This window comes from Diceros bicornis, chromosome 39 (genome assembly GCF_020826845.1).
Source record: "Diceros bicornis minor isolate mBicDic1 chromosome 39, mDicBic1.mat.cur, whole genome shotgun sequence".
NCBI lineage: Eukaryota > Metazoa > Chordata > Mammalia > Perissodactyla > Rhinocerotidae > Diceros > Diceros bicornis.
In genome coordinates, this window is record NC_080778.1 from 78,228 (window position 1) to 150,316 (window position 72,089).

Sequence of the window (72,089 nt, forward strand, 5' to 3'; positions counted from 1 at the left end):
TGAAATACCTATACAAACTTGTTCCTACCTAGTAACTTGCAACTTTGAATGAGAATGTGCTTGCTTACAGCAACGTGCTATATGTTCTGAATGCCCGAATTGGGAATCTGTGTCAAAACTTTGTTAGGAATTATGTGATCCTTACTAGCTGGAAGTAAGGGAGATGGGGCATGAAGTTATTTCTAGGAGTTGGACACATACCAAGTTTAGCTCAGTTCTGGGCATCTTTGAAATACCTATACAAACTTGTTTCTACATAGTAACTTGCAACTTTGAATGAGAATGTGCTTGCTTACAGCAACGTGCTATATGTTCTGAATGCCCGAATTGGGAATCTGTGTCAAAACTTTGTTAGGAATTATGTGATCCTTACTAGCTGGAAGTAAGGGAGATGGGGCATGAAGTTATTTCTAGGAGTTGGACACATACCAAGTTTAGCTCAGTTCTGGGCATCTTTGAAATACCTATACAAACTTGTTCCTACATAGTAACTTGCAACTTTGAATGAGAATGTGCTTGCTTGCAGCAACGTGCTATATGTTCTGAATGCCCGATTTGGGAATCTGTGTCAAAATTTTGTTAGGAATTATGTGATCCTTACTAGCTGGAAGTAAGGGAGATGGGGCATGAAGTTATTTCTAGGAGTTGGACACATACCAAGTTTAGCTCAGTTCTGGGCATCTTTGAAATACCTATACAAACTTGTTCCTACCTAGTAACTTGCATCTTTGAATGAGAATGTGCTTGCTTACAGCAACGTGCTATATGTTCTGAATGCCCGAATAGGGAATCTGTGTCAAAACTTTGTTAGGAATTATGTGATCCTTACTAGCTGGAAATAAGGGAGATGGGGCATGAAGTTATTTCTAGGAGTTGGACACATACCAAGTTTAGCTCAGTTCTGGGCATCTTTGAAATACCTATACAAACTTGTTCCTACCTAGTAACTTGCATCTTTGAATGAGAATCTGCTTGCTTACAGCAATGTGCTATATGTTCTGAATGCCCGAATTGGGAATCTGTGTCAAAACTTTGTTAGGAATTATGTGATCCTTACTAGCTGGAAGTAAGGGAGATGGGGCATGAAGTTATTTCTAGGAGTTGGACACATACCAAGTTTAGCTCAGTTCTGGGCATCTTTGAAATACCTATACAAACTTGTTCCTACATAGTAACTTGCATCTTTGAATGAAAATGTGCTTGCTTACAGCAACGTGCTATATGTTCTGAATGCCCGAATTGGGAATCTGTGTCAAAACTTTGTTAGGAATTATGTGATCCTTACTAGCTGGAAGTAAGGGAGATGGGGCATGAAGTTATTTCTAGGAGTTGGACACATACCAAGTTTAGCTCAGTTCTGGGCATCTTTGAAATACCTATACAAACTTGTTCCTACCTAGTAACTTGCAACTTTGAATGAAAATGTGCTTGCTTACAGCAACGTGCTATATGTTCTGAATGCCCGAATTGGGAATCTGTGTCAAAACTTTGTTAGGAATTATGTGATCCTTACTAGCTGGAAGTAAGGGAGATGGGGCATGAAGTTATTTCTAGGAGTTGGACACATACCAAGTTTAGCTCAGTTCTGGGCATCTTTGAAATACCTATACAAACTTGTTCCTACATAGTAACTTGCAACTTTGAATGAGAATGTGCTTGCTTGCAGCAACGTGCTATATGTTCTGAATGCCCGAATTGGGAATCTGTGTCAAAACTTTGTTAGGAATTATGTGATCCTTACTAGCTGGAAGTAAGGGAGATGGGGCATGAAGTTATTTCTAGGAGTTGGACACATACCAAGTTTAGCTCAGTTCTGGGCATCTTTGAAATACCTATACAAACTTGTTCCTACATAGTAACTTGCAACTTTGAATGAGAATGTGCTTGCTTGCAGCAACGTGCTATATGTTCTGAATGCCCGATTTGGGAATCTGTGTCAAAATTTTGTTAGGAATTATGTGATCCTTACTAGCTGGAAGTAAGGGAGATGGGGCATGAAGTTATTTCTAGGAGTTGGACACATACCAAGTTTAGCTCAGTTCTGGGCATCTTTGAAATACCTATACAAACTTGTTCCTACCTAGTAACTTGCATTTTTGAATGAGAATGTGCTTTCTTACAGCAACGTGCTATATGTTCTGAATGCCCGAATAGGGAATCTGTGTCAAAACTTCGTTAGGAATTATGTGATCCTTACTAGCTGGAAGTAAGGGAGATGGGGCATGAAGTTATTTCTAGGAGTTGGACACATACCAAGTTTAGCTCAGTTCTGGGCATCTTTGAAATACCTATACAAACTTGTTCCTACCTAGTAACTTGCAACTTTGAATGAAAATGTGCTTGCTTACAGCAACGTGCTATATGTTCTGAATGCCCGAATTGGGAATCTGTGTCAAAACTTTGTTAGGAATTATGTGATCCTTACTAGCTGGAAGTACGGGAGATGGGGCATGAAGTTATTTCTAGGAGTTGGACACATACCAAGTTTAGCTCAGTTCTGGGCATCTTTGAAATACCTATACAAACTTGTTCCTACATAGTAACTTGCAACTTTGAATGAAAATGTGCTTGCTTACAGCAACGTGCTATATGTTCTGAATGCCCGAATTGGCAATCTGTGTCAAAACTTTGTTAGGAATTATGTGATCCTTACTAGCTGGAAGTAAGGGAGATGGGGCATGAAGTTATTTCTAGGAGTTGGACACATACCAAGTTTAGCTCAGTTCTGGGCATCTTTGAAATACCTATACAAACTTGTTCCTACATAGTAACTTGCAACTTTGAATGAGAATGTGCTTGCTTGCAGCAACATGCTATATGTTCTGAATGCCCGATTTGGGAATCTGTGTCAAATCTTTGTTAGGAATTATGTGATCCTTACTAGCTGGAAGTAAGGGACATGAAGCATGAAGTTATTTCTAGGAGTTGGACACATACCAAGTTTAGCTCAGTTCTGGGCATCTTTGAAATACCTATACAAACTTGTTCCTACATAGTAACTTGCATCTTTGAATGAGAATGTGCTTGCTTACAGCAACGTGCTATATGTTCTGAATGCCCGAATTGGCAATCTGTGTCAAAACTTTGTTAGGAATTATGTGATCCTTACTAGCTGGAAGTAAGGGAGATGGGGCATGAAGTTATTTCTAGGAGTTGGACACATACCAAGTTTAGCTCAGTTCTGGGCATCTTTGAAATACCTATACAAACTTGTTCCTACCTAGTAACTTGCATCTTTGAATGAGAATCTGCTTGCTTACAGCAACGTGCTATATGTTCTGAATGCCCGAATTGGGAATCTGTGTCAACACTTTGTTAGGAATTATGTGATCCTTACTAGCTGGAAGTAAGGGAGATGGGGCATGAAGTTATTTCTAGGAGTTGGACACATACCAAGTTTAGCTCAGTTCTGGGCATCTTTGAAATACCTTTACAAACTTGTTCCTACATAGTAACTTGCAACTTTGAATGAGAATGTGCTTGCTTACAGCAACGTGCTATATGTTCTGAATGCCCGAATTGGGAATCTGTGTCAAAACTTTGTTAGGAATTATGTGATCCTTACTAGCTGGAAGTAAGGGAGATGGGGCATGAAGTTATTTCTAGGAGTTGGACACATACCAAGTTTAGCTCAGTTCTGGGCATCTTTGAAATACCTATACAAACTTGTTCCTACATAGTAACTTGCAACTTTGAATGAAAATGTGCTTGCTTACAGCAACGTGCTATATGTTCTGAATGCCCGAATTGGGAATCTGTGTCAAAACTTTGTTAGGAATTATGTGATCCTTACTAGCTGGAAGTAAGGGAGATGGGGCATGAAGTTATTTCTAGGAGTTGGACACATACCAATTTTAGCTCAGTTCTGGGCATCTTTGAAATACCTATACAAACTTGTTCCTACATAGTAACTTGCATCTTTGAATGAGAATCTGCTTGCTTACAGCAACGTGCTATATGTTCTGAATGCCCGAATTGGGAATCTGTGTCAAAACTTTGTTAGGAATTATGTGATCCTTACTAGCTGGAAGTAAGGGAGATGGGGCATGAAGTTATTTCTAGGAGTTGGACACATACCAATTTTAGCTCAGTTCTGGGCATCTTTGAAATACCTATACAAACTTGTTCCTACATAGTAACTTGCAACTTTGAATGAAACTGTGCTTGCTTACATCAACGTGCTATATGTTCTGAATGCCCGAATTGGGAATCTGTGTCAAAACTTTGTTAGGAATTATGTGATCCTTACTAGCTGGAAGTAAGGGAGATGGGGCATGAAGTTATTTCTAGGAGTTGGACACATACCAAGTTTAGCTCAGTTCTGGGCATCTTTGAAATACCTATACAAACTTGTTCCTACATAGTAACTTGCATCTTTGAATGAGAATCTGCTTGCTTACAGCAACGTGCTATATGTTCTGAATGCCCGAATTGAGAATCTGTGTCAAAACTTTGTTAGGAATTATGTGATCCTTACTAGCTGGAAGTAAGGGAGATGGGGCATGAAGTTATTTCTAGGAGTTGGACACATACCAAGTTTAGCTCAGTTCTGGGCATCTTTGAAATACCTATACAAACTTGTCCCTACATAGTAACTTGCAACTTTGAATGAAAATGTGCTTGCTTACAGCAACGTGCTATATGTTCTGAATGCCCGAATTGGGAATCTGTGTCAAAACTTTGTTAGGAATTATGTGATCCTTACTAGCTGGAAGTAAGGGAGATGGGGCATGAAGTTATTTCTAGGAGTTGGACACATACCAAGTTTAGCTCAGTTCTGGGCATCTTTGAAATTCCTATACAAACTTGTTCCTACATAGTAACTTGCAACTTTGAATGAGAATGTGCTTGCTTACAGCAACGTGCTATATGTTCTAAATGTCCGAATTGGGAATCTGTGTCAAAACTTTGTTAGGAATTTTGTGATCCTTACTAGCTGGAAGTATGGGAGATGGAGCATGAAGTTATTTCTGGGAGTTGGACACATACCAAGTTTAGCTCAGTTCTGGGCATCTTTGAAATACCTATACAAACTTGTTCCTACATAGTAACTTGCAACTTTGAATGAGAATGTGCTTGCTTGCAGCAACGTGCTATATGTTCTGAATGCCCGAATAGGGAATCTGTGTCAAAACTTTGTTAGGAATTATGTGATCCTTACTAGCTGGAAGTAAGGGAGATGGGGCATGAAGTTATTTCTAGGAGTTGGACACATACCAAGTTTAGCTCAGTTCTGGGCATCTTTGAAATACCTATACAAACTTGTTCCTACATAGTAACTTGCATCTTTGAATGAGAATGTGCTTGCTTACAGCAACGTACTATATGTTCTGAATGCCCGAATTGGGAATCTGTGTCAAAACTTTGTTAGGAATTATGTGATCCTTACTAGCTGGAAGTAAGGGAGATGGGGCATGAAGTTATTTCTAGGAGTTGGACACATACCAAGTTTAGCTCAGTTCTGGGCATCTTTGAAATACCTATACAAACTTGTTCCTACATAGTAACTTGCATCTTTGAATGAGAATGTGCTTGCTTACAGCAAGGTGCTATATGTTCTGAATGCCCGAATTGGGAATCTGTGTCAAAACTTTGTTAGGAAATATGTGATCCTTACTAGCTGGAAGTAAGGGAGATGGGGCATGAAGTTATTTCTAGGAGTTGAACACATACCAAGTTTAGCTCAGTTCTGGGCATCTTTGAAATACCTATACAAACTTGTTCCTACATAGTAACTTGCATCTTTGAATAAGAATGTGCTTGCTTACAGCAACGTGCTATATGTTCCGAATGCCCGAATTGGGAATCTGTGTCAAAACTTTGTTAGGAATTATGTGATCCTTACGAGCTGGAAGTAAGGGAGATGGGGCATGAAGTTATTTCTAGGAGTTGGACACATACCAAGTTTAGCTCAGTTCTGGGCATCTTTGAAATACCTATACAAACTTGTTCCTACATAGTAACTTGCAACTTTGAATGAGAATGTGCTTGCTTGCAGCAACGTGCTATATGTTCTGAATGCCCGAATTGGGAATCTGTGTCAAAACTTTGTTAGGAATTATGTGATCCTTACTAGCTGGAAGTAAGGGAGATGGGGCAAGAAGATATTTCTTGGAGTTGGAGACATACCAAGTTTAGCCCAGTTCTGGGCATCTTTGAAATACCTATACAAACTAGTTCCTACATAGTAACTTGCAACTTTGAATGAGAATGTGCTTGCTTGCAGCAACGTGCCATATGTTCTGAATGCCCGATTTGGGAATCTGTGTCAAAACTTTGTTAGGAATTATGTGATCCTTACTAGCTGGAAGTAAGGGAGATGGGGCATGAAGTTATTTCTAGGAGTTGGACACATACCAAGTTTAGCTCAGTTCTGGGCATCTTTGAAATACCTATACAAACTTGTTCCTACCTAGTAACTTGCAACTTTGAATGAAAATGTGCTTGCTTACAGCAACGTGCTATATGTTCTGAATGCCCGAAGTGGGAATCTGTGTCAAAACTTTGTTAGGAATTATGTGATCCTTACTAGCTGGAAGTAAGGGAGATGGGGCATGAAGTTATTTCTAGGAGTTGGACACATACCAAGTTTAGCTCAGTTCTGGGCATCTTTGAAATACCTATACAAACTTGTTCCTACCTAGTAACTTGCAACTTTGAATGAGAATGTGCTTGCTTGCAACAACGTGCTATATGTTCTGAATGCCCGATTTGGGAATCTGTGTCAAAACTTTGTTAGGAATTATGTGATCCTTACTAGCTGGAAGTAAGGGAGATGAAGCATGAAGTAATTTCTAGGAGTTGGACACATACCAAGTTTAGCTAAGTTCTGGGCATCTTTGAAATACCTATAGAAACTTGTTCCTACATAGTAACTTGCATCTTTGAATGAGAATGTGCTTGCTTACAGCAACGTGCTATATGTTCTGAATGCCCGAATTGGCAATCTGTGTCAAAACTTTGTTAGGAATTATGTGATCCTTACTAGCTGGAAGTAAGGGAGATGGGGCATGAAGTTATTTCTAGGAGTTGGACACATACCAAGTTTAGCTCAGTTCTGGGCATCTTTGAAATACCTATACAAACTTGTTCCTACATAGTAACTTGCATCTTTGAATGAGAATCTGCTTGCTTACAGCAACGTGCTATATGTTCTGAATGCCCGAATTGGGAATCTGTGTCAAAACTTTGTTAGGAATTATGTGATCCTTACTAGCTGGAAGTAAGGGAGATGGGGCATGAAGTTATTTCTAGGAGTTGGACACATACCAAGTTTAGCTCAGTTCTGGGCATCTTTGAAATACCTATACAAACTTGTTCCTACATAGTAACTTGCATCTTTGAATAAGAATGTGCTTGCTTACAGAAACGTGCTATATGTTCTGAATGCCCGAATTGGGAATCTGTGTCAAAACTTTGTTAGGAATTATGTGATCCTTACGAGCTGGAAGTAAGGGAGATGGGGCATGAAGTTATTTTTAGGAGTTGGACACATACCAAGTTTAGCTCAGTTCTGGGCATCTTTGAAATACCTATACAAACTTGTTCCTACATAGTAACTTGCAACTTTGAATGAGAATGTGCTTGCTTACAGCAACGTGCTATATGTTCTGAATGCCCGAATTGGGAATCTGTGTCAAAACTTTGTTAGGAATTATGTGATCCTTACTAGCTGGAAGTAAGGGAGATGGGGCAAGAAGATATTTCTTGGAGTTGGAGACATACCAAGTTTAGCTCAGTTCTGGGCATCTTTGAAATACCTATACAAACTTGTTCCTACATAGTAACTTGCAACTTTGAATGAGAATGTGCTTGCTTGCAGCAACGTGCCATATGTTCTGAATGCCCGATTTGGGAATCTGTGTCAAAACTTTGTTAAGAATTATGTGATCCTTACTAGCTGGAAGTAAGGGAGATGGGGCATGAAGTTATTTCTAGGAGTTGGACACATACCAAGTTTAGCTCAGTTCTGGGCATCTTTGAAATACCTATACAAACTTGTTCCTACATAGTAACTTGCAACTTTGAATGAAAATGTGCTTGCTTACAGCAACGTGCCATATGTTCTGAATGCCCGAAATGGGAATCTGTGTCAAAACTTTGTTAGGAATTATGTGATCCTTACTAGCTGGAAGTAAGGGAGATGGGGCATGAAGTTATTTCTAGGAGTTGGACACATACCAAGTTTAGCTCAGTTCTGGGCATCTTTGAAATACCTATACAAACTTGTTCCTACCTAGTAACTTGCATCTTTGAATGAGAATGTGCTTGCTTACAGCAACGTGCTATATGTTCTGAATGCCCGAATAGGGAATCTGTGTCAAAACTTTGTTAGGAATTATGTGATCCTTACTAGCTGGAAGTAAGGGAGATGGGGCATGAAGTTATTTCTAGGAGTTGGACACATACCAAGTTTAGCTCAGTTCTGGGCATCTTTGAAATACCTATACAAACTTGTTCCTACCTAGTAACTTGCATCTTTGAATGAGAATCTGCTTGCTTACAGCAACGTGCTATATGTTCTGAATGCCCGAATTGGGAATCTGTGTCAAAACTTTGTTAGGAATTATGTGATCCTTACTAGCTGGAAGTAAGGGAGATGGGGCATGAAGTTATTTCTAGGAGTTGGACACATACCAAGTTTAGCTCAGTTCTGGGCATCTTTGAAATACCTATACAAACTTGTTCCTACCTAGTAACTTGCAACTTTGAATGAAAATGTGCTTGCTTACAGCAACGTGCTATATGTTCTGAATGCCCGAATTGGGAATCTGTGTCAAAACTTTGTTAGGAATTATGTGATCCTTACTAGCTGGAAGTAAGGGAGATGGGGCATGAAGTTATTTCTAGGAGTTGGACACATACCAAGTTTAGCTCAGTTCTGGGCATCTTTGAAATACCTATACAAACTTGTTCCTACATAGTAACTTGCAACTTTGAATGAAAATGTGCTTGCTTACAGCAACGTGCTATATGTTCTGAATGCCCGAATTGGGAATCTGTGTCAAAACTTTGTTAGGAATTATGTGATCCATACTAGCTGGAAGCAAGGGAGATGGGGCATGAAGTTATTTCTAGGAGTTGGACACATACCAAGTTTAGCTCAGTTCTGGGCATCTTTGAAATACCTTTACAAACTTCTTCCTACATAGTAACTTGCAACTTTGAATGAGAATGTGCTTGCTTACAGCAACGTGCTATATGTTCTGAAAGCCCGAATTGGGAATCTGTGTCAAAACTTTGTTAGGAATTATGTGATCCTTACTAGCTGGAAGTAAGGGAGATGGGGCATGAAGTTATTTCTAGGAGTTGGACACATACCAAGTTTAGCTCATTTCTGGGCATCTTTGAAATACCTATATAAACTTGTTCCTACATAGTAACTTGCAACTTTGAATGAAAATGTGCTTGCTTACAGCAACGTGCTATATGTTCTGAATGCCCGAATTGGGAATCTGTGTCAAAACTTTGTTAGGAATTATGTGATCCTTACTAGCTGGAAGTAAGGGAGATGGGGCATGAAGTTATTTCTAGGAGTTGGACACATACCAAGTTTAGCTCAGTTCTGGGCATCTTTGAAATACCTATACAAACTTGTTCCTACATAGTAACTTGCATCTTTGAATGAGAATCTGCTTGCTTACAGCAACGTGCTATATGTTCTGAATGCCCGAATTGGGAATCTGTGTCAAAACTTTGTTAGGAATTATGTGATCCTTACTAGCTGGAAGTAAGGGAGATGGGGCATGAAGTTATTTCTAGGAGTTGGACACATACCAAGTTTAGCTCAGTTCTGGGCATCTTTGAAATACCTATACAAACTTGTTCCTACATCGTAACTTGCAACTTTGAATGAAAATGTGCTTGCTTACATCAACGTGCTATATGTTCTGAATGCCCGAATTGGGAATCTGTGTCAAAACTTTGTTAGGAATTATGTGATCCTTACTAGCTGGAAGTAAGGGAGATTGGGCATGAAGTTATTTCTAGGAGTTGGACACATACCAAGTTTAGCTCAGTTCTGGGCATCTTTGAAATACCTATACAAACTTGTTCCTACATAGTAACTTGCATCTTTGAATGAGAATCTGCTTGCTTACAGCAACGTGCTATATGTTCTGAATGCCCGAATTGAGAATCTGTGTCAAAACTTTGTTAGGAATTATGTGATCCTTACTAGCTGGAAGAAAGGGAGATGGGGCATGAAGTTATTTCTAGGAGTTGGACACATACCAAGTTTAGCTCAGTTCTGGGCATCTTTGAAATACCTATACAAACTTGTTCCTACATAGTAACTTGCAACTTTGAATGAAAATGTGCTTGCTTACAGCAACGTGCTATATGTTCTGAATGCCCGAATTGGGAATCTGTGTCAAAACTTTGTTAGGAATTATGTGATCCTTACTAGCTGGAAGTAAGGGAGATGGGGCATGAAGTTATTTCTAGGAGTTGGACACATACCAAGTTTAGCTCAGTTCTGGGCATCTTTGAAATTCCTATACAAACTTGTTCCTACATAGTAACTTGCAACTTTGAATGAAAATGTGCTTGCTTACAGCAACGTGCTATATGTTCTGAATGCCCGAATTGGGAATCTGTGTCAAAACTTTGTTAGGAATTATGTGATCCTTACTAGCTGGAAGTAAGGGAGATGGGGCATGAAGTTATTTCTAGGAGTTGGACACATACCAAGTTTAGCTCAGTTCTGGGCATCTTTGAAATACCTATACAAACTTGTTCCTACATAGTAACTTGCATCTTTGAATGAGAATGTGCTTGCTTACAGCAACGTGCTATATGTTCTGAATGCCCGAATTGGGAATCTGTGTCAAAACTTTGTTAGGAATTATGTGATCCTTACGAGCTGGAAGTAAGGGAGATGGGGCATGAAGTTATTTCTAGGAGTTGGACACATACCAAGTTTAGCTCAGTTCTGGGCATCTTTGAAATACCTATACAAACTTGTTCCTACATAGTAACTTGCAACTTTGAATGAAAATGTGCTTGCTTACAGCAACGTGCTATATGTTCTGAATGCCCGAATTGGGAATCTGTGTCAAAACTTTGTTAGGAATTATGTGATCCTTACGAGCTGGAAGTAAGGGAGATGGGGCATGAAGTTATTTCTAGGAGTTGGACACATACCAAGTTTAGCTCAGTTCTAGGCATCTTTGAAATACCTATACAAACTTGTTCCTACCTAGTAACTTGCAACTTTGAATGAGAATGTGCTTGCTTGCAGCAACGTGCTATATGTTCTGAATGCCCGAATTGGGAATCTGTGTCATAACTTTGTTAGGAATTATGTGATCCTTACTAGCTGGAAGTAAGGGAGATGAATCATGAAGTTATTTCTAGGAGTTGGACACATACCAAGTTTAGCTCAGTTCTGGGCATCTTTGAAATACCTATACAAACTTGTTCCTACATAGTAACTTGCATCTTTGAATGAGAATCTGCTTGCTTACAGCAACGTGCTATATGTTCTGAATGCCCGAATTGGGAATCTGTGTCAAAACTTTGTTAGGAATTATGTGATCCTTACTAGCTGTAAGTAAGGGAGATGGGGCATGAAGTTATTTCTAGGAGTTGGACACATACCAAGTTTAGCTCAGTTCTGGGCATCTTTGACATACCTTTACAAACTTGTTCCTACATAGTAACTTGCAACTTTGAATGAGAATGTGCTTGCTTACAGCAACGTGCTATATGTTCTGAATGCCCGAATTGGGAATCTGTGTCAAAACTTTGTTAGGAATTATGTGATCCTTACTAGCTGGAAGTAAGGGAGATGGGGCATGAAGTTATTTCTAGGAGTTGGACACATACCAAGTTTAGCTCAGTTCTGGGCATCTTTGAAATACCTATACAAACTTGTTCCTACATAGTAACTTGCAACTTTGAATGAAAATGTGCTTGCTTACAGCAACGTGCTATATGTTCTGAATGCCCGAATTGGGAATCTGTGTCAAAACTTTGTTAGGAATTATGTGATCCTTACTAGCTGGAAGTAAGGGAGATGGGGCATGAAGTTATTTCTAGGAGTTGGACACATACCAATTTTAGCTCAATTCTGGGCATCTTTGAAATACCTATACAAACTTGTTCCTACATAGTAACTTGCATCTTTGAATGAGAATCTGCTTGCTTTCAGCAACGTGCTATATGTTCTGAATGCCCGAATTGGGAATCTGTGTCAAAACTTTGTTAGGAATTATGTGATCCTTACTAGCTGGAAGTAAGGGAGATGGGGCATGAAGTTATTTCTAGGAGTTGGACACATACCAAGTTTAGCTCAGTTCTGGGCATCTTTGAAATACCTATACAAACTTGTTCCTACATAGTAACTTGCAACTTTGAATGAAAATGTGCTTGCTTACATCAACGTGCTATATGTTCTGAATGCCCGAATTGGGAATCTGTGTCAAAACTTTGTTAGGAATTATGTGATCCTTACTAGCTGGAAGTAAGGGAGATGGGGCATGAAGTTATTTCTAGGAGTTGGACACATACCAAGTTTAGCTCAGTTCTGGGCATCTTTGAAATACCTATACAAACTTGTTCCTACATAGTAACTTGCATCTTTGAATGAGAATCTGCTTGCTTACAGCAACGTGCTATATGTTCTGAATGCCCGAATTGAGAATCTGTGTCAAAACTTTGTTAGGAATTATGTGATCCTTACTAGCTGGATGTAAGGGAGATGGGGCATGAAGTTATTTCTAGGAGTTGGACACATACCAAGTTTAGCTCAGTTCTGGGCATCTTTGAAATACCTATACAAACTTGTTCCTACATAGTAACTTGCAACTTTGAATGAAAATGTGCTTGCTTACAGCAACGTGCTATATGTTCTGAATGCCCGAATTGGGAATCTGTGTCAAAACTTTGTTAGGAATTATGTGATCCTTACTAGCTGGAAGTAAGGGAGATGGGGCATGAAGTTATTTCTAGGAGTTGGACACATACCAAGTTTAGCTCAGTTCTGGGCATCTTTGAAATTCCTATACAAATTTGTTCCTACATAGTAACTTGCAACTTTGAATGAGAATGTGCTTGCTTACAGCAACGTGCTATATGTTCTAAATGTCCGAATTGGGAATCTGTGTCAAAACTTTGTTAGGAATTATGTGATCCTTACTAGCTGGAAGTAAGGGAGATGGGGCATGAAGTTATTTCTAGGAGTTGGACACATACCAAGTTTAGCTCAGTTCTGGGCATCATTGAAATACCTATACAAACTTGTTCCTACATAGTAACTTGCATCTTTGAATGAGAATCTGCTTGCTTGCAGCAACGTGCTATATGTTCTGAATGCCCGAATTGGGAATCTGTGTCAAAACTTTGTTAGGAATTATGTGATCCTTACTAGCTGGAAGTAAGGGAGATGGGGCATGAAGTTATTTCTAGGAGTTGGACACATACCAAGTTTAGCTCAGTTCTGGGCATCTTTGAAATACCTATACAAACTTGTTCCTACATAGTAACTTGCATCTTTGAATGAGAATGTGCTTGCTTACAGCAACGTGCTATATGTTCTGAATGCCCGAATTGGCAATCTGTGTCAAAACTTTGTTAGGAATTATGTGATTCTTACTAGCTGGAAGTAAGGGAGATGGGGCATGAAGTTATTTCTAGGAGTTGGACACATACCAAGTTTAGCTCAGTTCTGGGCATCTTTGAAATACCTATACAAACTTGTTCCTACATAGTAACTTGCATCTTTGAATGAGAATCTGCTTGCTTACAGCAACGTGGTATATGTTCTGAATGCCCGAATTGGGAATCTGTGTGAAAACTTTGTTAGGAATTATGTGATCCTTACTAGCTGGAAGTAAGGGAGATGGGGCATGAAGTTATTTCTAGGAGTTGGACACATACCAAGTTTAGCTCAGTTCTGGGCATCTTTGAAATACCTATACAAACTTGTTCCTACATAGTAACTTGCAACTTTGAATGAAAATGTGCTTGCTTACAGCAACGTGCTATATGTTCTGAATGCCCGAATTGGGAATCTGTGTCAAAACTTTGTTAGGAATTATGTGATCCTTACTAGCTGGAAGTAAGGGAGATGGGGCATGAAGTTATTTCTAGGAGTTGGACACATACCAAGTTTAGCTCAGTTCTGGGCATCTTTGAAATACCTATACAAACTTGTTCCTACATAGTAACTTGAATCTTTGAATGAGAATCTGCTTGCTTACAGCAACGTGCTATATGTTCTGAATGCCCGAATTGGGAATCTGTGTCAAAACTTTGTTAGGAATTATGTGATCCTTACTAGCTGGAAGTAAGTGAGATGGGGCATGAAGATATTTCTAGGAGTTGGACACATACCAAGTTTAGCTCAGTTCTGGGCATCTTTGAAATACCTATACAAACTTGTTCCTACATAGTAACTTGCATCTTTGAATAAGAATGTGCTTGCTTACAGCAACGTGCTATATGTTCTGAATGCCCGAATTGGGAATCTGTGTCAAAACTTTGTTAGGAATTATGTGATCCTTACGAGCTGGAAGTAAGGGAGATGGGGCATGAAGTTATTTCTAAGAGTTGGACACATACCAAGTTTAGCTCAGTTCTGGGCATCTTTGAAATACCTATACAAACTTGTTCCTACATAGTAACTTGCAACTTTGAATGAGAATGTGCTTGCTTACAGCAACGTGCTATATGTTCTGAATGCCTGAATTGGGAATCTGTGTCAAAACTTTGTTAGGAATTATGTGATCCTTACTAGCTGGAAGTAAGGGTGATGGGGCATGAAGTTATTTCTAGGAGTTGGACACATACCAAGTTTAGCTCAGTTCTGGGCATCTTTGAAATACCTATACAAACTTGTTCCTACATAGTAACTTGCAACTTTGAATGAGAATGTGCTTGCTTACAGCAACGTGCTATATGTTCTGAATGCCCGAATTGGGAATCTGTGTCAAAACTTTGTTAGGAATTATGTGATCCTTACTAGCTGGAAGTAAGGGAGATGGAGCATGAAGTTATTTCTAGGAGTTGGACACATACCAAGTTTAGCTCAGTTCTGGGCATCTTTGAAATACCTGTACAAACTTGTTCCTACATAGTAACTTGCATCTTTGAATGAGAATGTGCTTGCTTACAGCAACGTGCTATATGTTCTGAATGCCCGAATTGGGAATCTGTGTCAAAACTTTGTTAGGAATTATGTGATCCTTACTAGCTGGAAGTAAGGGCGATGGGGCATGAAGTTATTTCTAGGAGTTGGACACATACCAAGTTTAGCTCAGTTCTGGGCATCTTTGAAATACCTATACAAACTTGTTCCTACATAGTAACTTGCATCTTTGAATGAGAATGTGCTTGCTTACAGCAACGTGCTATATGTTCTGAATGCCCGAATTGGCAATCTGTGTCAAAACTTTGTTAGGAATTATGTGATCCCTACTAGCTGGAAGTAAGGGAGATGGGGCATGAAGTTATTTCTAGGAGTTGGACACATACCAAGTTTAGCTCAGTTCTGGGCATCTTTGAAATACCTATACAAACTTGTTCCTACATAGTAACTTGCATCTTTGAATGAGAATCTGCTTGCTTACAGCAACGTGCTATATGTTCTTAATGCCCGAATTGGGAATCTGTGTCAAAACTTTGTTAGGAATTATGTGATCCTTACTAGCTGGAAGTAAGGGAGATGGGGCATGAAGTTATTTCTAGGAGTTGGACACATACCAAGTTTAGCTCAGTTCTGGGCATCTTTGAAATACCTATACAAACTTGTTCCTACATAGTAATTGCAACTTTGAATGAAAATGTGCTTGCTTACAGCAACGTGCTATATGTTCTGAATGCCCGAATTGGGAATCTGTGTCAAAACTTTGTTAGGAATTATGTGATCCTTACTAGCTGGAAGTAAGGGAGATGGGGCATGAAGTTATTTCTAGGAGTTGGACACATACCAAGTTTAGCTCAGTTCTGGGCATCTTTGAAATACCTATACAAACTTGTTCCTACATAGTAACTTGCAACTTTGAATGAAAATGTGCTTGCTTACAGCAACGTGCTATATGTTCTGAATGCCCGAATTGGGAATCTGTGTCAAAACTTTGTTAGGAATTATGTGATCCTTACTAGCTGGAAGTAAAGGAGATGGGGCATGAAGTTATTTCTAGGAGTTGGACACATACCAAGTTTAGCTCAGTTCTGAGCATCTTTGAAATACCTATACAAACTTGTTCCTACCTAGTAACTTGCAACTTTGAATGAAAATGTGCTTGCTTACAGCAACGTGCTATATGTTCTGAATGCCCGAATTGGGAATCTGTGTCAAAACTTTGTTAGGAATTATGTGATCCTTACTAGCTGGAAGTAAGGGAGATGGGGCATGAAGTTATTTCTAGGAGTTGGACACATACCAAGTTTAGCTCAGTTCTGGGCATCTTTGAAATACCTATACAAACTTGTTCGTACCTAGTAACTTGCAACTTTGAATGAGAATGTGCTTGCTTACAGCAACGTGCTATATGTTCTGAATGCCCGATTTGGGAATCTGTGTCAAAACTTTGTTAGGAATTATGTGATCCTTACTAGCTGGAAGTAAGGGAGATGGGGCATGAAGTTATTTCTAGGAGTTTGACACATACCAAGTTTAGCTCAGTTCTGGGCATCTTTGAAATACCTATACAAACTTGTTCCTACATAGTAACTTGCAACTTTGAATGAAAATATGCTTGCTTACAGCAACGTGCTATATGTTCTGAATGCCCGAATTGGGAATCTGTGTCAAAACTTTGTTAGGAATTATGTGATCCTTACTAGCTGGAAGTAAGGGAGATGGGGCATGAAGTTATTTCTAGGAGTTGGACACATACCAAGTTTAGCTCAGTTCTGGGCATCTTTGAAATACCTATAGAAACTTGTTCCTACCTAGTAACTTGCAACTTTGAATGAGAATGTGCTTGCTTGCAGCAACGTGCTATATGTTCTGAATGCCCGATTTGGGAATCTGTGTCAAAACTTTGTTAGGAATTATGTGATCCTTACTAGCTGGAAGTAAGGGAGATGAAGCATGAAGTTATTTCTAGGAGTTGGACACATACCAAGTTTAGCTCAGTTCTGGGCATCTTTGAAATACCTATACAAACTTGTTCCTACATAGTAACTTGCATCTTTGAATGAGAATCTGCTTGCTTACAGCAACGTGCTATATGTTCTGAATGCCCGAATTGGCAATCTGTGTCAAAACTTTGTTAGGAATTATGTGATCCTTACTAGCTGGAAGTAAGGGAGATGGGGCATGAAGTTATTTCTAGGAGTTGGACACATACCAAGTTTAGCTCAGTTCTGGGCATCTTTGAAATACCTATACAAACTTGTTCCTACATAGTAACTTGCATCTTTGAATGAGAATCTGCTTGCTTACAGCAACGTGCTATATGTTCTGAATGCCCGAATTGGGAATCTGTGTCAAAACTTTGTTAGGAATTATGTGATCCTTACTAGCTGGAAGTAAGGGAGATGGGGCATGAAGTTATTTCTAGGAGTTGGACACATACCAAGTTTAGCTCAGTTCTGGGCATCTTTGAAATACCTATACAAACTTGTTCCTACATAGTAACTTGCAACTTTGAATGAGAATGTGCTTGCTTACAGCAACGTGCTATATGTTCTGAATGCCTGAATTGGGAATCTGTGTCAAAACTTTGTTAGGAATTATGTGATCCTTACTAGCTGGAAGTAAGGGTGATGGGGCATGAAGTTATTTCTAGGAGTTGGACACATACCAAGTTTAGCTCAGTTCTGGGCATCTTTGAAATACCTATACAAACTTGTTCCTACATAGTAACTTGCAACTTTGAATGAGAATGTGCTTGCTTACAGCAACGTGCTATATGTTCTGAATGCCCGAATTGGGAATCTGTGTCAAAACTTTGTTAGGAATTATGTGATCCTTACTAGCTGGAAGTAAGGGAGATGGAGCATGAAGTTATTTCTAGGAGTTGGACACATACCAAGTTTAGCTCAGTTCTGGGCATCTTTGAAATACCTGTACAAACTTGTTCCTACATAGTAACTTGCATCTTTGAATGAGAATGTGCTTGCTTACAGCAACGTGCTATATGTTCTGAATGCCCGAATTGGGAATCTGTGTCAAAACTTTGTTAGGAATTATGTGATCCTTACTAGCTGGAAGTAAGGGCGATGGGGCATGAAGTTATTTCTAGGAGTTGGACACATACCAAGTTTAGCTCAGTTCTGGGCATCTTTGAAATACCTATACAAACTTGTTCCTACATAGTAACTTGCATCTTTGAATGAGAATGTGCTTGCTTACAGCAACGTGCTATATGTTCTGAATGCCCGAATTGGCAATCTGTGTCAAAACTTTGTTAGGAATTATGTGATCCCTACTAGCTGGAAGTAAGGGAGATGGGGCATGAAGTTATTTCTAGGAGTTGGACACATACCAAGTTTAGCTCAGTTCTGGGCATCTTTGAAATACCTATACAAACTTGTTCCTACATAGTAACTTGCATCTTTGAATGAGAATCTGCTTGCTTACAGCAACGTGCTATATGTTCTTAATGCCCGAATTGGGAATCTGTGTCAAAACTTTGTTAGGAATTATGTGATCCTTACTAGCTGGAAGTAAGGGAGATGGGGCATGAAGTTATTTCTAGGAGTTGGACACATACCAAGTTTAGCTCAGTTCTGGGCATCTTTGAAATACCTATACAAACTTGTTCCTACATAGTAATTGCAACTTTGAATGAAAATGTGCTTGCTTACAGCAACGTGCTATATGTTCTGAATGCCCGAATTGGGAATCTGTGTCAAAACTTTGTTAGGAATTATGTGATCCTTACTAGCTGGAAGTAAGGGAGATGGGGCATGAAGTTATTTCTAGGAGTTGGACACATACCAAGTTTAGCTCAGTTCTGGGCATCTTTGAAATACCTATACAAACTTGTTCCTACATAGTAACTTGCAACTTTGAATGAAAATGTGCTTGCTTACAGCAACGTGCTATATGTTCTGAATGCCCGAATTGGGAATCTGTGTCAAAACTTTGTTAGGAATTATGTGATCCTTACTAGCTGGAAGTAAAGGAGATGGGGCATGAAGTTATTTCTAGGAGTTGGACACATACCAAGTTTAGCTCAGTTCTGAGCATCTTTGAAATACCTATACAAACTTGTTCCTACCTAGTAACTTGCAACTTTGAATGAAAATGTGCTTGCTTACAGCAACGTGCTATATGTTCTGAATGCCCGAATTGGGAATCTGTGTCAAAACTTTGTTAGGAATTATGTGATCCTTACTAGCTGGAAGTAAGGGAGATGGGGCATGAAGTTATTTCTAGGAGTTGGACACATACCAAGTTTAGCTCAGTTCTGGGCATCTTTGAAATACCTATACAAACTTGTTCGTACCTAGTAACTTGCAACTTTGAATGAGAATGTGCTTGCTTACAGCAACGTGCTATATGTTCTGAATGCCCGATTTGGGAATCTGTGTCAAAACTTTGTTAGGAATTATGTGATCCTTACTAGCTGGAAGTAAGGGAGATGGGGCATGAAGTTATTTCTAGGAGTTTGACACATACCAAGTTTAGCTCAGTTCTGGGCATCTTTGAAATACCTATACAAACTTGTTCCTACATAGTAACTTGCAACTTTGAATGAAAATATGCTTGCTTACAGCAACGTGCTATATGTTCTGAATGCCCGAATTGGGAATCTGTGTCAAAACTTTGTTAGGAATTATGTGATCCTTACTAGCTGGAAGTAAGGGAGATGGGGCATGAAGTTATTTCTAGGAGTTGGACACATACCAAGTTTAGCTCAGTTCTGGGCATCTTTGAAATACCTATAGAAACTTGTTCCTACCTAGTAACTTGCAACTTTGAATGAGAATGTGCTTGCTTGCAGCAACGTGCTATATGTTCTGAATGCCCGATTTGGGAATCTGTGTCAAAACTTTGTTAGGAATTATGTGATCCTTACTAGCTGGAAGTAAGGGAGATGAAGCATGAAGTTATTTCTAGGAGTTGGACACATACCAAGTTTAGCTCAGTTCTGGGCATCTTTGAAATACCTATACAAACTTGTTCCTACATAGTAACTTGCATCTTTGAATGAGAATCTGCTTGCTTACAGCAACGTGCTATATGTTCTGAATGCCCGAATTGGCAATCTGTGTCAAAACTTTGTTAGGAATTATGTGATCCTTACTAGCTGGAAGTAAGGGAGATGGGGCATGAAGTTATTTCTAGGAGTTGGACACATACCAAGTTTAGCTCAGTTCTGGGCATCTTTGAAATACCTATACAAACTTGTTCCTACATAGTAACTTGCATCTTTGAATGAGAATCTGCTTGCTTACAGCAACGTGCTATATGTTCTGAATGCCCGAATTGGGAATCTGTGTCAAAACTTTGTTAGGAATTATGTGATCCTTACTAGCTGGAAGTAAGGGAGATGGGGCATGAAGTTATTTCTAGGAGTTGGACACATACCAAGTTTAGCTCAGTTCTGGGCATCTTTGAAATACCTATACAAACTTGTTCCTACATAGTAACTTGCAACTTTGAATGAGAATGTGCTTGCTTACAGCAACGTGCTATATGTTCTGAATGCCCGAATTTGGAATCTGTGTCAAAACTTTGTTAGGAATTATGTGATCCTTACTAGCTGGAAGTAAGAGAGATGGGGCATGAAGTTATTTCTAGGAGTTGTACACATACCAATTTTAGCTCAGTTCTGGGCATCTTTGAAATACCTATACAAACTTGTTCCTACATAGTAACTTGCATCTTTGAATGAGAATCTGCTTGCTTACAGCAACGTGCTATATTTTCTGAATGCCCGAATTGGGAATCTGTGTCAAAACTTTGTTAGGAATTATGTGATCCTTACTAGCTGGAAGTAAGGGAGATGGGGCATGAAGTTATTTCTAGGAGTTGGACACATACCAAGTTTAGCTCAGTTCTGGGCATCTTTGAAATACCTATACAAACTTGTTCCTACATAGTAACTTGCAACTTTGAATGAAAATGTGCTTGCTTACATCAACGTGCTATATGTTCTGAATGCCCGAATTGGGAATCTGTGTCAAAACTTTGTTAGGAATTATGTGATCCTTACTAGCTGGAAGTAAGGTAGATGGGGCATGAAGTTATTTCTAGGAGTTGGACACATACCAAGTTTAGCTCAGTTCTGGGCATCTTTGAAATACCTATACAAACTTGTTCCTACATAGTAACTTGCATCTTTGAATGAGAATCTGCTTGCTTACAGCAACGTGCTATATGTTCTGAATGCCCGAATTGGGAATCTGTGTGAAAACTTTGTTAGGAATTATGTGATACTTACTAGCTGGAAGTAAGGGAGATGGGGCATGAAGTTATTTCTAGGAGTTGGACACATACCAAGTTTAGCTCAGTTCTGGGCATCTTTGAAATACCTATACAAACTTGTTCCTACATAGTAACTTGCACCTTTGAATGAAAATGTGCTTGCTTACAGCAACGTGCTATATGTTCTGAATGCCCGAATTGGGAATCTGTGTCAAAACTTTGTTAGGAATTATGTGATCCTTACTAGCAGGAAGTAAGGGAGATGGGGCATGAAGTTATTTCTAGGAGTTGGACACATACCAAGTTTAGCTCAGTTCTGGGCATCTTTGAAATACCTATACAAACGTGTTCCTACATAGTAACTTGCATCTTTGAATGAGAATCTGCTTGCTTACAGCAACGTGCTATATGTTCTGAATACCCGAATTGGGAATCTGTGTCAAAACTTTGTTAGGAATTATGTGATCCTTACTAGCTGGAAGTAAGGGAGATGGGGCATGAAGTTATTTCTAGGAGTTGGACACATACCAAGTTTAGCTCAGTTCTGGGCATCTTTGAAATACCTATACAAACTTGTTCCTACATAGTAACTTGCAACTTTGAATAAAAATGTGCTTGCTTACATCAACGTGCTATATGTTCTGAATGCCCGAATTGGGAATCTGTGTCAAAACTTTGTTAGGAATTATGTGATCCTTACTAGCTGGAAGTAAGGGAGATGGGGCATGAAGTTATTTCTAGGAGTTGGACACATACCAAGTTTAGCTCAGTTCTGGGCATCTTTGAAATACCTATACAAACTTGTTCCTACATAGTAACTTGCATCTTTGAATGAGAATCTGCTTGCTTACAGCAACGTGCTATATGTTCTGAATGCCCGAATTGGGAATCTGTGTGAAAACTTTGTTAGGAATTATGTGATCCTTACTAGCTGGAAGTAAGGGTGATGGGGCATGAAGTTATTTCTAGGAATTGGACACATACCAAGTTTAGCTCAGTTCTGGGCATCTTTGAAATACCTATACAAACTTGTTCCTACATAGTAACTTGCAACTTTGAATGAAAATGTGCTTGCTTACAGCAACGTGCTATATGTTCTGAATGCCCGAATTGGGAATCTGTGTCAAAACTTTGTTAGGAATTATGTGATCCTTACTAGCTGGAAGTAAGGGAGATGGGGCATGAAGTTATTTCTAGGAGTTGGACACATACCAAGTTTAGCTCAGTTCTGGGCATCTTTGAAATACCTATACAAACTTGTTCCTACATAGTACCTTGCAACTTTGAATGAGAATGTGCTTGCTTACAGCAACGTGCTATATGTTCTGAATGCCCGAATTGGGAATCTGTGTCAAAACTTTGTTAGGAATTATGTGATCCTTACTAGCTGGAAGTAAGGGAGATGGGGCAAGAAGATATTTCTTGGAGTTGGAGACATACCAAGTTTAGCTCAGTTCTGGGCATCTTTGAAATACCTATACAAACTTGTTCCTACATAGTAACTTGCAACTTTGAATGAGAATGTGCTTGCTTGCAGCAACGTGCCATATGTTCTGAATGCCCGATTTGGGAATCTGTGTCAAAACTTTGTTAGGAATTATGTGATCCTTACTAGCTGGATGTAAGGGAGATGGAGCATGAAGTTATTTCTAGGAGTTGGACACATACCAAGTTTAGCTCAGTTCTGGGCATCTTTGAAATACCTATACAAACTTGTTCCTACATAGTAACTTGCATCTTTGAATGAGAATGTGCTTGCTTACAGCAACGTGCTATATGTTCTGAATGCCCGAATTGGGAATCTGTGTGAAAACTTTGTTAGGAATTATGTGATCCTTACTAGCTGGAAGTAAGGGAGATGGGGCATGAAGTTATTTCTAGGAGTTGGACACATACCAAGTTTAGCTCAGTTCTGGGCATCTTTGAAATACCTATACAAACTTGTTCCTACATAGTAACTTGCATCTTTGAATGAGAATGTGCTTGCTTACAGCAACGTGCTATATGTTCTGAATGCCCGAATTGGCAATCTGTGTCAAAACTTTGTTAGGAATTATGTGATCCTTACTAGCTGGAAGTAAGGGAGATGGGGCATGAAGTTATTTCTAGGAGTTGGACACATACCAAGTTTAGCTCAATTCTGGGCATCTTTGAAATACCTATACAAACTTGTTCCTACATAGTAACTTGCATCTTTGAATGAGAATCTGCTTGCTTACAGCAACGTGCTATATGTTCTGAATGCCCGAATTGGGAATCTGTGTCAAAACTTTGTTAGGAATTATGTGATCCTTACTAGCTGGAAGTAAGGGAGATGGGGCATGAAGTTATTTCTAGGAGTTGGACACATACCAAGTTTAGCTCAGTTCTGGGCATCTTTGAAATACCTATACAAACTTGTTCCTACATAGTAACTTGCATCTTTGAATGAGAAGGTGCTTGCTTGCAGCAACGTGCTATATGTTCTGAATGTCCGAATTTGGAATCTGTGTGAAAACTTTGTTAGGAATTATGTGATCCTTACTAGCTGGAAGTAAGGGAGATGGGGCATGAAGTTATTTCTAGGAGTTGGACACATACCAAGTTTAGCTCAGTTCTGGGCATCTTTGAAATACCTATACAAACTTGTTCCTACATAGTAACTTGCAACTTTGAATGAGAATGTGCTTGCTTACAGCAACGTGCTATATGTTCTGAATGGCCGAATTGGGAATCTGTGTCAAAACTTTGTTAGGAATTATGTGATCCTTACTAGCTGGAAGTAAGGGAGATGGGGCATGAAGTTATTTCTAGGAGTTGGACACATACCAAGTTTAGCTCAGTTCTGGGCATCTTTGAAATACCTATACAAACGTGTTCCTACCTAGTAACTTGCATCTTTGAATGAGAATCTGCTTGCTTACAGCAACGTGCTATATGTTCTGAATGCCCGAATTGGGAATCTGTGTCAAAACTTTGTTAGGAATTATGTGATCCTTACTAGCTGGAAGTAAGGGAGATGGGGCATGAAGTTATTTCTAGGAGTTGGACACATACCAAGTTTAGCTCAGTTCTGGGCATCTTTGAAATACCTATACAAACTTGTTCCTACATAGTAACTTGCATCTTTGAATGAGAATCTGCTTGCTTACAGCAACGTGCTATATGTTCTGAATGCCCGAATTGGGAATCTGTGTCAAAACTTTGTTAGGAATTATGTGATCCTTACTAGCTGGAAGTAAGGGTGATGGGGCATGAAGTTATTTCTAGGAGTTGGACACATACCAAGTTTAGCTCAGTTCTGGGCATCTTTGAAATACCTATACAAACTTGTTCCTACATAGTAACTTGCAACTTTGAATGAAAATGTGCTTGCTTACAGCAACGTGCTATATGTTCTGAATGCCCGAATTGGGAATCTGTGTCAAAACTTTGTTAGGAATTATGTGATCCTTACTAGCTGGAAGTAAGGGAGATGGGGCATGAAGTTATTTCTAGGAGTTGGACACATACCAAGTTTAGCTCAGTTCTGGGCATCTTTGAAATACCTATACAAACTTGTTCCTACATAGTAACTTGCATCTTTGAATGAGAATCTGCTTGCTTACAGCAACGTGCTATATGTTCTGAATGCCCGAATTGGGAATCTGTGTCAAAACTTTGTTAGGAATTATGTGATCCTTACTAGCTGGAAGTAAGGGAGATGGGGCATGAAGTTATTTCTAGGAGTTGGACACATACCAAGTTTAGCTCAGTTCTGGGCATCTTTGAAATACCTATACAAACTTGTTCCTACATAGTAACTTGCAACTTTGAATGAGAATGTGCTTGCTTACAGCAACGTGCTATATGTTCTGAATGCCCGAATTGGGAATCTGTGTCAAAACTTTGTTAGGAATTATGTGATCCTTACTAGCTGGAAGTAAGGGAGATGGGGCAAGAAGATATTTCTTGGAGTTGGAGACATACCAAGTTTAGCTCAGTTCTGGGCATCTTTGAAATACCTATACAAACTTGTTCCTACATAGTAACTTGCAACTTTGAATGAGAATGTGCTTGCTTGCAGCAACGTGCCATATGTTCTGAATGCCCGATTTGGGAATCTGTGTCAAAACTTTGTTAGGAATTATGTGATCCTTACTAGCTGGAAGTAAGGGAGATGGAGCATGAAGTTATTTCTAGGAGTTGGACACATACCAAGTTTAGCTCAGTTCTGGGCATCTTTGAAATACCTATACAAACTTGTTCCTACATAGTAACTTGCATCTTTGAATGAGAATGTGCTTGCTTACAGCAACGTGCTATATGTTCTGAATGCCCGAATTGGGAATCTGTGTCAAAACTTTGTTAGGAATTATGTGATCCTTACTAGCTGGAAGTAAGGGAGATGGGGCATGAAGTTATTTCTAGGAGTTGGACACATACCAAGTTTAGCTCAGTTCTGGGCATCTTTGAAATACCTATACAAACTTGTTCCTACATAGTAACTTGCATCTTTGAATGAGAATGTGCTTGCTTACAGCAACGTGCTATATGTTCTGAATGCCCGAATTGGCAATCTGTGTCAAAACTTTGTTAGGAATTATGTGATCCTTACTAGCTGGAAGTAAGGGAGATGGGGCATGAAGTTATTTCTAGGAGTTGGACACATACCAAGTTTAGCTCAATTCTGGGCATCTTTGAAATACCTATACAAACTTGTTCCTACATAGTAACTTGCATCTTTGAATGAGAATCTGCTTGCTTACAGCAACGTGCTATATGTTCTGAATGCCCGAATAGGGAATCTGTGTCAAAACTTTGTTAGGAATTATGTGATCCTTACTAGCTGGAAGTAAGGGAGATGGGGCATGAAGTTATTTCTAGGAGTTGGACACATACCAAGTTTAGCTCAGTTCTGGGCATCTTTGAATTACCTATACAAACTTGTTCCTACATAGTAACTTGCATCTTTGAATAAGAATGTGCTTGCTTACAGCAACGTGCTATATGTTCTGAATGCCCGAATTGGGAATTTGTGTCAAAACTTTGTTAGGAATTATGTGATCCTTACGAGCTGGAAGTAAGGGAGATGGGGCATGAAGTTATTTCTAGGAGTTGGACACAAACCAAGTTTAGCTCAGTTCTGGGCATCTTTGAAATACCTATACAAACTTGTTCCTACATAGTAACTTGCAACTTTGAATGAGAATGTGCTAGCTTACAGCAACGTGCTATATGTTCTGAATGCCCGAATTGGGAATCTGTGTCAAAACTTTGTTAGGAATTATGTGATCCTTACTAGCTGGAAGTAAGGGAGATGGGGCATGAAGTTATTTCTAGGAGTTGGACACATACCAAGTTTAGCTCAGTTCTGGGCATCTTTGAAATACCTATACAAACTTGTTCCTACATGGTAACTTGCATCTTTGAATGAGAATCTGCTTGCTTACAGCAAGGTGCTATGTGTTCTGAAAGCCCGAATTGGGAATCTGTGTTAAAACTTTGTTAGGAATTATGTGATCCTTACTAGCTGGAAGTAAGGGAGATGGGGCATGAAGTTATTTCTAGGAGTTGGAGACATACCAAGTTTAGCTCAGTTCTGGGCATCTTTGAAATACCTATACAAACTTGTTCCTACATAGTAACTTGCAACTTTGAATGAAAATGTGCTTGCTTACAGCAACGTGCTATATGTTCTGAATGCCCGAATTGGGAATCTGTGTCAAAACTTTGTTAGGAATTATGTGATCCTTACTAGCTGGAAGTAAGGGAGATGGGGCATGATGTTATTTCTAGGAGTTGGACACATACCAAGTTTAGCTCAGTTCTGGGCATCTTTGAAATACCTATACAAACTTGTTCCTACATAGTAACTTGCATCTTTGAATGAGAATCTGCTTGCTTACAGCAACGTGCTATATGTTCTGAATGCCCGAATAGGGAATCTGTGTCAAAACTTTGTTAGGAATTATGTGATCCTTACTAGCTGGAAGTAAGGGAGATGGGGCATGAAGTTATTTCTAGGAGTTGGACACATACCAAGTTTAGCTCAGTTCTGGGCATCTTTGAATTACCTATACAAACTTGTTCCTACATAGTAACTTGCATCTTTGAATAAGAATGTGCTTGCTTACAGCAACGTGCTATATGTTCTGAATGCCCGAATTGGGAATTTGTGTCAAAACTTTGTTAGGAATTATGTGATCCTTACGAGCTGGAAGTAAGGGAGATGGGGCATGAAGTTATTTCTAGGAGTTGGACACAAACCAAGTTTAGCTCAGTTCTGGGCATCTTTGAAATACCTATACAAACTTGTTCCTACATAGTAACTTGCAACTTTGAATGAGAATGTGCTAGCTTACAGCAACGTGCTATATGTTCTGAATGCCCGAATTGGGAATCTGTGTCAAAACTTTGTTAGGAATTATGTGATCCTTACTAGCTGGAAGTAAGGGAGATGGGGCATGAAGTTATTTCTAGGAGTTGGACACATACCAAGTTTAGCTCAGTTCTGGGCATCTTTGAAATACCTATACAAACTTGTTCCTACATGGTAACTTGCATCTTTGAATGAGAATCTGCTTGCTTACAGCAAGGTGCTATGTGTTCTGAAAGCCCGAATTGGGAATCTGTGTTAAAACTTTGTTAGGAATTATGTGATCCTTACTAGCTGGAAGTAAGGGAGATGGGGCATGAAGTTATTTCTAGGAGTTGGAGACATACCAAGTTTAGCTCAGTTCTGGGCATCTTTGAAATACCTATACAAACTTGTTCCTACATAGTAACTTGCAACTTTGAATGAAAATGTGCTTGCTTACAGCAACGTGCTATATGTTCTGAATGCCCGAATTGGGAATCTGTGTCAAAACTTTGTTAGGAATTATGTGATCCTTACTAGCTGGAAGTAAGGGAGATGGGGCATGATGTTATTTCTAGGAGTTGGACACATACCAAGTTTAGCTCAGTTCTGGGCATCTTTGAAATACCTATACAAACTTGTTCCTACATAGTAACTTGCATCTTTGAATGAGAATGTGCTTGCTTACAGCAACGTGCTATATGTTCTGAATGCCCGAATTGGGAATCTGTGTCAAAACTTTGTTAGGAATTATGTGATCCTTACTAGCTGGAAGTAAGGTAGATGGGGCATGAAGTTATTTCTAGGAGTTGGACACATACCAAGTTTAGCTCAGTTCTGGGCATCTTTGAAATACCTATACAAACTTGTTCCTACATAGTAACTTGCATCTTTGAATGAGAATGTGCTTGCTTGCAGCAACGTGCTATATGTTCTGAATGCCCGAATTGGCAATCTGTGTCAAAACTTTGTTAGGAATTATGTGATCCTTACTAGCTGGAAGTAAGGGAGATGGGGCATGAAGTTATTTCTAGGAGTTGGACACATACCAAGTTTAGCTCAGTTCTGGGCATCTTTGAAATACCTATACAAACTTGTTCCTACATAGTAACTTGCAACTTTGAATGAGAATGTGCTTGCTTACAGCAACGTGCTATATGTTCTGAATGCCCGAATTGGGAATCTGTGTCAAAACTTTGTTAGGAATTATGTGATCCTTACGAGCTGGAAGTAAGGGAGATGGGGCATGAAGTTATTTCTAGGAGTTGGACACATACCAAGTTTAGCTCAGTTCTGGGCATCTTTGAAATACCTATACATACTTGTTCCTACATAGTAACTTGCATCTTTGAATGAGAATGTGCTTGCTTACAGCAACGTGCTATATGTTCTGAATGGCCGAATTGGGAATCTGTGTCAAAACTTTGTTAGGAATTATGTGATCCTTACTAGCTGGAAGTAAGGGAGATGGGGCATGAAGTTATTTCTAGGAGTTGGACACATACCAAGTTTAGCTCAGTTCTGGGCATCTTTGAAATACCTATACAAACTTGTTCCTACATAGTAACTTGCAACTTTGAATGAGAATGTGCTTGCTTACAGCAACGTGCTATATGTTCTGAATGCCCGAATTGGCAATCTGTGTCAAAACTTTGTTAGGAATTATGTGATCCTTACTAGCTGGAAGTAAGGGAGATGGGGCATGAAGTTATTTCTAGGAGTTGGACACATACCAAGTTTAGCTCAGTTCTGGGCATCTTTGAAATACCTATACAAACTTGTTCCTACATAGTAACTTGCAACTTTGAATGAGAATGTGCTTGCTTACAGCAACGTGCTATATGTTCTGAATGCCCGAATTGGGAATCTGTGTCAAAACTTTGTTAGGAATTATGTGATCCATACTAGCTGGAAGTAAGGGAGATGGGGCATGAAGTTATTTCTTGGAGTTGGAGACATACCAAGTTTAGCTCAGTTCTGGGCATCTTTGAAATACCTATACAAACTTGTTCCTACATAGTAACTTGCAACTTTGAATGAGAATGTGCTTGCTTGCAGCAACGTGCTATATGTTCTGAATGCCCGATTTGGGAATCTGTGTCAAAATTTTGTTAGGAATTATGTGATCCTTACTAGCTGGAAGTAAGGGAGATGGAGCATGAAGTTATTTCTAGGAGTTGGACACATACCAAGTTTAGCTCAGTTCTGGGCATCTTTGAAATACCTATAAAAACTTGTTCCTACATAGTAACTTGCATCTTTGAATGAGAATGTGCTTGCTTACAGCAACGTGCTATATGTTCTGAATGCCCGAATTGGGAATCTGTGTCAAAACTTTGTTAGGAATTATGTGATCCTTACTAGCTGGAAGTAAGGGAGATGGGGCATGAAGTTATTTCTAGGAGTTGGACACATACCAAGTTTAGCTCAGTTCTGGGCATCTTTGAAATACCTATACAAACTTGTTCCTACATAGTAACTTGCAACTTTGAATGAGAATGTGCTTGCTTACAGCAACGTGCTATATGTTCTGAATGCCCGAATTGGGAATCTGTGTCAAAACTTTGTTAGGAATTATGTGATCCATACTAGCTGGAAGTAAGGGAGATGGGGCATGAAGTTATTTCTTGGAGTTGGAGACATACCAAGTTTAGCTCAGTTCTGGGCATCTTTGAAATACCTATACAAACTTGTTCCTACATAGTAACTTGCAACTTTGAATGAGAATGTGCTTGCTTGCAGCAACGTGCTATATGTTCTGAATGCCCGATTTGGGAATCTGTGTCAAAATTTTGTTAGGAATTATGTGATCCTTACTAGCTGGAAGTAAGGGAGATGGGGCATGAAGTTATTTCTAGGAGTTGGACACATACCAAGTTTAGCTCAGTTCTGGGCATCTTTGAAATAGCTATACAAACTTGTTCCTACATAGTAACTTGCATCTTTGAATGAGAATGTGCTTGCTTACAGCAACGTGCTATATGTTCTGAATGCCCGAATTGGGAATCTGTGTCAAAACCTTGTTAGGAATTATGTGATCCTTACTAGCTGGAAGTAAGGGAGATGGGGCATGAAGTTATTTCTAGGAGTTGGACACATACCAAGATTAGCTCAGTTCTGGATATCTTTGAAATACCTATACAAACTTGTTCCTACATAGTAACTTGCAACTTTAATTGAGAATGTGCTTGCTTGCAGCCACGTGCTATATGTTCCGAATGCCCGAATTGGGAATCTGTGTCAAAACTTTGTTAGGAATTATGTGATCCTTACTAGCCGGAAGTAAGGGAGATGGGGCATGAAGTTATTTCTTGGAGTTGGAGACATACCAAGTTTAGCTCAGTTCTGGGCATCTTTGAAATACCTATACAAACTTGTTCCTACATAGTAACTTGCAACTTTCAATGAGAATGTGCTTGCTTGCAGCAACGTGCTATATGTTCTGAATGCCCGATTTGGGAATCTGTGTCAAAACTTTGTTAGGAATTATGTGATCCTTACTAGCTGGAAGTAAGGGAGATGGAGCATGAAGTTATTTCTAGGAGTTGGACACATACCAAGTTTAGCTCAGTTCTGGGCATCTTTGAAATACCTATACAAACTTGTTCCTACATAGTAACTTGCATCTTTGAATGAGAATGTGCTTGCTTGCAGCAACGTGCTATATGTTCTGAATGCCCGAATTGGCAATCTGTGTCAAAACTTTGTTAGGAATTATGTGATCCCTACTAGCTGGAAGTAAGGGAGATGGGGCATGAAGTTATTTCTTGGAGTTGGAGACATACCAAGTTTAGCTCAGTTCTGGGCATCTTTGAAATACCTATACAAACTTGTTCCTACATAGTAACTTGCATCTTTGAATGAGAATCTGCTTGCTTACAGCAACGTGCTATATGTTCTGAATGCCCGAATTGGGAATCTGTGTCAAAACTTTGTTAGGAATTATGTGATCCTTACTAGCTGGAAGTAAGGGAGATGGGGCATGAAGTTATTTCTAGGAGTTGGACACATACCAAGTTTAGCTCAGTTCTGGGCATCTTTGAAATACCTATACAAACTTGTTCCTACATAGTAACTTGCATCTTTGAATGAGAATCTGCTTGCTTACAGCAACGTGCTATATGTTCTGAATGCCCGAATTGGGAATCTGTGTCAAAACTTTGTTAGGAATTATGTGATCCTTACTAGCTGGAAGTAAGGGTTATGGGGCATTAAGTTATTTCTAGGAGTTGGACACATACCAAGTTTAGCTCAGTTCTGGGCATCTTTGAAATACCTATACAAACTTGTTCCTACATAGTAACTTGCATCTTTGAATGAGAATCTGCTTGCTTACAGCAACGTGCTATATGTTCTGAATGCCCGAATTGGGAATCTGTGTCAAAACTTTGTTAGGAAGTATGTGATCCTTACTAGCTGGAAGTAAGGGAGATGGGGCATGAAGTTATTTCTAGGAGTTGGACACATACCAAGTTTAGCTCAGTTCTGGGCATCTTTGAAATACCTATACAAACTTGTTCCTACATAGTAACTTGCATCTTTGAATGAGAATCTGCTTGCTTACAGCAACGTGCTATATGTTCTGAATGCCCGAATTGGGAATCTGTGTCAAAACTTTGTTAGGAATTATGTGATCCTTACTAGCTGGAAGTAAGGGAGATGGGGCATGAAGTTATTTCTAGGAGTTGGACACATACCAAGTTTAGCTCAGTTCTGGGCATCTTTGAAATACCTATACAAACTTGTTCCTACATAGTAACTTGCAACTTTGAATGAGAATGTGCTTGCTTGCAGCAACTTGCTATATGTTCTGAATGCCCGATTTGGGAATCTGTGTCAAAATTTTGTTAGGAATTATGTGATCCTTACTAGCTGGAAGTAAGGGAGATGGAGCATGAAGATATTTCTAGGAGTTGGACACATACCAAGTTTAGCTCAGTTTTGGGCATCTTTGAAATACCTATACAAACTTGTTCCTACATAGTAACTTGCATCTTTGAATGAGAATGTGCTTGCTTGCAGCAACGTGCTATATGTTCTGAATGAACGAGTGGGCAATCTGTGTCAAAACTTTGTTAGGAATTATGTGATCCTTACTAGCTGGAAGTAAGGGAGATGGGGCATGAAGTTATTTCTAGGAGTTGGACACATACCAAGTTTAGCTCAGTTCTGGGCATCTTTGAAATACCTATACAAACTTGTTCCTACATAGTAACTTGCATCTTTGAATGAGAATGTGCTTGCTTACAGCAACGTGCTATATGTTCTGAATGCCCGATTTGGGAATCTGTGTCAAAACTTTGTTAGGAATTATGTGATCCTTACTAGCTGGAAGTAAGGGAGATGGAGCATGAAGTTATTTCTAGGAGTTGGACACATACCAAGTTTAGCTCAGTTCTGGGCATCTTTGAAATACCTATACAAACTTGTTCCTACATAGTAACTTGCATCTTTGAATGAGAATGTGCTTGCTTACAGCAACGTGCTATATGTTCTGAATGCCCGAATTGGGAATCTGTGTCAAAACTTTGTTAGGAATTATGTGATCCTTACTAGCTGGAAGTAAGGGAGATAGGGCATGAAGATATTTCTAGGAGTTGGACACATACCAAGTTTAGCTCATTTCTGGGCATCTTTGAAATACCTATACAAACTTGTTCCTACATAGTAACTTGCATCTTTGAATGAGAATGTGCTTGCTTACAGCAACGTGCTATATGTTCTGAATGCCCGAATTGGGAATCTGTGTCAAAACTTTGTTAGGAATTATGTGATCCTTACTAGCTGGAAGTAAGGGAGATGGGGCATGAAGTTATTTCTAGGAGTTGGACACATACCAAGTTTAGCTCAGTTCTGGGCATCTTTGAAATACCTATACAAACTTGTTCCTACATAGTAACTTGCAACTTTGAATGAGAATGTGCTTGCTTACAGCAACGTGCTATATGTTCTGAATGCCCGAATTGGGAATCTGTGTCAAAACTTTGTTAGGAATTATGTGATCCTTACTAGCTGGAAGTAAGGGAGATGGGGCATGAAGTTATTTCTTGGAGTTGGAGACATACCAAGTTTAGCTCAGTTCTGGGCATCTTTGAAATACCTATACAAACTTGTTCCTACATAGTAACTTGCATCTTTGAATGAGAATGTGCTTGCTTACAGCAACGTGCTATATGTTCTGAATGCCCGAATTGGCAATCTGTGTCAAAACTTTGTTAGGAATGATGTGATCCTTACTAGCTGGAAGTAAGGGAGATGGGGCATGAAGTTATTTCTAGGAGTTGGACACATACCAAGTTTAGCTCAGTTCTGGGCATCTTTGAAATACCTATACAAACTTGTTCCTACATAGTAACATGCAACTTTGAATGAGAATGTGCTTGCTTACAGCAACGTGCTATATGTTCTGAATGCCCGAATTGGGAATCTGTGTCAAAACTTTGTTAGGAATTATGTGATCCTTACTAGCTGGAAGTAAGGGAGATGGGGCATGAAGTTATTTCTAGGAGTTGGACACATACCAAGTTTAGCTCAGTTCTGGGCATCTTTGAAATACCTATACAAACTTGTTCCTACATGGTAACTTGCATCTTTGAATGAGAATCTGCTTGCTTACAGCAAGGTGCTATGTGTTCTGAAAGCCCGAATTGGGAATCAGTGTTAAAACTTTGTTAGGAATTATGTGATCCTTACTAGCTGGAAGTAAGGGAGATGGGGCATGAAGGTATTTCTAGGAGTTGGAGACATACCAAGTTTAGCTCAGTTCTGGGCATCTTTGAAATACCTATACAAACTTGTTCCTACATAGTAACTTGCAACTTTGAATGAAAATGTGCTTGCTTACAGCAACGTGCTATATGTTCTGAATGCCCGAATTGGGAATCTGTGTCAAAACTTTGTTAGGAATTATGTGATCCTTACTAGCTGGAAGTAAGGGAGATGGGGCATGAAGTTATTTCTAGGAGTTGGACACATACCAAGTTTAGCTCAGTTCTGGGCATCTTTGAAATACCTATACAAACTTGTTCCTACATAGTAACTTGCATCTTTGAATGAGAATGTGCTTGCTTACAGCAACGTGCTATATGTTCTGAATGCCCGAATTGGGAATCTGTGTCAAAACTTTGTTAGGAATTATGTGATCCTTACTAGCTGGAAGTAAGGTAGATGGGGCATGAAGTTATTTCTAGGAGTTGGACACATACCAAGTTTAGCTCAGTTCTGGGCATCTTTGAAATACCTATACAAACTTGTTCCTACATAGTAACTTGCATCTTTGAATGAGAAAGTGCTTGCTTACAGCAACGTGCTATATGTTCTGAATGCCCGAATTGGGAATCTGTGTCAAAACTTTGTTAGAAATTATGTGATCCTTACTAGCTGGAAGTAAGGGAGATGGAGCATGAAGTTATTTCTAGGAGTTGGACACATACCAAGTTTAGCTCAGTTCTGGGCATCTTTGAAATACCTATACAAACTTGTTCCTACATAGTAACTTGCATCTTTGAATGAGAATGTGCTTGCTTGCAGCAACGTGCTGTATGTTCTGAATGCCCGAATTGGCAATCTGTGTCAAAACTTTGTTAGGAATTATGTGATCCTTACTAGCTGGAAGTAAGGGAGATGGGGCATGAAGTTATTTCTAGGAGTTGGACACATACCAAGTTTAGCTCAGTTCTGGGCATCTTTGAAATACCTATACAAACTTGTTCCTACATAGTAACTTGCAACTTTGAATGAGAATGTGCTTGCTTACAGCAACGTGCTATATGTTCTGAATGCCCGAATTGGGAATCTGTGTCAAAACTTTGTTAGGAATTATGTGATCCTTACGAGCTGGAAGTAAGGGAGATGGGGCATGAAGTTATTTCTAGGAGTTGGACACATACCAAGTTTAGCTCAGTTCTGGGCATCTTTGAAATACCTATACATACTTGTTCCTACATAGTAACTTGCATCTTTGAATGAGAATGTGCTTGCTTACAGCAACGTGCTATATGTTCTGAATGGCCGAATTGGGAATCTGTGTCAAAACTTTGTTAGGAATTATGTGATCCTTACTAGCTGGAAGTAAGGGAGATGGGGCATGAAGTTATTTCTAGGAGTTGGACACATACCAAGTTTAGCTCAGTTCTGGGCATCTTTGAAATACCTATACAAACTTGTTCCTACATAGTAACTTGCAACTTTGAATGAGAATGTGCTTGCTTACAGCAACGTGCTATATGTTCTGAATGCCCGAATTGGGAATCTGTGTCAAAACTTTGTTAGGAATTATGTGATCCTTACTAGCTGGAAGTAAGGGAGATGGGGCATGAAGTTATTTTCTAGGAGTTGGACACATACCAAGTTTAGCTCAGTTCTGGGCATCTTTGAAATACCTATACAAACTTGTTCCTACATAGTAACTTGCAACTTTGAATGAGAATGTGCTTGCTTACAACAACGTGCTATATGTTCTGAATGCCCGAATTGGGAATCTGTGTCAAAACTTTGTTAGGAATTATGTGATCCATACTAGCTGGAAGTAAGGGAGATGGGGCATGAAGTTATTTCTTGGAGTTGGAGACATACCAAGTTTAGCTCAGTTCTGGGCATCTTTGAAATACCTATACAAACTTGTTCCTACATAGTAACTTGCAACTTTGAATGAGAATGTGCTTGCTTGCAGCAACGTGCTATATGTTCTGAATGCCCGATTTGGGAATCTGTGTCAAAATTTTGTTAGGAATTATGTGATCCTTACTAGCTGGAAGTAAGGGAGATGGAGCATGAAGTTATTTCTAGGAGTTGGACACATACCAAGTTTAGCTCAGTTCTGGGCATCTTTGAAATACCTATAAAAACTTGTTCCTACATAGTAACTTGCATCTTTGAATGAGAATGTGCTTGCTTACAGCAACGTGCTATATGTTCTGAATGCCCGAATTGGGAATCTGTGTCAAAACTTTGTTAGAAATTATGTGATCCTTACTAGCTGGAAGTAAGGGAGATGGGGCATGAAGTTATTTCTTGGAGTTGGAGACATACCAAGTTTAGCTCAGTTCTGGGCATCTTTGAAATACCTATACAAACTTGTTCCTACATAGTAACTTGCATCTTTGAATGAGAATCTGCTTGCTTACAGCAACGTGCTATATGTTCTGAATGCCCGAATTGGGAATCTGTGTCAAAACTTTGTTAGGAATTATGTGATCCTTACTAGCTGGAATTAAGGGAGATGGGGCATGAAGTTATTTCTAGGAGTTGGACACATACCAAGTTTAGCTCAGTTCTGGGCATCTTTGAAATACCTATACAAACTTGTTCCTACATAGTAACTTGCATCTTTGAATGAGAATGTGCTTGCTTACAGCAACGTGCTATATGTTCTGAATGCCCGAATTGGGAATCTGTGTCAAAACTTTGTTAGGAATTATGTGATCCTTACTAGCTGGAAGTAAGGGAGATGGGGCATGAAGTTATTTCTAGGAGTTGGACACATACCAAGTTTAGCTCAGTTCTGGGCATCTTTGAAATAGCTATACAAACTTGTTCCTACATAGTAACTTGCATCTTTGAATGAGAATCTGCTTGCTTACAGCAACGTGCTATATGTTCTGAATGCCCGAATTGGGAATCTGTGTCAAAACCTTGTTAGGAATTATGTGATCCTTACTAGCTGGAAGTAAGGGAGATGGGGCATGAAGTTATTTCTAGGAGTTGGACACATACCAAGATTAGCTCAGTTCTGGATATCTTTGAAATACCTATACAAACTTGTTCCTACATAGTAACTTGCAACTTTAATTGAGAATGTGCTTGCTTGCAGCCACGTGCTATATGTTCCGAATGCCCGAATTGGGAATCTGTGTCAAAACTTTGTTAGGAATTATGTGATCCTTACTAGCCGGAAGTAAGGGAGATGGGGCATGAAGTTATTTCTTGGAGTTGGAGACATACCAAGTTTAGCTCAGTTCTGGGCATCTTTGAAATACCTATACAAACTTGTTCCTACATAGTAACTTGCAACTTTGAATGAGAATGTGCTTGCTTGCAGCAACGTGCTATATGTTCTGAATGCCCGATTTGGGAATCTGTGTCAAAACATTGTTAGGAATTATGTGATCCTTACTAGCTGGAAGTAAGGGAGATGGAGCATGAAGTTATTTCTAGGAGTTGGACACATACCAAGTTTAGCTCAGTTCTGGGCATCTTTGAAATACCTATACAAACTTGTTCCTACATAGTAACTTGCATCTTTGAATGAGAATGTGCTTGCTTGCAGCAACGTGCTATATGTTCTGAATGCCCGAATTGGCAATCTGTGTCAAAACTTTGTTAGGAATTATGTGATCCCTACTAGCTGGAAGTAAGGGAGATGGGGCATGAAGTTATTTCTTGGAGTTGGAGACATACCAAGTTTAGCTCAGTTCTGGGCATCTTTGAAATACCTATACAAACTTGTTCCTACATAGTAACTTGCATCTTTGAATGAGAATCTGCTTGCTTACAGCAACGTGCTATATGTTCTGAATGCCCGAATTGGGAATCTGTGTCAAAACTTTGTTAGGAATTATGTGATCCTTACTAGCTGGAAGTAAGGGAGATGGGGCATGAAGTTATTTCTAGGAGTTGGACACATACCAAGTTTAGCTCAGTTCTGGGCATCTTTGAAATACCTATACAAACTTGTTCCTACATAGTAACTTGCATCTTTGAATGAGAATCTGCTTGCTTACAGCAACGTGCTATATGTTCTGAATGCCCGAATTGGGAATCTGTGTCAAAACTTTGTTAGGAATTATGTGATCCTTACTAGCTGGAAGTAAGGGAGATGGGGCATTAAGTTATTTCTAGGAGTTGGACACATACCAAGTTTAGCTCAGTTCTGGGCATCTTTGAAATACCTATACAAACTTGTTCCTACATAGTAACTTGCATCTTTGAATGAGAATCTGCTTGCTTACAGCAACGTGCTATATGTTCTGAATGCCCGAATTGGGAATCTGTGTCAAAACTTTGTTAGGAAGTATGTGATCCTTACTAGCTGGAAGTAAGGGAGATGGGGCATGAAGTTATTTCTAGGAGTTGGACACATACCAAGTTTAGCTCAGTTCTGGGCATCTTTGAAATACCTATACAAACTTGTTCCTACATAGTAACTTGCATCTTTGAATGAGAATCTGCTTGCTTACAGCAACGTGCTATATGTTGTGAATGCCCGAATTGGGAATCTGTGTCAAAACTTTGTTAGGAATTATGTGATCCTTACTAGCTGGAAGTAAGGGAGATGGGGCATGAAGTTATTTCTAGGAGTTGGACACATACCAAGTTTAGCTCAGTTCTGGGCATCTTTGAAATACCTATACAAACTTGTTCCTACATAGTAACTTGCATCTTTGAATGAGAATCTGCTTGCTTGCAGCAACGTGCTATATGTTCTGAATGCCCGAATTGGGAATCTGTGTCAAAACTTTGTTAGGAATTATGTGATCCTTACTAGCTGGAAGTAAGGGAGATGGGGCATGAAGTTATTTCTAGGAGTTGGACACATACCAAGTTTAGCTCAGTTCTGGGCATCTTTGAAATACCTATACAAACTTGTTCCTACATAGTAACTTGCATCTTTGAATGAGAATCTGCTTGCTTACAGCAACGTGCTATATGTTCTGAATGCCCGAATTGGGAATCTGTGTGAAAACTTTGTTAGGAATGATGTGATCCTTACTAGCTGGAAGTAAGGGAGATGGGGCATGAAGTTATTTCTAGGAGTTGGACACATACCAAGTTTAGCTCAGTTCTGGGCATCTTTGAAATACCTATACATACTTGATCCTACATAGTAACTTGCAACTTTGAATGAGAATCTGCTTGCCTGCAGCCACGTGCTATATGTTCCGAATGCCCGAATTGGGAATCTGTGTCAAAACTTTGTTAGGAATTATGTGATCCTTACTAGCTGGAAGTAAGTGAGATGGAGCATGAAGATATTTCTAGGAGTTGGACACATACCAAGTTTAGCTCAGTTTTGGGCATCTTTGAAATACCTATACAAACTTGTTCCTACATAGTAACTTGCATCTTTGAATGAGAATGTGCTTGCTTGCAGCAACGTGCTATATGTTCTGAATGAACGAGTTGGCAATCTGTGTCAAAACTTTGTTAGGAATTATGTGATCCTTACTGGCTGGAAGTAAGGGAGATGGGGCATGAAGTTATTTCTAGGAGTTGGACACATACCAAGTTTAGCTCAGTTCTGGGCATCTTTGAAATACCTATACAAACTTGTTCCTACATAGTAACTTGCATCTTTGAATGAGAATGTGCTTGCTTACAGCAACGTGCTATATGTTCTGAATGCCCGATTTGGGAATCTGTGTCAAAACTTTGTTAGGAATTATGTGATCCTTACTAGCTGGAAGTAAGGGAGATGGGGCATGAAGTTATTTCTAGGAGTTGGACACATACCAAGTTTAGCTCAGTTCTGGGCATCTTTGAAATACCTATACAAACTTGTTCCTACATAGTAACTTGCATCTTTGAATGAGAATGTGCTTGCTTACAGCAACGTGCTATATGTTCTGAATGCCCGAATTGGGAATCTGTGTCAAAACTTTGTTAGGAATTATGTGATCCTTACTAGCTGGAAGTAAGGGAGATAGGGCATGAAGATATTTCTAGGAGTTGGACACATACCAAGTTTAGCTCATTTCTGGGCATCTTTGAAATACCTATACAAACTTGTTCCTACATAGTAACTTGCATCTTTGAATGAGAATGTGCTTGCTTACAGCAACGTGCTATATGTTCTGAATGCCCGAATTGGGAATCTGTGTCAAAACTTTGTTAGGAATTATGTGATCCTTACTAGCTGGAAGTAAGGGAGATGGGGCATGAAGTTATTTCTAGGAGTTGGACACATACCAAGTTTAGCTCAGTTCTGGGCATCTTTGAAATACCTATACAAACTTGTTCCTACATAGTAACTTGCAACTTTGAATGAGAATGTGCTTGCTTACAGCAACGTGCTATATGTTCTGAATGCCCGAATTGGGAATCTGTGTCAAAACTTTGTTAGGAATTATGTGATCCTTACTAGCTGGAAGTAAGGGAGATGGGGCATGAAGTTATTTCTTGGAGTTGGAGACATACCAAGTTTAGCTCAGTTCTGGGCATCTTTGAAATACCTATACAAACTTGTTCCTACATAGTAACTTGCATCTTTGAATGAGAATGTGCTTGCTTACAGCAACGTGCTATATGTTCTGAATGCCCGAATTGGCAATCTGTGTCAAAACTTTGTTAGGAATGATGTGATCCTTACTAGCTGGAAGTAAGGGAGATGGGGCATGAAGTTATTTCTAGGAGTTGGACACATACCAAGTTTAGCTCAGTTCTGGGCATCTTTGAAATACCTATACAAACTTGTTCCTACATAGTAACTTGCAACTTTGAATGAGAATCTGCTTGCTTACAGCAACGTGCTATATGTTCTGAATGCCCGAATTGGGAATCTGTGTCAAAACTTTGTTAGGAATTATGTGATCCTTACTAGCTGGAAGTAAGGGAGATGGGGCATTAAGTTATTTCTAGGAGTTGGACACATACCAAGTTTAGCTCAGTTCTGGGCATCTTTGAAATACCTATACAAACTTGTTCCTACATAGTAACTTGCATCTTTGAATGAGAATCTGCTTGCTTACAGCAACGTGCTATATGTTCTGAATGCCCGAATTGGGAATCTGTGTCAAAACTTTGTTAGGAAGTATGTGATCCTTACTAGCTGGAAGTAAGGGAGATGGGGCATGAAGTTATTTCTAGGAGTTGGACACATACCAAGTTTAGCTCAGTTCTGGGCATCTTTGAAATACCTATACAAACTTGTTCCTACATAGTAACTTGCATCTTTGAATGAGAATCTGCTTGCTTACAGCAACGTGCTATATGTTGTGAATGCCCAAATTGGGAATCTGTGTCTAAACTTTGTTAGGAATTATGTGATCCTTACTAGCTGGAAGTAAGGGAGATGGGGCATGAAGTTATTTCTAGGAGTTGGACACATACCAAGTTTAGCTCAGTTCTGGGCATCTTTGAAATACCTATACAAACTTGTTCCTACATAGTAACTTGCATCTTTGAATGAGAATCTGCTTGCTTGCAGCAACGTGCTATATGTTCTGAATGCCCGAATTGGGAATCTGTGTCAAAACTTTGTTAGGAATTATGTGATCCTTACTAGCTGGAAGTAAGGGAGATGGGGCATGAAGTTATTTCTAGGAGTTGGAGACATACCAAGTTTAGCTCAGTTCTGGGCATCTTTGAAATACCTATACAAACTTGTTCCTACATAGTAACTTGCATCTTTGAATGAGAATCTGCTTGCTTACAGCAACGTGCTATATGTTCTGAATGCCCGAATTGGGAATCTGTGTGAAAACTTTGTTAGGAATTATGTGATCCTTACTAGCTGGAAGTAAGGGAGATGGGGCATGAAGTTATTTCTAGGAGTTGGACACATACCAAGTTTAGCTCAGTTCTGGGCATCTTTGAAATACCTATACAAACTTGATCCTACATAGTAACTTGCAACTTTGAATGAGAATCTGCTTGCCTGCAGCCACGTGCTATATGTTCCGAATGCCCGAATTGGGAATCTGTGTCAAAACTTTGTTAGGAATTATGTGATCCTTACTAGCTGGAAGTAAGGGAGATGGGGCATGAAGTTATTTCTTGGAGTTGGAGACATACCAAGTTTAGCTCAGTTCTGGGCATCTTTGAAATACCTATACAAACTTGTTCCTACATAGTAACTTGCAACTTTGAATGAGAATGTGCTTGCTTGCAGCAACTTGCTATATGTTCTGAATGCCCGATTTGGGAATCTGTGTCAAAACTTTGTTAGGAATTATGTGATCCTTACTAGCTGGAAGTAAGGGAGATGGAGCATGAAGATATTTCTAGGAGTTGGACACATACCAAGTTTAGCTCAGTTTTGGGCATCTTTGAAATACCTATACAAACTTGTTCCTACATAGTAACTTGCATCTTTGAATGAGAATGTGCTTGCTTGCAGCAACGTGCTATATGTTCTGAATGAACGAGTTGGCAATCTGTGTCAAAACTTTGTTAGGAATTATGTGATCCTTACTAGCTGGAAGTAAGGGAGATGGGGCATGAAGTTATTTCTAGGAGTTGGACACATACCAAGTTTAGCTCAGTTCTGGGCATCTTTGAAATACCTATACAAACTTGTTCCTACATAGTAACTTGCATCTTTGAATGAGAATGTGCTTGCTTACAGCAACGTGCTATATGTTCTGAATGCCCGATTTGGGAATCTGTGTCAAAACTTTGTTAGGAATTATGTGATCCTTACTAGCTGGAAGTAAGGGAGATGGAGCATGAAGTTATTTCTAGGAGTTGGACACATACCAAGTTTAGCTCAGTTCTGGGCATCTTTGAAATACCTATACAAACTTGTTCCTACATAGTAACTTGCATCTTTGAATGAGAATGTGCTTGCTTACAGCAACGTGCTATATGTTCTGAATGCCCGAATTGGGAATCTGTGTCAAAACTTTGTTAGGAATTATGTGATCCTTACTAGCTGGAAGTAAGGGAGATAGGGCATGAAGATATTTCTAGGAGTTGGACACATACCAAGTTTAGCTCATTTCTGGGCATCTTTGAAATACCTATACAAACTTGTTCCTACATAGTAACTTGCATCTTTGAATGAGAATGTGCTTGCTTACAGCAACGTGCTATATGTTCTGAATGCCCGAATTGGGAATCTGTGTCAAAACTTTGTTAGGAATTATGTGATCCTTACTAGCTGGAAGTAAGGGAGATGGGGCATGAAGTTATTTCTAGGAGTTGGACACATACCAAGTTTAGCTCAGTTCTGGGCATCTTTGAAATACCTATACAAACTTGTTCCTACATAGTAACTTGCAACTTTGAATGAGAATGTGCTTGCTTACAGCAACGTGCTATATGTTCTGAATGCCCGAATTGGGAATCTGTGTCAAAACTTTGTTAGGAATTATGTGATCCTTACTAGCTGGAAGTAAGGGAGATGGGGCATGAAGTTATTTCTTGGAGTTGGAGACATACCAAGTTTAGCTCAGTTCTGGGCATCTTTGAAATACCTATACAAACTTGTTCCTACATAGTAACTTGCATCTTTGAATGAGAATGTGCTTGCTTACAGCAACGTGCTATATGTTCTGAATGCCCGAATTGGCAATCTGTGTCAAAACTTTGTTAGGAATGATGTGATCCTTACTAGCTGGAAGTAAGGGAGATGGGGCATGAAGTTATTTCTAGGAGTTGGACACATACCAAGTTTAGCTCAGTTCTGGGCATCTTTGAAATACCTATACAAACTTGTTCCTACATAGTAACTTGCAACTTTGAATGAGAATGTGCTTGCTTACAGCAACGTGCTATATGTTCTGAATGCCCGAATTGGGAATCTGTGTCAAAACTTTGTTAGGAATGATGTGATCCTTACTAGCTGGAAGTAAGGGAGATGGGGCATGAAGTTATTTCTAGGAGTTGGACACATACCAAGTTTAGCTCAGTTCTGTGCATCTTTGAAATACCTATACAAACTTGTTCCTACATAGTAACTTGCATCTTTGAATGAGAATGTGCTTGCTTAAAGCAACGTGCTATATGTTCTGAATGCCCGAATTGGGAATCTGTGTCAAAACTTTGTTAGGAATTATGTGATCCTTACTAGCTGGAAGTAAGGGAGATGGGGCATGAAGTTATTTCTAGGAGTTGGACACATACCAAGTTTAGCTCAGTTATGGGCATCTTTGAAATACCTATACAAACTTGTTCCTACATAGTAACTTGCAACTTTGAATGAGAATGTGCTTGCTTGCAGCAACGTGCTATATGTTCTGAATGCCCGATTTGGGAATCTGTGTCAAAACTTTGCTAGGAATTATGTGATCCTTACTAGCTGGAAGTAAGGGAGATGGAGCATGAAGTTATTTCCACGAGTTGGAGACATACCAAGTTTAGCTCAGTTCTGGGCATCTTTGAAATACCTATACAAACTCGTTCCTACATAGTAACTTGCATCTTTGAATGAGAATGTGCTTGCTTACAGCAACGTGCTATATGTTCTGAATGCCCGAATTGGGAATCTGTGTCAAAACTTTGTTAGGAATTATGTGATCCTTACTAGCTGGAAGTATGGGAGATGGGGCATGAAGTTATTTCTAGGAGTTGGACACATACCAAGTTTAGCTCAGTTCTGGGCATCTTTGAAATACCTATACAAACTTGTTCCTACATAGTAACTTGCAACTTTGAATGAAAATGTGCTTGCTTACAGCAACGTGCTATATGTTCTGAATGCCGAAATGGGAATCTGTGTCAAAACTTTGTTAGGAATTATGTGATCCTTACTAGCTGGAAGTAAGGGAGATGGGGCATGAAGTTATTTCTAGGAGTTGGACACATACCAAGTTTAGCTCAGTTCTGGGCATCTTTGAAATACCTATACAAACTTGTTCCTACATAGTAACTTGCAACTTTGAATGAAAATGTGCTTGCTTACAGCAACGTGCTATATGTTCTGAATGCCCGAATTGGGAATCTGTGTCAAAACTTTGTTAGGAATTATGTGATCCTTACTAGCTGGAAGTAAGTGAGATGGGCCATGAAGTTATTTCTATTAGTTGGACACATACCAAGTTTAGCTCAGTTCTGGGCATCTTTGAAATACCTATACAAACTTGTTCCTACATAGTAACTTGCAACTTTTAATGAGAATGTGCTTGCTTACAGCAACGTGCTATATGTTCTGAATGCCCGAATTGGGAATCTGTGTCAAAACTTTGTTAGGAATTATGTGATCCTTACTAGCTGGAAGTAAGGGAGATGGGGCATGAAGTTATTTCTAGGAGTTGGACACATACCAAGTTTAGCTCAGTTCTGGGCATCTTTGAAATACCTATACAAACTTGTTCCTACATAGTAACTTGCAACTTTGAATGAGAATGTGCTTGCTTACAGCAACGTGCTATATGTTCTGAATGCCCGAATTGGGAATCTGTTTCAAAACTTTGTTAGGAATTATGTGATCCTTACTAGCTGGAAGTAAGGGAGATGGGGCATGAATTTATTTCTTGGAGTTGGACACATACCAAGTTTAGCTCAGTTCTGGGCATCTTTGAAATACCTATACAAACTTGTTCCTACATAGTAACTTGCAACTTTGAATGAGAATGTGCTTGCTTGCAGCAACGTGCTATATGTTCTGAATGCCCGATTTGGGAATCTGTGTCAAAACTTTGTTAGGAATTATGTGATCCTTACTAGCTGCAAGTAAGGGAGATGGAGCATGAAGTTATTTCTAGGAGTTGGACACATAACAAGTTAGCTCAGTTCTGGGCATCTTTGAAATACCTATACAAACTTGTTCCTACATAGTAACTTGCATCTTTGAATGAGAATGTGCTTGCTTACAGCAACGTGCTATATGTTCTGAATGCCCGAATTGGCAATCTGTGTCAAAACTTTGTTAGGAATGATGTGATCCTTACTAGCTGGAAGTAAGGGAGATGGGGCATGAAGTTATTTCTAGGAGTTGGACACATACCAAGTTTAGCTCAGTTCTGGGCATCTTTGAAATACCTATACAAACTTGTTCCTACATAGTAACTTGCATCTTTGAATGAGAATCTGCTTGCTTACAGCAACGTGCTATATGTTCTGAATGCCCGAATTGGGAATCTGTGTCAAAACTTTGTTAGGAATTATGTGATCCTTACTAGCTGGAAGTAAGGGAGATGGGGCATGAAGTTGTTTCTAGGAGTTGGACACATACCAAGTTTAGCTCAGTTTTGGGCATCTTTGAAATACCTATACAAACTTGTTCCTACATAGTAACTTGCAACTTTGAATGAAAATGTGCTTGCTTACAGCAATGTGCTATATGTTCTGAATGCCCGAATTGGGAATCTGTGTCAAAACTTTGTTAGGAATTATGTGATCCTTACTAGCTGGAAGTAAGGGAGATGGGGCATGAAGTTATTTCTAGGAGTTGGACACATACCAAGTCTAGCTCAGTTCTGGGCATCTTTGAAATACCTATACAAACTTGTTCCTACATAGTAACTTGCAACTTTGAATGAGAATGTGCTTGCTTACAGCAACGTGCTATATGTTCTGAATGCCCGAATTGGGAATCTGTGTCAAAACTTTGTTAGGAATTATGTGATCCTTACTAGCTGGAAGTAAGGGAGATGGGCCATGAAGTTATTTCTTGGAGTTGGAGACATACCAAGTTTAGCTCAGTTCTGGGCATCTTTGAAATACCTATACAAACTTGTTCCTACATAGTAACTTGCATCTTTGAGTGAGAATGTGCTTGCTTACAGCAACGTGCTATATGTTCTGAATGCCCGAATTGGCAATCTGTGTCAAAACTTTGTTAGGAATGATGTGATCCTTACTAGCTGGAAGTAAGGGAGATGGGGCATGAAGTTATTTCTAGGAGTTGGACACATACCAAGTTTAGCTCAGTTCTGGGCATCTTTGAAATACCTATACAAACTTGTTCCTACATAGTAACTTGCAACTTTGAATGAGAATGTGCTTGCTTACAGCAACGTGCTATATGTTCTGAATGCCCGAATTGGGAATCTGTGTCAAAACTTTGTTAGGAATGATGTGATCCTTACTAGCTGGAAGTAAGGGAGATGGGGCATGAAGTTATTTCTCGGAGTTGGACACATACCAAGTTTAGCTCAGTTCTGGGCATCTTTGAAATACCTATACAAACTTGTTCCTACACAGTAACTTGCATCTTTGAATGAGAATGTGCTTGCTTACAGCAACGTGCTATATGTTCTGAATGCCCGAATTGGGAATCTGTGTCAAAACTTTGTTAGGAATTATGTGATCCTTACTAGCTGGAAGTAAGGGAGATGGGGCATGAAGTTATTTCTAGGAGATGGACACATACCAAGTTTAGCTCAGTTCTGGGCATCTTTGAAATACCTATACAAACTTGTTCCTACATAGTAACTTGCAACTTTGAATGAAAATGTGCTTGCTTACAGCAACGTGCTATATGTTCTGAATGCCGAAATGGGAATCTGTGTCAAAACTTTGTTAGGAATTACGTGATTCTTACTAGCTGGAAGTAAGGGAGATGGGGCATGAAGTTATTTCTAGGAGTTGGACACATACCAAGTTTAGCTCAGTTCTGGGCATCTTTGAAATACCTATACAAACTTGTTCCTACATAGTAACTTGCAACTTTGAATGAAAATGTGCTTGCTTACAGCAACGTGCTATATGTTCTGAATGCCCGAATTGGGAATCTGTGTCAAAACTTTGTTAGGAATTATGTGATCCTTACTAGCTGGAAGTAAGTGAGATGGGCCATGAAGTTATTTCTATTAGTTGGACACATACCAAGTTTAGCTCAGTTCTGGGCATCTTTGAAATACCTATACAAACTTGTTCCTACATAGTAACTTGCAACTTTTAATGAGAATGTGCTTGCTTACAGCAACGTGCTATATGTTCTGAATGCCCGAATTGGTAATCTGTGTCAAAACTTTGTTAGGAATTATGTGATCCTTACTAGCTGGAAGTAAGGGAGATGGGGCATGAAGTTATTTCTAGGAGTTGGACACATACCAAGTTTAGCTCCGTTCTGGGCATCTTTGAAATACCTATACAAACTTGTTCCTACATAGTAACTTGCAACTTTGAATGAGAATGTGCTTGCTTACAGCAACGTGCTATATGTTCTGAATGCCCGAATTGGGAATCTGTTTCAAAACTTTGTTAGGAATTATGTGATCCTTACTAGCTGGAAGTAAGGGAGATGGGGCATGAAGTTATTTCTTGGAGTTGGACACATACCAAGTTTAGCTCAGTTCTGGGCATCTTTGAAATACCTATACAAACTTGTTCCTACATAGTAACTTGCAACTTTGAATGAGAATGTGCTTGCTTGCAGCAACGTGCTATATGTTCTGAATGCCCGATTTGGGAATCTGTGTCAAAACTTTGTTAGGAATTATGTGATCCTTACTAGCTGGAAGTAAGGGAGATGGAGCATGAAGTTATTTCTAGGAGTTGGACACATAACAAGTTAGCTCAGTTCTGGGCATCTTTGAAATACCTATACAAACTTGTTCCTACATAGTAAGGTGCATCTTTGAATGAGAATGTGCTTGCTTACAGCAACGTGCTATATGTTCTGAATGCCCGAATTGGCAATCTGTGTCAAAACTTTGTTAGGAATTATGTGATCCTTACTAGCTGGAAGTAAGGGAGATGGGGCATGAAGTTATTTCTAGGAGTTGGACACATACCAAGTTTAGCTCAGTTCTGGGCATCTTTGAAATACCTATACAAACTTGTTCCTACATAGTAACTTGCATCTTTGAATGAGAATCTGCTTGCTTACAGCAACGTGCTATATGTTCTGAATGCCCGAATTGGGAATCTGTGTCAAAACTTTGTTAGGAATTATGTGATCCTTACTAGCTGGAAGTAAGGGAGATGGGGCATGAAGTTGTTTCTAGGAGTTGGACACATACCAAGTTTAGCTCAGTTTTGGGCATCTTTGAAATCCCTATACAAACTTGTTCCTACATAGGAACTTGCAACTTTGAATGAAAATGTGCTTGCTTACAGCAATGTGCTATATGTTCTGAATGCCCGAATTGGGAATCTGTGTCAAAACTTTGTTAGGAATTATGTGATCCTTACTAGCTGGAAGTAAGGGAGATGGGGCATGAAGTTATTTCTAGGAGTTGGACACATACCAAGTCTAGCTCAGTTCTGGGCATCTTTGAAATACCTATACAAACTTGTTCCTACATAGTAACTTGCAACTTTGAATGAGAATGTGCTTGCTTACAGCAACGTGCTATATGTTCTGAATGCCAGAATTGGGAATCTGTGTCAAAACTTTGTTAGGAATTATGTGATCCTTACTAGCTGGAAGTAAGGGAGATGGGGCATGAAGTTATTTCTTGGAGTTGGAGACATACCAAGTTTAGCTCAGTTCTGGGCATCTTTGAAATACCTATACAAACTTGTTCCTACATAGTAACTTGCATCTTTGAGTGAGAATGTGCTTGCTTACAGCAACGTGCTATATGTTCTGAATGCCCGAATTGGCAATCTGTGTCAAAACTTTGTTAGGAATGATGTGATCCTTACTAGCTGGAAGTAAGGGAGATGGGGCATGAAGTTATTTCTAGGAGTTGGACACATACCAAGTTTAGCTCAGTTCTGGGCATCTTTGAAATACCTATACAAACTTGTTCCTACATAGTAACTTGCAACTTTGAATGAGAATGTGCTTGCTTGCAGCAACGTGCTATATGTTCTGAATGCCCGAATTGGGAATCTGTGTCAAAACTTTGTTAGGAATGATGTGATCCTTACTAGCTGGAAGTAAGGGAGATGGGGCATGAAGTTATTTCTAGGAGTTGGACACATACCAAGTTTAGCTCAGTTCTGGGCATCTTTGAAATACCTATACAAACTTGTTCCTACACAGTAACTTGCATCTTTGAATGAGAATGTGCTTGCTTACAGCAACGTGCTATATGTTCTGAATGCCCGAATTGGGAATCTGTGTCAAAACTTTGTTAGGAATTATGTGATCCTTACTAGCTGGAAGTAAGGGAGATGGGGCATGAAGTTATTTCTAGGAGTTGGACACATACCAAGTTTAGCTCAGTTCTGGGCATCTTTGAAATACCTATGCAAACTTGTTCCTACATAGTAACTTGCAACTTTGAATGAAAATGTGCTTGCTTACAGCAACGTGCTATATGTTCTGAATGCCGAAATGGGAATCTGTGTCAAAACTTTGTTAGGAATTATGTGATTCTTACTAGCTGGAAGTAAGGGAGATGGGGCATGAAGTTATTTCTAGGAGTTGGACACATACCAAGTTTAGCTCAGTTCTGGGCATCTTTGAAATACCTATACAAACTTGTTCCTACATAGTAACTTGCAACTTTGAATGAAAATGTGCTTGCTTACAGCAACGTGCTATATGTTCTGAATGCCCGAATTGGGAATCTGTGTCAAAACTTTGTTAGGAATTATGTGATCCTTACTAGCTGGAAGTAAGTGAGATGGGCCATGAAGTTATTTCTATTAGTTGGACACATACCAAGTTTAGCTCAGTTCTGGGCATCTTTGAAATACCTATACAAACTTGTTCCTACATAGTAACTTGCAACTTTTAATGAGAATGTGCTTGCTTACAGCAACGTGCTATATGTTCTGAATGCCCGAATTGGGAATCTGTGTCAAAACTTTGTTAGGAATTATGTGATCCTTACTAGCTGGAAGTAAGGGAGATGGGGCATGAAGTTATTTCTAGGAGTTGGACACATACCAAGTTTAGCTCAGTTCTGGGCATCTTTGAAATACCTATACAAACTTGTTCCTACATAGTAACTTGCAACTTTGAATGAGAATGTGCTTGCTTGCAGCAACGTGCTATATGTTCTGAATGCCCGATTTGGGAATCTGTGTCAAAACTTTGTTAGGAATTATGTGATCCTTACTAGCTGGAAGTAAGGGAGATGGAGCATGAAGTTATTTCTAGGAGTTGGACACATAACAAGTTAGCTCAGTTCTGGGCATCTTTGAAATACCTATACAAACTTGTTCCTACATAGTAACTTGCATCTTTGAATGAGAATGTGCTTGCTTACAGCAACGTGCTATATGTTCTGAATGCCCGAATTGGCAATCTGTGTCAAAACTTTGTTAGGAATTATGTGATCCTTACTAGCTGGAAGTAAGGGAGATGGGGCATGAAGTTATTTCTAGGAGTTGGACACATACCAAGTTTAGCTCAGTTCTGGGCATCTTTGAAATACCTATACAAACTTGTTCCTACATAGTAACTTGCATCTTTGAATGAGAATCTGCTTGCTTACAGCAACGTGCTATATGTTCTGAATGCCCGAATTGGGAATCTGTGTCAAAACTTTGTTAGGAATTATGTGATCCTTACTAGCTGGAAGTAAGGGAGATGGGGCATGAAGTTGTTTCTAGGAGTTGGACACATACCAAGTTTAGCTCAGTTTTGGGCATCTTTGAAATACCTATACAAACTTGTTCCTACATAGTAACTTGCAACTTTGAATGAAAATGTGCTTGCTTACAGCAATGTGCTATATGTTCTGAATGCCCGAATTGGGAATCTGTGTCAAAACTTTGTTAGGAATTATGTGATCCTTACTAGCTGGAAGTAAGGGAGATGGGGCATGAAGTTATTTCTAGGAGTTGGACACATACCAAGTCTAGCTGAGTTCTGGGCATCTTTGAAATACCTATACAAACTTGTTCCTACATAGTAACTTGCAACTTTGAATGAGAATGTGCTTGCTTACAGCAACGTGCTATATGTTCTGAATGCCCGAATTGGGAATCTGTGTCAAAACTTTGTTAGGAATTATGTGATCCTTACTAGCTGGAAGTAAGGGAGATGGGCCATGAAGTTATTTCTTGGAGTTGGAGACATACCAAGTTTAGCTCAGTTCTGGTCATCTTTGAAATACCTATACAAACTTGTTCCTACATAGTAACTTGCATCTTTGAGTGAGAATTGCTTGCTTACAGCAACGTGCTATATGTTCTGAATGCCCGAATTGGCAATCTGTGTCAAAACTTTGTTAGGAATGATGTGATCCTTACTAGCTGGAAGTAAGGGAGATGGGGCATTAAGTTATTTCTAGGAGTTGGACACATACCAAGTTTAGCTCAGTTCTGGGCATCTTTGAAATACCTATACAAACTTGTTCCTACATAGTAACTTGCAACTTTGAATGAGAATGTGCTTGCTTACAGCAACGTGCTATATGTTCTGAATGCCCGAATTGGGAATCTGTGTCAAAACTTTGTTAGGAATGATGTGATCCTTACTAGCTGGAAGTAAGGGAGATGGGGCATGAAGTTATTTCTAGGAGTTGGACACATACCAAGTTTAGCTCAGTTCTGGGCATCTTTGAAATACCTATACAAACTTGTTCCTACACAGTAACTTGCATCTTTGAATGAGAATGTGCTTGCTTACAGCAACGTGCTATATGTTCTGAATGCCCGAATTGGGAATCTGTGTCAAAACTTTGTTAGGAATGATGTGACCCTTACTAGCTGGAAGTAAGGGAGATGGGGCATGAAGTTATTTCTAGGAGTTGGACACATACCAAGTTTAGCTCAGTTCTGGGCATCTTTGAAATACCTATACAAACTTGTTCCTACATAGTAACTTGCAACTTTGAATGAGAATGTGCTTGCTTACAGCAACGTGCTATATGTTCTGAATGCCCGAATTGGGAATCTGTGTCAAAACTTTGTTAGGAATTATGTGATCCTTACTAGCTGGAAGTAAGGGAGATGGGGCATGATGTTATTTCTTGGAGTTGGAGACATACCTAGTTTAGCTCAGTTCTGGGCATCTTTGAAATACCTATACAAACTTGTTCCTACATAGTAACTTGCAACTTTGAATGAGAATGTGCTTGCTTGCAGCAACGTGCTATATGTTCTAAATGCCCGATTTGGGAATCTGTGTCAAAACTTTGTTAGGAATTATGTGATCCTTACTAGCTGGAAGTAAGGGAGATGGGGCATGAAGTTATTTCTAGGAGTTGGACACATACCAAGTTTAGCTCAGTTCTGTGCATCTTTGAAATACCTATACAAACTTGTTCCTACATAGTAACTTGCATCTTTGAATGAGAATGTGCTTGCTTACAGCAACGTGCTATATGTTCTGAATGCCCGAATTGGCAATCTGTGTCAAAACTTTGTTAGGAATTATGTGATCCTTACTAGCTGGAAGTAAGGGAGACGGGGCATGAAGTTATTTCTAGGAGTTGGACACATACCAAGTTTAGCTCAGTTCTGGGCATCTTTGAAATACCTATACAAACTTGTTCCTACATAGTAACTTGCATCTTTGAATGAGAATGTGCTTGCTTACAGCAACGTGCTATATGTTCTAAATGCCCGAATTGGCAATCTGTGTCAAAACTTTGTTAGGAATTATGTGATCCTTACTAGCTGGAAGTAAGGGAGATGGGGCATGAAGTTATTTCTAGGAGTTGGACACATACCAAGTTTAGCTCAGTTCTGGGCATCTTTGAAATACCTATACAAACTTGTTCCTACATAGTAACTTGCAACTTTGAATGAGAATGTGCTTGCTTGCAGCAACGTGCTATATGTTCTGAATGCCCGAATTGGGAATCTGTGTCAAAACTTTGTTAGGAATTATGTGATCCTTACTAGCTGGAAGTAAGGGAGATGGGGCATGAAGTTATTTCTAGGAGTTGGACACATACCAAGTTTAGCTCAGTTCTGGGCATCTTTGAAATACCTATACAAACTTGTTCCTACCTAGTAACTTGCATCTTTGAATGAGAATGTGCTTGCTTACAGCAACGTGCTATATGTTCTGAATGCCCGAATTGGCAATCTGTGTCAAAACTTTGTTAGGAATTATGTGATCCTTACTAGCTGGAAGTAAGGGAGATGGGGCATGAAGTTATTTCTAGGAGTTGGACACATACCAAGTTTAGCTCAGTTCTGGGCATCTTTGAAATACCTATACAAACTTGTTCCTACATAGTAACTTGCAACTTTGAATGAGAATGTGCTTGCTTACAGCAACGTGCTATATGTTCTGAATGCCCGAATTGGGAATCTGTGTCAAATCATTGTTAGGAATTATGTGATCCTTACTAGCTGGAAGTAAGGGAGATGGGGCATGAAGTTATTTCTAGGAGTTGGACACATACCAAGTTTAGCTCAGTTCTGGGCATCTTTGAAATACCTATACAACCTTGTTTCTACATAGTAACTTGCAACTTTGAATGAAAATGTGCTTGCTTACAGCAACGTGCTATATGTTCTGAATGCCGAATTGGGAATCTGTGTCAAAACTTTGTTAGGAATTATGTGATCCTTACTAGCTGGAAGTAAGGGAGATGGGGCATGAAGTTATTTCTAGGAGTTGGACACATACCAAGTTTAGCTCAGTTCTGGGCATCTTTGAAATACCTATACAACCTTGTTCCTACATAGTACCTTGCAACTTTGAATGAAAATGTGCTTGCTTACAGCAACGTGCTATATGTTCTGAATGCCCGAATTGGGCATCTGTGTCAAAACTTTGTTAGGAATTATGTGATCCTTACTAGCTGGAAGTAAGGGAGATGGGGCATGAAGGTATTTCTAGGAGTTGGACACATACCAAGTTTAGCTCAGTTCTGGGCATCTTTGAAATACCTATACAAACTTGTTCCTACATAGTAACTTGCTACTTTGAATGAAAATGTGCTTGCTTACAGCAACGTGCTATATGTTCTGAATGCCCGAATTGGGAATCTGTGTCAAAACTTTGTTAGGAATTATGTGATCCTTACTAGCTGGAAGTAAGGGAGATGGGGCATGAAGGTATTTCTAGGAGTTGGACACATACCAAGTTTAGCTCAGTTCTGGGCATCTTTGAAATACCTATACAAACTTGTTCCTACATAGTAACTTGCAACTTTGAATGAAAATGTGCTTGCTTACAGCAACATGCTATATGTTCTGAATGCCCGATTTGGGAATCTGTGTCAAAACTTTGTTAGGAATTATGTGATCCTTACTAGCTGGAAGTAAGGGAGATGGGGCATGAAGTTATTTCTAGGAGTTGGACACATACCAAGTTTAGCTCAGTTCTGTGCATCTTTGAAATACCTATACAAACTTGTTCCTACATAGTAACTTGCATCTTTGAATGAGAATGTGCTTGCTTACAGCAACGTGCTATATGTTCTGAATGCCCGAATTGGCAATCTGTGTCAAAACTTTGTTAGGAATTATGTGATCCTTACTAGCTGGAAGTAAGGGAGATGGGGCATGAAGTTATTTCTAGGAGTTGGACACATACCAAGTTTAGCTCAGTTCTGGGCATCTTTGAAATACCTATACAAACTTGTTCCTACATAGTAACTTGCATCTTTGAATGAGAATCTGCTTGCTTACAGCAACGTGCTATATGTTCTGAATGCCCGAATTGGGAATCTGTGTCAAAACTTTGTTAGGAATTATGTGATCCTTACTAGCTGGAAGTAAGTGAGATGGGGCATGAAGTTATTTCTAGGAGTTGGCCACATACCAAGTTTAGCTCAGTTCTGGGCATCTTTGAAATACGTATACAAACTTGTTCCTACATAGTAACTTGCAACTTTGAATGAAAATGTGCTTGCTTACAGCAACGTGCTATATGTTCTGAATGCCCGAATTGGGAATCTGTGTCAAAACTTTGTTAGGAATTATGTGATCCTTACTAGATGGAAGTAAGGGAGTTCGTGCATGAAGGTATTTCTAGGAGTTGGACACATACCAAGTTTAGCACAGTTCTGGGCATCTTTGAAATACCTATACAAACTTGTTCCTACATAGTAACTTGCAACTTTGAATGAAAATGTGCTTGCTTACAGCAACGTGCTATATGTTCTGAATGCCCGAATTGGGAATCTGTGTCAAAACTTTGTTAGGAATTATGTGATCCTTACTAGATGGAAGTAAGGGAGTTCGTGCATGAAGGTATTTCTAGGAGTTGGACACATACCAAGTTTAGCACAGTTCTGGGCATCTTTGAAATACCTATACAAACTTGTTCCTACATAGTAACTTGCAACTTTGAATGAAAATGTGCTTGCTTACAGCAACGTGCTATATGTTCTGAATGCCCGAATTGGGAATCTGTGTCAAAACTTTGTCAGGAATGATGTGATCCTTACTAGCTGGAAGTAAGGGAGATGGGGCATGAAGTTATTTCTAGGAGTTGGACACATACCAAGTTTAGCTCAGTTCTGGGCATCTTTGAAATACCTATACAAACTTGTTCCTACATAGTAACTTGCATCTTTGAATGAGAATGTGCTTGCTTACAGCAACGTGCTATATGTTCTGAATGCCCGAATTGGGAATCTGTGTCAAAACTTTGTTAGGAATTATGTGATCCTTACTAGCTGGAAGTAAGGGAGATGGGGCATGAAGTTATTTCTTGGAGTTGGAGACATACCAAGTTTAGCTCAGTTCTGGGCATCTTTGAAATACCTATACAAACTTGTTCCTACATAGTAACTTGCATCTTTGAATGAGAATGTGCTTACTTACAGCAACGTGCTATATGTTCTGAATGCCCGAATTGGCAATCTGTGTCAAAACTTTGTTAGGAATGATGTGATCCTTACTAGCTGGAAGTAAGGGAGATGGGGCATGAAGTTATTTCTAGGAGTTGGACACATACCAAGTTTAGCTCAGTTCTGGGCATCTTTGAAATACCTATACAAACTTGTTCCTACATAGTAACTTGCATCTTTGAAAGAGAATCTGCTTGCTTACAGCAACGTGCTATATGTTCTGAATGCCCGAATTGGGAATCTGTGTCAAATCTTTGTTAGGAATGATGTGATCCTTACTAGCTGGAAGTAAGGGAGATGGGGCATGAAGTTATTTCTAGGAGTTGGACACATACCAAGTTTTGCTCAGTTCTGGGCATCTTTGAAATACCTATACAAACTTGTTCCTACATAGGAACTTGTAACTTTGAATGAAAATGTGCTTGCTTACAGCAACGTGCTATATGTTCTGAATGCCCGAATTGGGAATCTGTGTCAAAACATTGTTAGGAATTATGTGATCCTTACTAGCTGGAAGTAAGGGAGATGGGGCATGACGTTATTTCTAGGAGTTGGACACATACCAAGTTTAGCTCAGTTCTGGGCATCTTTGAAATGCCTATACAAACTTGTTCCTACATAGTAACTTTCAACTTTGAATGAGAATGTGCTTGCTTACAGCAACGTGCTATATGTTCTGAATGCCCGAATTGGGAATCTGTGTCAAAACTTTGTTAGGAATTATGTGATCCTTACTAGCTGGAAGTAAGGGAGATGGGGCATGAAGTTATTTCTAGGAGTTGGACACATACCAAGCTTAGCTCAGTTCTGGACATCTTTGAAATACCTATACAAACTTGTTCCTACATAGTAACTTGCATCTTTGAATGAGAATCTGCTTGCTTACAGCAACGAGCTATATGTTCTGAATGCCCGAATTGGGAATCTGTGTCAAAACTTTGTTAGGAATTATGTGATCCTTACTAGCTGGAAGTAAGGGAGATGGGGCATGAAGATATTTCTAGGAGTTGGACACATACCAAGTTTAGCTCAGTTCTGGGCATCTTTGAAATACCTATACAAACTTGTTCCTACACAGTAACTTGCAACTTTGAATGAAAATGTGCTTGCTTACAGCAACGTGCTATATGTTCTGAATGCCCGAATTGGGAATATGTGTCAAAACTTTGTTAGGAAATATGTGATCCTTACTAGATGGAAGTAAGGGAGTTGGGGCATGAAGGTATTTCTAGGAGTTGGACACATACCAAGTTTAGCACAGTTCTGGGCATCTTTGAAATACCTATACAACTTGTTCCTACATAGTAACTTGCAACTTTGAATGGGAATGTGCTTGCTTACAGCAACGTGCTATATGTTCTGAAGGCCCGAATAGGGAATCTGTGTCAAAACTTTGTTAGGAATTATGTGATCCTTACTAGCTGGAAGTAAGGGAGATGGGGCATGAAGTTATTTCTAGGAGTTGGAGACATACCAAGTTTAGCTCAGTTCTGGGCATCTTTGAAATACCTATACAAACTTGTTCCTACATAGTAACTTGCATCTTTGAATGAGAATGTGCTTGCTTACAGCAACGTGCTATATGTTCTGAATGCCCGAATTGGGAATCTGTGTCAAAATTTGTTAGGAATTATGTGATCCTTACTAGCCGGAAGTAAGGGAGATGGGGCATGAAGTTATTTCTTGGAGTTGGAGACATACCAAGTTTAGCTCAGTTCTGGGCATCTTTGAAATACCTATACAAACTTGTTCCTATATAGTAACTTGCAACTTTGAATGAGAATGTGCTTGCTTACAGCAACGTGCTATATGCTCTGAATGCCCGAAAAGGGAATCTGTGTCAAAACTTTGTTAGGAATTATGTGATCCTTACTAGCTGGAAGTAAGGGAGATGGGGCATGAAGTTATTTCTAGGAGTTGGACACATACCAAGTTTAGCTCAGTTCTGGGCATCTTTGAAATACCTATACAAACTTGTTCCTACATAGTAACTTGCAACTTTGAATGAGAATGTGCTTGCTTACAGCAACGTGCTATATGTTCTGAATGCCCGAATTGGGAATCTGTGTCAAAACTTTGTTAGAAATTATGTGATCCTTACTAGATGGAAGTAAGGGAGTTGGGGCATGAACTTATTTCTAGGAGTTGCACACATACCAAGTTTAGCACAGTTCTGGGCATCTTTGAAATACCTATACAAACTTGTTCCTACATAGTAACTTGCTACTTTGAATGAGAATGTGCTTGCTTGCAGCAACGTGCTATATGTTCTGAATGCCCGATTTGGGAATCTGTGTCAAAACTTTGTTAGGAATTATGTGATCCTTACTAGCTGGAAGTAAGGGAGATGGGGCATGAAGTTATTTCTAGGAGTTGGAGACATACAACGTTTAGCTCAGTTCTGGGCATCTTTGAAATACCTATACAAACTTGTTCCTACATAGTAACTTGCAACTTTGAATGAGAATGTGCTTGCTTACAGCAACGTGCTATATGCTCTGAATGCCCTAAAAGGAAATCTGTGTCAAAACTTTGTTAGGAATTATGTGATCCTTACTAGCTGGAAGTAAGTGAGATGGGGCATGAAGTTATTTCTAGGAGTTGGAGACATACAACGTTTAGCTCAGTTCTGGGCATCTTTGAAATACCTATACAAACTTGTTCCTACATAGTAACTTGCATCTTTGAATGAGAATCTGCTTGCTTACAGCAACGTGCTATATGTTCTGAATGCCCGAATTGGGAATCTGTGTCAAAACTTTGTTAGGAATTATGTGATCCTTACTAGCTGGAAGTAAGGGAGATGGGGCATGAAGTTATTTCTAGGAGTTGGACACATACCAAGTTTAGCTCAGTTCTGGGCATCTTTGAAATACCTATACAAACTTGTTCCTACATAGTAACTTGCAACTTTGAATGAGAATGTGCTTGCTTACAGCAACGTGCTATATGTTCTGAATGCCCGAATTGGGAATCTGTGTCAAAACTTTGTTAGGAATGATGTGATCCTTACTAGCTGGAAGTAAGGGAGATGGGGCATGAAGTTATTTCTCGGAGTTGGACACATACCAAGTTTAGCTCAGTTCTGGGCATCTTTGAAATACCTATACAAACTTGTTCCTACACAGTAACTTGCATCTTTGAATGAGAATGTGCTTGCTTACAGCAACGTGCTATATGTTCTGAATGCCCGAATTGGGAATCTGTGTCAAAACTTTGTTAGGAATTATGTGATCCTTACTAGCTGGAAGTAAGGGAGATGGGGCATGAAGTTATTTCTAGGAGATGGACACATACCAAGTTTAGCTCAGTTCTGGGCATCTTTGAAATACCTATACAAACTTGTTCCTACATAGTAACTTGCAACTTTGAATGAAAATGTGCTTGCTTACAGCAACGTGCTATATGTTCTGAATGCCGAAATGGGAATCTGTGTCAAAACTTTGTTAGGAATTATGTGATTCTTACTAGCTGGAAGTAAGGGAGATGGGGCATGAAGTTATTTCTAGGAGTTGGACACATACCAAGTTTAGCTCAGTTCTGGGCATCTTTGAAATACCTATACAAACTTGTTCCTACATAGTAACTTGCAACTTTGAATGAAAATGTGCTTGCTTACAGCAACGTGCTATATGTTCTGAATGCCCGAATTGGGAATCTGTGTCAAAACTTTGTTAGGAATTATGTGATCCTTACTAGCTGGAAGTAAGTGAGATGGGCCATGAAGTTATTTCTATTAGTTGGACACATACCAAGTTTAGCTCAGTTCTGGGCATCTTTGAAATACCTATACAAACTTGTTCCTACATAGTAACTTGCAACTTTTAATGAGAATGTGCTTGCTTACAGCAACGTGCTATATGTTCTGAATGCCCGAATTGGTAATCTGTGTCAAAACTTTGTTAGGAATTATGTGATCCTTACTAGCTGGAAGTAAGGGAGATGGGGCATGAAGTTATTTCTAGGAGTTGGACACATACCAAGTTTAGCTCCGTTCTGGGCATCTTTGAAATACCTATACAAACTTGTTCCTACATAGTAACTTGCAACTTTGAATGAGAATGTGATGGCTTACAGCAACGTGCTATATGTTCTGAATGCCCGAATTGGCAATCTGTTTCAAAACTTTGTTAGGAATTATGTGATCCTTACTAGCTGGAAGTAAGGGAGATGGGGCATGAAGTTATTTCTTGGAGTTGGACACATACCAAGTTTAGCTCAGTTCTGGGCATCTTTGAAATACCTATACAAACTTGTTCCTACATAGTAACTTGCAACTTTGAATGAGAATGTGCTTGCTTGCAGCAACGTGCTATATGTTCTGAATGCCCGATTTGGGAATCTGTGTCAAAACTTTGTTAGGAATTATGTGATCCTTACTAGCTGGAAGTAAGGGAGATGGAGCATGAAGTTATTTCTAGGAGTTGGACACATAACAAGTTAGCTCAGTTCTGGGCATCTTTGAAATACCTATACAAACTTGTTCCTACATAGTAAGGTGCATCTTTGAATGAGAATGTGCTTGCTTACAGCAACGTGCTATATGTTCTGAATGCCCGAATTGGCAATCTGTGTCAAAACTTTGTTAGGAATTATGTGATCCTTACTAGCTGGAAGTAAGGGAGATGGGGCATGAAGTTATTTCTAGGAGTTGGACACATACCAAGTTTAGCTCAGTTCTGGGCATCTTTGAAATACCTATACAAACTTGTTCCTACATAGTAACTTGCATCTTTGAATGAGAATCTGCTTGCTTACAGCAACGTGCTATATGTTCTGAATGCCCGAATTGGGAATCTGTGTCAAAACTTTGTTAGGAATTATGTGATCCTTACTAGCTGGAAGTAAGGGAGATGGGGCATGAAGTTGTTTCTAGGAGTTGGACACATACCAAGTTTAGCTCAGTTTTGGGCATCTTTGAAATACCTATACAAACTTGTTCCTACATAGGAACTTGCAACTTTGAATGAAAATGTGCTTGCTTACAGCAATGTGCTATATGTTCTGAATGCCCGAATTGGGAATCTGTGTCAAAACTTTGTTAGGAATTATGTGATCCTTACTAGCTGGAAGTAAGGGAGATGGGGCATGAAGTTATTTCTAGGAGTTGGACACATACCAAGTCTAGCTCAGTTCTGGGCATCTTTGAAATACCTATACAAACTTGTTCCTACATAGTAACTTGCAACTTTGAATGAGAATGTGCTTGCTTACAGCAACGTGCTATATGTTCTGAATGCCAGAATTGGGAATCTGTGTCAAAACTTTGTTAGGAATTATGTGATCCTTACTAGCTGGAAGTAAGGGAGATGGGGCATGAAGTTATTTCTTGGAGTTGGAGACATACCAAGTTTAGCTCAGTTCTGGGCATCTTTGAAATACCTATACAAACTTGTTCCTACATAGTAACTTGCATCTTTGAGTGAGAATGTGCTTGCTTACAGCAACGTGCTATATGTTCTGAATGCCCGAATTGGCAATCTGTGTCAAAACTTTGTTAGGAATGATGTGATCCTTACTAGCTGGAAGTAAGGGAGATGGGGCATGAAGTTATTTCTAGGAGTTGGACACATACCAAGTTTAGCTCAGTTCTGGGCATCTTTGAAATACCTATACAAACTTGTTCCTACATAGTAACTTGCAACTTTGAATGAGAATGTGCTTGCTTGCAGCAACGTGCTATATGTTCTGAATGCCCGAATTGGGAATCTGTGTCAAAACTTTGTTAGGAATGATGTGATCCTTACTAGCTGGAAGTAAGGGAGATGGGGCATGAAGTTATTTCTAGGAGTTGGACACATACCAAGTTTAGCTCAGTTCTGGGCATCTTTGAAATACCTATACAAACTTGTTCCTACACAGTAACTTGCATCTTTGAATGAGAATGTGCTTGCTTACAGCAACGTGCTATATGTTCTGAATGCCCGAATTGGGAATCTGTGTCAAAACTTTGTTAGGAATTATGTGATCCTTACTAGCTGGAAGTAAGGGAGATGGGGCATGAAGTTATTTCTAGGAGTTGGACACATACCAAGTTTAGCTCAGTTCTGGGCATCTTTGAAATACCTATACAAACTTGTTCCTACATAGTAACTTGCAACTTTGAATGAAAATGTGCTTGCTTACAGCAACGTGCTATATGTTCTGAATGCCGAAATGGGAATCTGTGTCAAAACTTTGTTAGGAATTATGTGATTCTTACTAGCTGGAAGTAAGGGAGATGGGGCATGAAGTTATTTCTAGGAGTTGGACACATACCAAGTTTAGCTCAGTTCTGGGCATCTTTGAAATACCTATACAAACTTGTTCCTACATAGTAACTTGCAACTTTGAATGAAAATGTGCTTGCTTACAGCAACGTGCTATATGTTCTGAATGCCCGAATTGGGAATCTGTGTCAAAACTTTGTTAGGAATTATGTGATCCTTACTAGCTGGAAGTAAGTGAGATGGGCCATGAAGTTATTTCTATTAGTTGGACACATACCAAGTTTAGCTCAGTTCTGGGCATCTTTGAAATACCTATACAAACTTGTTCCTACATAGTAACTTGCAACTTTTAATGAGAATGTGCTTGCTTACAGCAACGTGCTATATGTTCTGAATGCCCGAATTGGGAATCTGTGTCAAAACTTTGTTAGGAATTATGTGATCCTTACTAGCTGGAAGTAAGGGAGATGGGGCATGAAGTTATTTCTAGGAGTTGGACACATACCAAGTTTAGCTCAGTTCTGGGCATCTTTGAATTACCTATACAAACTTGTTCCTACATAGTAACTTGCAACTTTGAATGAGAATGTGCTTGCTTACAGCAACGTGCTATATGTTCTGAATGCCCGAATTGGGAATCTGTTTCAAAACTTTGTTAGGAATTATGTGATCCTTACTAGCTGGAAGTAAGGGAGATGGGGCATGAAGTTATTTCTTGGAGTTGGACACATACCAAGTTTAGCTCAGTTCTGGGCATCTTTGAAATACCTATACAAACTTGTTCCTACATAGTAACTTGCAACTTTGAATGAGAATGTGCTTGCTTGCAGCAACGTGCTATATGTTCTGAATGCCCGATTTGGGAATCTGTGTCAAAACTTTGTTAGGAATTATGTGATCCTTACTAGCTGGAAGTAAGGGAGATGGAGCATGAAGTTATTTCTAGGAGTTGGACACATAACAAGTTAGCTCAGTTCTGGGCATCTTTGAAATACCTATACAAACTTGTTCCTACATAGTAACTTGCATCTTTGAATGAGAATGTGCTTGCTTACAGCAACGTGCTATATGTTCTGAATGCCCGAATTGGCAATCTGTGTCAAAACTTTGTTAGGAATTATGTGATCCTTACTAGCTGGAAGTAAGGGAGATGGGGCATGAAGTTATTTCTAGGAGTTGGACACATACCAAGTTTAGCTCAGTTCTGGGCATCTTTGAAATACCTATACAAACTTGTTCCTACATAGTAACTTGCATCTTTGAATGAGAATCTGCTTGCTTACAGCAACGTGCTATATGTTCTGAATGCCCGAATTGGGAATCTGTGTCAAAACTTTGTTAGGAATTATGTGATCCTTACTAGCTGGAAGTAAGGGAGATGGGGCATGAAGTTGTTTCTAGGAGTTGGACACATACCAAGTTTAGCTCAGTTTTGGGCATCTTTGAAATACCTATACAAACTTGTTCCTACATAGTAACTTGCAACTTTGAATGAAAATGTGCTTGCTTACAGCAATGTGCTATATGTTCTGAATGCCCGAATTGGGAATCTGTGTCAAAACTTTGTTAGGAATTATGTGATCCTTACTAGCTGGAAGTAAGGGAGATGGGGCATGAAGTTATTTCTAGGAGTTGGACACATACCAAGTCTAGCTGAGTTCTGGGCATCTTTGAAATACCTATACAAACTTGTTCCTACATAGTAACTTGCAACTTTGAATGAGAATGTGCTTGCTTACAGCAACGTGCTATATGTTCTGAATGCCCGAATTGGGAATCTGTGTCAAAACTTTGTTAGGAATTATGTGATCCTTACTAGCTGGAAGTAAGGGAGATGGGCCATGAAGTTATTTCTTGGAGTTGGAGACATACCAAGTTTAGCTCAGTTCTGGTCATCTTTGAAATACCTATACAAACTTGTTCCTACATAGTAACTTGCATCTTTGAGTGAGAATTGCTTGCTTACAGCAACGTGCTATATGTTCTGAATGCCCGAATTGGCAATCTGTGTCAAAACTTTGTTAGGAATGATGTGATCCTTACTAGCTGGAAGTAAGGGAGATGGGGCATGAAGTTATTTCTAGGAGTTGGACACATACCAAGTTTAGCTCAGTTCTGGGCATCTTTGAAATACCTATACAAACTTGTTCCTACATAGTAACTTGCAACTTTGAATGAGAATGTGCTTGCTTACAGCAACGTGCTATATGTTCTGAATGCCCGAATTGGGAATCTGTGTCAAAACTTTGTTAGGAATGATGTGATCCTTACTAGCTGGAAGTAAGGGAGATGGGGCATGAAGTTATTTCTAGGAGTTGGACACATACCAAGTTTAGCTCAGTTCTGGGCATCTTTGAAATACCTATACAAACTTGTTCCTACACAGTAACTTGCATCTTTGAATGAGAATGTGCTTGCTTACAGCAACGTGCTATATGTTCTGAATGCCCGAATTGGGAATCTGTGTCAAAACTTTGTTAGGAATGATGTGACCCTTACTAGCTGGAAGTAAGGGAGATGGGGCATGAAGTTATTTCTAGGAGTTGGACACATACCAAGTTTAGCTCAGTTCTGGGCATCTTTGAAATACCTATACAAACTTGTTCCTACATAGTAACTTGCAACTTTGAATGAGAATGTGCTTGCTTACAGCAACGTGCTATATGTTCTGAATGCCCGAATTGGGAATCTGTGTCAAAACTTTGTTAGGAATTATGTGATCCTTACTAGCTGGAAGTAAGGGAGATGGGGCATGAAGTTATTTCTAGGAGTTGGACACATACCAAGTTTAGCTCAGTTCTGGGCATCTTTGAAATACCTATACAAACTTGTTCCTACCTAGTAACTTGCATCTTTGAATGAGAATGTGCTTGCTTACAGCAACGTGCTATATGTTCTGAATGCCCGAATTGGCAATCTGTGTCAAAACTTTGTTAGGAATTATGTGATCCTTACTAGCTGGAAGTAAGGGAGATGGGGCATGAAGTTATTTCTAGGAGTTGGACACATACCAAGTTTAGCTCAGTTCTGGGCATCTTTGAAATACCTATACAAACTTGTTCCTACATAGTAACTTGCAACTTTGAATGAGAATGTGCTTGCTTACAGCAACGTGCTATATGTTCTGAATGCCCGAATTGGGAATCTGTGTCAAATCATTGTTAGGAATTATGTGATCCTTACTAGCTGGAAGTAAGGGAGATGGGGCATGAAGTTATTTCTAGGAGTTGGACACATACCAAGTTTAGCTCAGTTCTGGGCATCTTTGAAATACCTATACAACCTTGTTTCTACATAGTAACTTGCAACTTTGAATGAAAATGTGCTTGCTTACAGCAACGTGCTATATGTTCTGAATGCCGAATTGGGAATCTGTGTCAAAACTTTGTTAGGAATTATGTGATCCTTACTAGCTGGAAGTAAGGGAGATGGGGCATGAAGTTATTTCTAGGAGTTGGACACATACCAAGTTTAGCTCAGTTCTGGGCATCTTTGAAATACCTATACAACCTTGTTCCTACATAGTAACTTGCAACTTTGAATGAAAATGTGCTTGCTTACAGCAACGTGCTATATGTTCTGAATGCCCGAATTGGGAATCTGTGTCAAAACTTTGTTAGGAATTATGTGATCCTTACTAGCTGGAAGTAAGGGAGATGGGGCATGAAGGTATTTCTAGGAGTTGGACACATACCAAGTTTACCTCAGTTCTGGGCATCTTTGAAATACCTATACAAACTTGTTCCTACATAGTAACTTGCAACTTTGAATGAAAATGTGCTTGCTTACAGCAACGTGCTATATGTTCTGAATGCCCGAATTGGGAATCTGTGTCAAAACTTTGTTAGGAATTATGTGATCCTTACTAGCTGGAAGTAAGGGAGATGGGGCATGAAGGTATTTCTAGGAGTTGGACACATACCAAGTTTAGCTCAGTTCTGGGCATCTTTGAAATACCTATACAAACTTGTTCCTACATAGTAACTTGCAACTTTGAATGAAAATGTGCTTGCTTACAGCAACATGCTATATGTTCTGAATGCCCGATTTGGGAATCTGTGTCAAAACTTTGTTAGGAATTATGTGATCCTTACTAGCTGGAAGTAAGGGAGATGGGGCATGAAGTTATTTCTAGGAGTTGGACACATACCAAGTTTAGCTCAGTTCTGTGCATCTTTGAAATACCTATACAAACTTGTTCCTACATAGTAACTTGCATCTTTGAATGAGAATGTGCTTGCTTACAGCAACGTGCTATATGTTCTGAATGCCCGAATTGGCAATCTGTGTCAAAACTTTGTTAGGAATTATGTGATCCTTACTAGCTGGAAGTAAGGGAGATGGGGCATGAAGTTATTTCTAGGAGTTGGACACATACCAAGTTTAGCTCAGTTCTGGGCATCTTTGAAATACCTATACAAACTTGTTCCTACATAGTAACTTGCATCTTTGAATGAGAATCTGCTTGCTTACAGCAACGTGCTATATGTTCTGAATGCCCGAATTGGGAATCTGTGTCAAAACTTTGTTAGGAATTATGTGATCCTTACTAGCTGGAAGTAAGTGAGATGGGGCATGAAGTTATTTCTAGGAGTTGGCCACATACCAAGTTTAGCTCAGTTCTGGGCATCTTTGAAATACGTATACAAACTTGTTCCTACATAGTAACTTGCAACTTTGAATGAAAATGTGCTTGCTTACAGCAACGTGCTATATGTTCTGAATGCCCGAATTGGGAATCTGTGTCAAAACTTTGTTAGGAATTATGTGATCCTTACTAGATGGAAGTAAGGGAGTTCGTGCATGAAGGTATTTCTAGGAGTTGGACACATACCAAGTTTAGCACAGTTCTGGGCATCTTTGAAATACCTATACAAACTTGTTCCTACATAGTAACTTGCAACTTTGAATGAAAATGTGCTTGCTTACAGCAACGTGCTATATGTTCTGAATGCCCGAATTGGGAATCTGTGTCAAAACTTTGTTAGGAATTATGTGATCCTTACTAGATGGAAGTAAGGGAGTTCGTGCATGAAGGTATTTCTAGGAGTTGGACACATACCAAGTTTAGCACAGTTCTGGGCATCTTTGAAATACCTATACAAACTTGTTCCTACATAGTAACTTGCAACTTTGAATGAAAATGTGCTTGCTTACAGCAACGTGCTATATGTTCTGAATGCCCGAATTGGGAATCTGTGTCAAAACTTTGTCAGGAATGATGTGATCCTTACTAGCTGGAAGTAAGGGAGATGGGGCATGAAGTTATTTCTAGGAGTTGGACACATACCAAGTTTAGCTCAGTTCTGGGCATCTTTGAAATACCTATACAAACTTGTTCCTACATAGTAACTTGCATCTTTGAATGAGAATGTGCTTGCTTACAGCAACGTGCTATATGTTCTGAATGCCCGAATTGGGAATCTGTGTCAAAACTTTGTCAGGAATGATGTGATCCTTACTAGCTGGAAGTAAGGGAGATGGGGCATGAAGTTATTTCTAGGAGTTGGACACATACCAAGTTTAGCTCAGTTCTGGGCATCTTTGAAATACCTATACAAACTTGTTCCTACATAGTAACTTGCAACTTTGAATGAGAATGTGCTTGCTTACAGCAACGTGCTATATGTTCTGAATGCCCGAATTGGGAATCTGTGTCAAAACTTTGTTAGGAATTATGTGATCCTTACTAGCTGGAAGTAAGGGAGATGGGGCATGAAGTTATTTCTTGGAGTTGGAGACATACCAAGTTTAGCTCAGTTCTGGGCATCTTTGAAATACCTATACAAACTTGTTCCTACATAGTAACTTGCATCTTTGAATGAGAATGTGCTTACTTACAGCAACGTGCTATATGTTCTGAATGCCCGAATTGGCAATCTGTGTCAAAACTTTGTTAGGAATGATGTGATCCTTACTAGCTGGAAGTAAGGGAGATGGGGCATGAAGTTATTTCTAGGAGTTGGACACATACCAAGTTTAGCTCAGTTCTGGGCATCTTTGAAATACCTATACAAACTTGTTCCTACATAGTAACTTGCATCTTTGAAAGAGAATCTGCTTGCTTACAGCAACGTGCTATATGTTCTGAATGCCCGAATTGGGAATCTGTGTCAAATCTTTGTTAGGAATGATGTGATCCTTACTAGCTGGAAGTAAGGGAGATGGGGCATGAAGTTATTTCTAGGAGTTGGACACATACCAAGTTTTGCTCAGTTCTGGGCATCTTTGAAATACCTATACAAACTTGTTCCTACATAGGAACTTGTAACTTTGAATGAAAATGTGCTTGCTTACAGCAACGTGCTATATGTTCTGAATGCCCGAATTGGGAATCTGTGTCAAAACATTGTTAGGAATTATGTGATCCTTACTAGCTGGAAGTAAGGGAGATGGGGCATGACGTTATTTCTAGGAGTTGGACACATACCAAGTTTAGCTCAGTTCTGGGCATCTTTGAAATGCCTATACAAACTTGTTCCTACATAGTAACTTTCAACTTTGAATGAGAATGTGCTTGCTTACAGCAACGTGCTATATGTTCTGAATGCCCGAATTGGGAATCTGTGTCAAAACTTTGTTAGGAATTATGTGATCCTTACTAGCTGGAAGTAAGGGAGATGGGGCATGAAGTTATTTCTAGGAGTTGGACACATACCAAGCTTAGCTCAGTTCTGGACATCTTTGAAATACCTATACAAACTTGTTCCTACATAGTAACTTGCATCTTTGAATGAGAATCTGCTTGCTTACAGCAACGAGCTATATGTTCTGAATGCCCGAATTGGGAATCTGTGTCAAAACTTTGTTAGGAATTATGTGATCCTTACTAGCTGGAAGTAAGGGAGATGGGGCATGAAGATATTTCTAGGAGTTGGACACATACCAAGTTTAGCTCAGTTCTGGGCATCTTTGAAATACCTATACAAACTTGTTCCTACACAGTAACTTGCAACTTTGAATGAAAATGTGCTTGCTTACAGCAACGTGCTATATGTTCTGAATGCCCGAATTGGGAATATGTGTCAAAACTTTGTTAGGAAATATGTGATCCTTACTAGATGGAAGTAAGGGAGTTGGGGCATGAAGGTATTTCTAGGAGTTGGACACATACCAAGTTTAGCACAGTTCTGGGCATCTTTGAAATACCTATACAACTTGTTCCTACATAGTAACTTGCAACTTTGAATGGGAATGTGCTTGCTTACAGCAACGTGCTATATGTTCTGAAGGCCCGAATAGGGAATCTGTGTCAAAACTTTGTTAGGAATTATGTGATCCTTACTAGCTGGAAGTAAGGGAGATGGGGCATGAAGTTATTTCTAGGAGTTGGAGACATACCAAGTTTAGCTCAGTTCTGGGCATCTTTGAAATACCTATACAAACTTGTTCCTACATAGTAACTTGCATCTTTGAATGAGAATGTGCTTGCTTACAGCAACGTGCTATATGTTCTGAATGCCCGAATTGGGAATCTGTGTCAAAATTTGTTAGGAATTATGTGATCCTTACTAGCCGGAAGTAAGGGAGATGGGGCATGAAGTTATTTCTTGGAGTTGGAGACATACCAAGTTTAGCTCAGTTCTGGGCATCTTTGAAATACCTATACAAACTTGTTCCTACATAGTAACTTGCAACTTTGAATGAGAATGTGATTGCTTACAGCAACGTGCTATATGCTCTGAATGCCCGAAAAGGGAATCTGTGTCAAAACTTTGTTAGGAATTATGTGATCCTTACTAGCTGGAAGTAAGGGAGATGGGGCATGAAGTTATTTCTAGGAGTTGGACACATACCAAGTTTAGCTCAGTTCTGGGCATCTTTGAAATACCTATACAAACTTGTTCCTACATAGTAACTTGCAACTTTGAATGAGAATGTGCTTGCTTACAGCAACGTGCTATATGTTTTGAATGCCCGAATTGGGAATCTGTGTCAAAACTTTGTTAGTAATTATGTGATCTTTAATAGATGAAAGTAAGTGAGATGGGGTATGAAGTTATTTCTAGGAGTTGGAGACATACAACGTTTAGCTCAGTTCTGGGCATCTTTGAAATACCTATACAAACTTGTTCCTACATAGTAACTTGCAACTTTGAATGAGAATGTGCTTGCTTACAGCAACGTGCTATATGTTCTGAATGCCAGAATTGGGAATCTGTGTCAAAACTTTGTTAGAAATTATGTGATCCTTACTAGATGGAAGTAAGGGAGTAGGGGCATGAACTTATTTCTAGGAGTTGGACACATACCAAGTTTAGCACAGTTCTGGGCATCTTTGAAATACCTATACAAACTTGTTCCTACATAGTAACTTGCTACTTTGAATGAGAATGTGCTTGCTTGCAGCAACGTGCTATATGTTCTGAATGCCCGATTTGGGAATCTGTGTCAAAACTTTGTTAGGAATTATGTGATCCTTACTAGCTGGAAGTAAGGGAGATGGGGCATGAAGTTATTTCTAGGAGTTGGAGACATACAACGTTTAGCTCAGTTCTGGGCATCTTTGAAATACCTATACAAACTTGTTCCTACATAGTAACTTGCAACTTTGAATGAGAATGTGCTTGCTTACAGCAACGTGCTATATGCTCTGAATGCCCTAAAAGGAAATCTGTGTCAAAACTTTGTTAGGAATTATGTGATCCTTACTAGCTGGAAGTAAGTGAGATGGGGCATGAAGTTATTTCTAGGAGTTGGAGACATACAACGTTTAGCTCAGTTCTGGGCATCTTTGAAATACCTATACAAACTTGTTCCTACATTGTAACTTGCAACTTTGAATGAGAATGTGCTTGCTTACAGCAACGTGCTATATGTTCTGAATGCCCGAATTGGGAATCTGTGTCAAAACTTTGTTAGGAATTATGTGATCCTTACTAGCTGGAAGTAAGTGAGATGGGGCATGAAGTTATTTCTAGGATTGGACACATACCAAGTTTAGCTCAGTTCTGGGCATCTTTGAAATACCTATACAAACTTGTTCCTACATAGTAACTTGCAACTTTGAATGAGAATGTGCT